The sequence below is a fragment of the Mustela putorius genome, unplaced genomic scaffold (genome assembly GCF_011764305.1).
Source record: "Mustela putorius furo isolate JIRA1106 unplaced genomic scaffold, ASM1176430v1.1 tig00001999_pilon_pilon_pilon, whole genome shotgun sequence".
In the NCBI taxonomy this organism is placed as follows: Eukaryota; Metazoa; Chordata; class Mammalia; order Carnivora; family Mustelidae; genus Mustela; species Mustela putorius.
The window spans coordinates 235,973-306,876 of NW_025421923.1; the positions used below are offsets into that span (position 1 = coordinate 235,973).

Consider the following 70,904-nt stretch of genomic DNA (forward strand, 5'->3'; position numbering starts at 1 on the left):
ACACACACACACACACTCTCTCTCTCTCTCTCTCTCTCTCTCTCTCTCTCTCCCCCTTTGGAAGCTCAGTCCCTTTGGAACTGTGACTTCCTACTCCCATCCCCGCCCCCCCCCCCCCCCCCCCCCCCCCCCGCTAGTCAGTCCTGGTTGAGCCAGCAACTCCCGCCTCCTGCTTGGCTCGGGTCCGCATGCCGCCCCTCCCCCCCCCACCCCCCGGCGGGCGCCCCGCTGGGCCCCAGCCGCCCGCGGCCCCACAACCCGGCCAGGTCACCCTGGAGCACTTTGCAGGTTCACGCCTCCCTTACCCAGCACCTCTCTTCCGCCTCATTCCTCTTTCTGTGAAAAAACAGGAAAGGGAGGAAAAGAAAGCCCTTTTTGGCCTACAGTTTCAGGGGGCGCTGGGACTCTACGGTCTTAGGCGACCCATGTCTGGTAATCTCCCCAAGTAGGGCGCGGGTCTGGGGAGAGGACTATACAGTCGCGTGCGTTTATGGACCTGTTGCTGGGAGCCCTGGAGGCCTGCGACGGGTCCCACGCCCACTGGGGCAAAATGTCCCAAGATCGCATTTACTTGGCGGTCCGCAGATATTTACTGCGCACCTGCGAAGCTACCTGGACCTTTCCTTGTGCTGCTGCTCTCGGTCCCGTGCTCCGTCCTGAGACGAGGGCTTACCCGCCGCCTCTCTCCCCAGAGAACCGGTGTCCGGCCTGGAGAGCGACCGGCAAATGCGCTCCCCCCGGGTGAAAAGTACTAATTACCGAGGAGCCCCTGGGAGCGCAGAACTCGGGAACCACAGGTTCCCCACTACCCCCACCCCCACCCCCATCCCCACCCCACCCCCAGGGATTGGGGTCTTGCAAGGGAACCGAGCTCCAGGGAATTGACAGAAGAGAAACCGAGTCCCCCTAAGCACCTCTACAGAGGACATTGCCCGGGACGAGATCTGCAGGAGACGCTGCTGCTCAACCCAACCGAATTTTTCAGGGACACACACCCCTGCTGAACACGGATTTAGACACGCTCCCCACTTTTGCTAAGAAATTTTGGAGCGGGAATTATGGTTCCCAATTCCCCCAGGCGGAGGGGACCCCATTCGCCCACGCCGTCCACTGCCATCCGGAGATGGAAACTCCCCTTTGCGATGTGTTCACACCGCCATCCGGAGATGGCCCACGAAACTCACTGTAAGCCAACATCTCCGGGCTCTGGACTCCGCGCCCGCGTAGACGCGGAGGGAGCTTGGCGGCCCAAACGAGGGAAATTGAACCCGGCGCCGGCCCTAGTCGCTGAAGGCAGGGAGGGGTGAGGAGGAAGGCGGTGATCCCGGACCTCGGTTTCGCGAGGTCCGCCTTGGGATCTGCTCGTACCTCCAAGTCTCCGCTCCTCAAGGCAGACCTCGGGGCGCTTGCTTAGAGCGGGGACCGGTATGCACGTCGCAGACTGGGGAAGTGCCTTCCGCTGCCTGCCCTTTTTCTTGACCTGCGTCCATTCCCTTCCGTATCCCCACCAGCATGAGGAGCCCAACGCGTTGGGCTCTGGGCAGAATGCTCTGGCTGGTACAGAGTCAACAGCCTCAGTTTCCCGATCTGGAACCTGAACCCCGAGAATGGGTTCCTTTCCCTCTGGCTCTCTCTGACACGGGTCCTCGGGTGGTGGGGCCGCGAGCGTCTTCCTGGGGCAGGGAGGAGAGGTCAGAGGTGACCAGAACCCCTGAGTAGGGGGTGGGGGAGTTGGCACCAGAGCCCCCTGCAGAGATACAGGGACTAATCAACGGTGTCCACGAGTCAGACTTGGCCTGGTCCTGGCAGGAGCAGAGGACCATGTCTGCTCTCTGGGAGGCAGGGGTCCTTTTCCTGGACCCGGCCTCCCGGTCCCGTGCAGACTAGAAACGTCAGGCACCTTGAGCTCTCTTTTCTTGCCAGGTCCCCTGTAAGACACACGCCTCCCAGTTCCTCTCACTGGGCTGCCCAGAGGTGAATCCAAACGGGAGGAAATATCGAGTAGGAATTTCTGCAGAGATAAATCTCAGCGGCAAAGCAGTCCTGATGGAGTGGAGCACACCACCACCATCCCCCACCATCACTCAAGCTTTCCTGCAGTTTCTGCGAGTGAAACAGTTTCTGGGCTTTTGGCGCCCCCTCTGGATGCAGCTGAAAATTGCGTCATTTAAAAAGTCAACTGATTGTTTATCAGTGTTCGAGAAGATACAGGAATACCAAGTGTTTGCATCAAACGAACAGAAAATGTTCAAAACGTTGTAAATTCATGATTTAAAATTCTATAGATTACGTATCTCCTATAACGTAATTGCATTAAATATATATTTATGTGTATATATTTATCTTGACAAATATTTAGAGAAATATTCGAAAGTATCTTAAAGTCCCGGTCTTCAGTGCCTTTAAGTCCGTAAACACAAGAATTACAATAAAATGCAACTGAACACATTCGTCTTGGCTAAAATTTCTGCCCGAAGTTCTAGTTTCTGAGTGTGCTCCTGGGTCAGGTGCCTACGAATCACACAGTTATACTCACAAATGTCCCCTCCCCACGACACAGAAATCAGTTGATACTACGCGGGACTCTTTTCTCCCAAGAAAGGATGAAGTTGTTCTTGTACTTTCCCAGCGTATTCCCGGAGCCATGAGTACGTGGCGCAGGTCTCGAAAACTTGTAAACAACCTATAAGATACTATAGACATCCACTCTGAGTGAGTTACACCCGTTTAACAAGTAAATAGTATTTAACTGTAGTTGCAACTTAACTACCTTCTGAAGAGCTCCGTTTCCTAAAAGAAAGGTCGACTTCTTTGGAAGAAAATAAGAGAAAACGAGATTTAGAAAAAAAAAAAATTTTTTTTTCCAGGAAACCATTCTTTTAAATCTTGCAAGTGTCCGCAATGTGCAAATTAGAAATGAACAAGTCTTTGCTATGATGCGGGCGGATTCACCACAATAATCATTTAATTCGAAGCGGACATCTGGGAGAGCCAGAAAGGGGGAAGTTTAAAATTAGGAGAGTTCCACAGTCGTGCTTTTATTTGTGATTCTGAAGACAGGTAACCCGCAGAAGCCTAGGGTTTTTCTTCTCTTCCAGAACTGAATCCTAACCGGGCACTAAAGGCAGTTGGTGCAAACACAAAGGTTGCGCTCAAATCACGCTCGAGATACATCAGAGACACCCCCAATCCCTCCCATGGAACTCCTAGCTGTCTGCCAGTCGGAGAAGGACCCGACTGCAGTCGGGAGACGCGAGCGTCACCCCTCCAGGTGTTTTGTAAAGGAGGGCGAAACAGGCGAGCTGCACGACTCCGCCAAAGTGGAGTGTTTTGTCTGCGGTGGTGCCCATATGTCTGGCCTTTTACAAACCAAGTGACCGGCCTCAGCCTCCCGGCCCTGGACGGCCACATTCGCAAAGTTCGATCTCGCCAAGCCAGAGCAGTTTGCAAGCCCTTTCCAGTGGCAACCCTCCTGACGTTTGGATTCGGCCAGGAGGTGAAAAGCAGAAGCAATTGCCTGTCACTAAGCAGGGCCGCGGGCTGGGGGCTCCGGGGGCTGGAGAAGGACTTTTCAGAGTTCAAGGTCGCCGTGGCGCGGGGCGGCTCCCGCAAGCGCGGGGCTACCGCGCCGCCGCCGCCAGCCTCCGCGGGGACTTATCTTTGGTCTTCATTGATTCCCCTTGCAAGAGCGCAGCAGAATCCCGACCAGCCGCACCAGCCCCGGCGAACCAGAGCATGTTAATCTATTTATATGGATTATTACAGAGGAACAGCGGACGTTGAGTCACCAAAACCTTTGCTTCAAAAGACCATTTCTAAGCACTTTCGGAGGAGGCAGGCTCCGGGAGCATAAACTGGGCTACCCGGTAAAGAGCGACTGCTTTTCGAACGCTCCGAACTCCAGCTAAGTCTCCGGGACCGCGCAGAAAGCAGTGAAAAGAAATGCTTGGGGAAGATCCTAGTCTAGACACACGCGCGCGCGCGCACGCACACACACACAAACACACACACGCACGCAAAATTCGTGCGGAGACGGCACCAAACTTCTGACATGACGAGAGTACGGCAAACTTACACACTTGGACGTCCCAGGTCCCCCGCCTTCCCCGCTGCACACCCGCCCCCCCCCCCCCGCACACGCCAGACCAGAGGCAGCGCTCCCCTCCCCGCTCCTCCCCTCCCCTCTCGTCACCCAAGCCCAGTGCCACAATCCTCCTCCCCGAAAAGTCCAGTCCAATCAGCTGCCTGCCAACCCCTGAAATGCCGCGCTCTGATTGGCTGGCCGTCTCTAAGGTGAGGAGCAGTAGTTATTAAAGAGCCCCGCGGCTGGGAGTCCGAGAGCTGAGAGCGGAGCTTGAAACTCACTGGAAACTTCAGTGGCGCCGCGACTTGCCAGTTTCACTCCAGGAACTTTTCTTTGCAGGAGGAGAAGAGAAGGGGTGCAAGCGCCCCGCTTTTGCTCTCTTTCTTCCCCTCCTCCTCCTCCTCTCCAATTCGCCTTCCCCCACTTGGAGCGGGCAGCTGCGGGCTGGCCACCGCGCGCCTTCCCAAGTGCTCGCTGCCGCAGCCGGGTGACGCGCCAGGCTCCCCGGGAGCCGCTCGCTCCGCGTCCGGGCAGCCGAGGGGAGAGGAGCCCGCGCCTCGAGTCCCCGAGCCGCCGCGGCTTCTCGCCTTTCCCGGCCACCCGCCCCCTGCCCCGGGCCCGCGTATGAATCTCCTGGACCCCTTCATGAAGATGACCGACGAGCAGGAGAAGGGCCTGTCCGGCGCCCCCAGCCCCACCATGTCCGAGGACTCGGCGGGCTCGCCCTGCCCTTCGGGCTCCGGCTCGGACACCGAGAACACGCGGCCCCAGGAGAACACGTTCCCTAAGGGCGAGCCGGACCTGAAGAAGGAGAGCGAGGAGGACAAGTTCCCCGTGTGCATCCGCGAGGCGGTCAGCCAGGTGCTCAAGGGCTACGACTGGACGCTGGTGCCCATGCCGGTGCGCGTCAACGGCTCGAGCAAGAACAAGCCGCACGTCAAGCGGCCCATGAACGCCTTCATGGTGTGGGCGCAGGCGGCGCGCAGGAAGCTCGCCGACCAGTACCCGCACCTGCACAACGCCGAGCTCAGCAAGACGCTGGGCAAGCTCTGGAGGTAGGGCCGGCGCGGCAGGGTGGGCTCCGCGGCGGCGGGGGTGGGGGGCGCTGGCCGGGACACTCTCGCGCCCCGCCTCCCAGCAGGAGGGAGTTGCCGGTCCCGGAGCCCGCGGGCTGCGGCGGCGGGGGGGGGGGGCTGGGGGGGCAGGTTGGGGGCGGGGGGAGGACGAAGTGTAACTTGGCTCAGAGTTTGACAAAGTTCTTGGATTGCTCTCAGGGGGGGAAGGGAGGGAGGCGGGGGGTGCGGAGGGGAAGGGGACAGAGAGAGCCAGAGGGTGGGAGAAGACTGTGGGAGGGGGCTGCCAGCCCTATCTCCCGTCGCTGTGAAGTTCGATCCCAAGTTGGGGGTTGGGTGAGAAGTGAAGTTTGTCCCTCTTTCGCTCCAACTGCGCTCTCTCATGTAGCCCTACAAACCAGGGAGATGGGATGGGGGGGGGGACTTCAAGGCCAGAGAAGACTCCAAGCAGGAATGGGGGGGGCTGGCTACTGCTGGAAATAGGTGAACGCGGCGGGGGGGGGGGGAGTGGCAGGAGGAGCTCCTTGACGATTAAGTGATTTTTGGAAAGCTTTTAAGGATGTTGGGGGCGGGGGGCGTTTTAGCTACAGTAGCAGAAGCACTTAGATCCCTAGCAGCGGAGAGCTATTTTCATCTCCAGGGTTTTCCAAAATAGAAGGAGCGAGGGCGGGGCGGGGAGTGACGGCTCAGGTCCGACTAAAAGAACCGAGATTTATTTTTCCTTTTTTTTTTTTCTTCTCCTTTTCTTCTCTTTTTTTCTTTTCTTGCTTTTTCTTTTCTTCTTTCTTTCTTTTTTAACTTAAAAGTTAGGAGTTGCGGCAGGGGCTGGAAAGCAGGGAGGAGGGAGGAAGGGGTTGTGTGCGCAGAAGCCGAGCGGTCGGGGTCACCTCCCCCTCCCGCCGACCTGACAGCTCGGCCCGTCTCACAGAACCCCCTCTGTTTCTCCCTGCGCCCCCTCCCCCGCCCCCAGACTGCTGAACGAGAGCGAGAAGCGGCCCTTCGTGGAGGAGGCGGAGCGGCTGCGCGTGCAGCACAAGAAGGACCACCCGGATTACAAGTACCAGCCGCGGCGGAGGAAGTCGGTGAAGAACGGCCAGGCGGAGGCCGAGGAGGCCACGGAGCAGACGCACATCTCCCCCAACGCCATCTTCAAGGCGCTGCAGGCGGACTCGCCCCACTCCTCCTCCGGCATGAGCGAGGTGCACTCCCCCGGGGAGCACTCCGGTGAGTCCCCCCCCCACAGGCCCAGCCAGACTGGGCCTCCCAGGGGCCCCACTGCACACCCCCAGGTCTCCACCGAGTAGGCTCCTCTTAGGGACTTTGCGCTCCCGGGAGAGGGAAAAACTACCCCTAGAGCCTAATCTTACCCCCCTCTCAGCCTAGGACCCCCGTGAAGTCCCTACACACACACACACACACACACACACACACACCTCAGTCTCTACATCCTAGCAGATTAATTTTTATTGCGAGGTAAAATGCCTTTACAGCTTTACAGAACTTCTTCCTCCTTCTCTCGCTCCACCACCCCAAAAGCACACACCGGGCTCTTCCACAAGTAGCAATCCGGTCCTCCCGACCCTCCGGGCCTCAGACCCTCCCTGCCCCCCATAAAAGGAGATCGCCGAATGTGTACTGGCGGGTTAATCATTTGGCGACTTATCTCGGGTGCTGCGCGCCTCCCGCGCGGTTGCGGGTCCTTCTGACACTTCAGCTCGGAGGGAGGATCCAAGGAGGGGTCCTAAGATTAGAGCCCTTGCACGGCCCCTGTTGACTCGACTGGGCTTCTTCTCTTTGATCGCCCGCAGGGCAATCCCAGGGCCCGCCGACGCCGCCCACCACCCCCAAAACCGACGTGCAGCCGGGCAAGGCTGACCTGAAGCGCGAGGGGCGCCCCCTGCCAGAGGGGGGCCGACAGCCCCCCATCGACTTCCGCGACGTGGACATCGGAGAGCTGAGCAGCGACGTCATCTCCAACATCGAGACCTTCGACGTCAACGAGTTCGACCAGTACCTGCCGCCCAATGGCCACCCGGGGGTGCCGGCCACGCACGGCCAGGTCACCTACACGGGCAGCTACGGCATCAGCAGCACGGCGGCGACCCCGGCGGGCGCGGGCCACGTGTGGATGTCCAAGCAGCAGGCGCCGCCACCGCCGCCGCCTCCGCCGCAGCAGCCCCCGCAGGCCCCGCAGGCCCCGCCCGCGCCCCCGCAGCCGGCGCCCCCGCCCCCGCAGCCGGCGCCCCCGCCGCCGCAGCCGGCGCACACGCTGACCCCGCTGAGCAGCGAGCCGGGCCAGTCGCAGCGAACGCACATCAAGACGGAGCAGCTGAGTCCCAGCCACTACAGCGAGCAGCAGCAGCACTCGCCGCAGCAGATCGCCTACAGCCCCTTCAACCTCCCGCACTACAGCCCCTCCTACCCGCCCATCACCCGCTCGCAGTACGACTACACAGACCACCAGAACTCCGGCTCCTACTACAGCCACGCGGCGGGCCAGGGCTCCGGCCTCTACTCGACCTTCACCTACATGAACCCCGCGCAGCGGCCCATGTACACCCCCATCGCCGACACCTCGGGGGTCCCCTCCATCCCGCAGACCCACAGCCCCCAGCACTGGGAACAGCCGGTCTACACACAGCTCACCAGACCTTGAGGAGGCCGCGTGTGATGATCCTTTAGGAAAAAAGCACCGAAGCAAGCAAGAACCCGCCACAATTTCCTTGGGACGATTTTTTTTTCCCCCTATTCTTTAAAGACATTTAAGCTAAAGGCAACTCGTACCCAGATTCCCAGACGGAAACATCAGCTATCCGAACGCGTTCCCACCTTGTTGCAAAGCAAGTGGCCAGGCCACCCTCGTGGCCAGATGGACCCGGCGGAATCCCGGAGGACCCGAACTTGAAAACGGTCTTGGAAGCAAGCATGGAGGATCATGGAGAATAGTCGTATCACCAGTTTGCTCAGTCTCTCTGCCTGTTTGGACTTTGTAATTATTTTTTAGCAGTAATTAAAGAAAAAAGTCCTCTGTGAGGAATATTCTCTATTTTAAATATTTTTAGTATGTACTGTGTATGATTCATTACCATTTTGAGGGGATTTATACATATTTTTAGATAAAGAAATTAAATGCTCTTATTTTTCCAACAGCTAAACTACTTAGTTGAACAGTGTGCGCTAGCTTTTCCTGCAACCAGAATATTTTTGTACAGATGAGCTTTCTCTTACAAAAAAAAAACAAAAAAACAAAAAACAAAAAACAAAAAAAAAAGTGTGTGTGTTGTTGTATTAACATAAAAAAAAAACACGAATTTGTGTTATGTGATCAGTTTTGGGGGTTAGCTTTGCTTAATTCCTCAGGCTTTCTGATTCAAGGAGGAGCTGCCTTAGAAAGAAAAATAAAGGCCTTATTTTGCCAATAGGGAAGTAAACCATAGTCTAGAGAAGCATTTGGTAAGCTTTATCATATATATATTTTTTAAACAAGAGAAAATACCTTGAGCCTTAAAACCGTGCTGCTGGAAAATACTTGTACTCTGTGTTAGTGCATTTCCTTCCTCATTTGCTTGTTTGCTGCAATCTTAAAGAAGTGAAAACCAAGCAAAGGAGATGAAATCTGTTCTGGGAATGTTTCAGCAGCCAGTAAGTGCCCCAGCACACTGCCCCCTGGTTGCCTGCTCGAGCCCCATGTGGGACACAGATGCTAGAGCCTTCTCCCTTATGCCTTCACCTGTGCCTCTCCCAACACCAGCAGTGAACCTTCAAGACATTCCACGTGCTAAAATTATTTATTTTGTAAGGAGAGGTTTTCATTAAAAAAAAAATCTTTCTCTTTTTAAAAAATTTTTTGAAATTTTACCTTCCTTAAAATAGGTTGTTGGAGCCTTCCTCAAAGGGTATGGTCATCTGTTAAATTATGTTCTTAACTGTAACCAGTTTTTTTTTATTTATCTCTTTAATCTTTTTTATTATTATTAAAAGCAAGTTTCTTTGGATTTCTTGTCCTAGATTTGTGTAATATACATGCCTTTTTGTCTGTCCTTTTTTTTTTTCTTTGTTGTTTTGTTGAAAACAAACTGGAAACTTGTTTTTCTTTTTGTATAAATGAGAGGTTGCAAATGTAGTGTATCACTGAGTCTTTTTCAGTGTTTTTCTGCCACAGATCTTTGGGCTGCCTAAATTGTGTGTGTGTGTGTGTGTGTGTGTGTGTGTGTTGACACAAAACAAGGCTGGCATGTGTCATGGATAGTCCCCTGCATGTTCTCTTGGAGACAAGAAGGAAAGATTGGAGGGGAGAAGCCCAACAAGAGACCTGAATTCTTAATTCCTTCTGTGGCTGGAGAGTTCGAGGATTGCTTTTTAAAAAAGACAGCAAACTTTTTTTTTTTTTTAATTTAAAAAAAGATATATTAACAGTTTTAGAAATCAGTAGAATAAAATCTTAAAGCACTCTTATAATATGGCATCTTTCAATTTCTGTATAAAAGCAGATCTTTAAAAAAAAATATTTCTGTAACTTAAGAAACCTGGCATTTAAATCATATTTTGTCCTTAGGTAAGGTTTGGTTTGTGTTCGTGTTTTGTTTGTTTCCCTCCCCCAAACCTTTTGTTCCCTCTGTGAAACTCATCTTTTCCTTTTTTTTTCTTTTTTTTTTTTTGTATATTATTGTTTACAATAAATATACATTGCATTAAAAGGAAAGCGGCCCTGTGGACTGACTTACTCACCCCATTCTCCCCTTCAAAGGATGATTGGAAGAATTGAGGCACAAAAGAGATTGTTACACACCGATCACTGTGATGGTCTCAGGGTTGATGTTGCACTTTTGACTATCCCAAAATTGGCAGTGATGAAAAGACTGCGTCCCCAAAATCTACGTGGAAAAGTCTTGGAAAGCGTCCCCCTATTAGGTCACCTAGACCATTCCCTGTCCGTGGTTCCCCTCTTGGGCAAAATGTTTGTTGTGATATTAACAGCCTCATGCTTCAGGGCAAAAGCTATTTCCCTCTGAAACTCAGAGCGGAATATTAGACCTGAAATCAGTAGCTTGTCTGTAGACAGAATGCCAGAGGGGTGACTTGCCTGTCTCAATTCAATTGAGCAAACTTTCTATATTTTCATGGTCACATACCAACAAGGGGTGTCCATTTAGAAGGCAGAAGAAGCCAAAAGAGAAGTTTTCAAAGAGGACCAGAGGGAAGCCTGTTTTATTAACCCATTATATGTGATTCAGAGCCTCCCCGGTCTATCTGCAGGGACAATGGAAGGCGATTACCTTATTTTGCTCTTTCCTCCCAGTTAACTCATTCTGAGAAGTTGCAAAGCCCTGGTAGAAGTAATAAGACCTAATCCTGTTTTTCTTGGCCTGGGTGACATGGGAGTTTCCAGGATCAGAGAAACGTCCAGGTCATTTTTCATTAAACAGATGAAATCACTCCTTCCCTCCCACCCCCACACAGAGCCAACCCCCCCCAACCCCCACAGACACCCTGGCTGATTGGGGAAGTGTCTCTAAAGGAGTCAAGTCTCTTGTCATCTCAGGCTGGTTTGACTTCAGGGCCCCTGTCCCTGACCGTCCTCACCGGTATCCAGACTCTCCGGTATTACGCCACATTGTCTGTTTTGGCTTTTCTGGATTCCTGGCTTGGGTCCCACACCGGGATCATGGCAACCAGGAAAATGGTAGTTATCAAATCGAGACAACATTAGTGCTCGGTCTCCTTTGCAAATTCCTTCAACAGCGACTGAAGGCCTGGGATCTGCGAGGCGCTGCGCACATCTCCCCCTGCCCACCCCCACCCCCAGATGTCAGGTTCTGTTGCTGGCTTGTGCCACCGTGCCTGTTGGCTTAAGCTCAGAGTCTAGCCTCCATTCTTATAAAATCTCTATTGTTTTTCCCCCTGCCAACACTCTCAAAGTCCTTTTTAAAGCATCTGTGGTGTTCACCAATTTATATCCACGCTCATTCCCCCAAATCCCCTTATCTGTTAAACCCAACACGTACCACCCAGTCCCGACCACCGCTTCCCCTACCAAATCCATAATGTTCGCAAGATTGTTTTCTCTTCTCCTAGAAATGTGCTATTTTCCTCCGCGTATGACCTTCCACAGACCTTCAAGAGCCACAAGGCTCCGTTTGGGTTTAATCAGGGAGGGCAAGTGGCTTACTTTCCTATGCCTTGGTTTCCCCTTTTGTTAAAAACATTTATAATCTCTCCTCTTATAACATCCTTGCTAGTAGAGCGGTTTTTAGCAAGAAGCAGTCTGGCAATGGACTGCGTCCGAATCTTCTGGTCCACAAAGGACTCCTACTGCACCGTCATAAGAGGTAAACAGTAAACGGGTGTTCACAGGCTGGTTCTGATACACAGGAAAACACAAGGGACAATGGAGCCCAGAGAATTCCTCTGAGTCCCACCAACCCGCGTGCTCCAGATCGAGGCAAAGCCCAGCACCACCAGATTACAAAATATTTTAGAGGAATTTTTATTCTAAATCTAGAAACGCAGAGCTTATCACCCTGACAACAAGACGTTTATTCAAAACCTAGGAAAGAGTCCTCCTGAACCAAAAAGCTCATAATTCGATCCACGGTTATTTTGTTTATTTGTATTCAAAATAAAACCTGTTTATTTAAAATAAATAAATAAATAAATTTTTTATGATTAAAAAAAAAAAAAACTATCTCCAAAAAAGGCTTTAAAAAAGGGGAGGGGAACAAACATAAGGGAATAAAAACCTCACTTCGAATCCATCCTTCGGGCTATTGTGGAAATGGTGCTTACGGGTTATCTTGAGCTGTGTGTTTGAATTTCCCCCCTGAACTCCAGCCTACCCTTTCTTTTCCCTGATTTCTACACTGAACTTTTCTGAGGCCCTGCTGAGACACTTTGCAAATTAACTTAATTGATGAACTAGCATTATAGCAGAGAGAGATTCACCACAGATGCTCAATGAAGTGAGAGCCTCTGTCCTGGTCACTTGCCCAGACTCCTTGGAAGGCCCTGTATTTAAATCTAATATTTTAAAAACACATATATTGGGCGCCTGAGTAGCTCAGTTGGTTAAGCATCTGCCTTTGGCTCAGATCATGATCCCAGAGTCCTGAGATGGAGCCCTGCATCAGGCTCCCTGCTCAACGGGGAGACCGCTTCTCCCTCCTCCTCCTCCCTCCCCCCTCTTGTGCTCTCTTCCTCTCTCTCTCTCTCAAATAAATAAATACAATCTATAAAAATAAAAATATATATCCTTTTTTTCCAAAAGGGCGCCCCCTGCCACAGAACTATACAAGATCCTGACCCCACAAAACCTGGGTCTGCCCAAGACTGGAACTGTTGGCTGGCAAAACCACGACATCAGTGCATACAAGGTAGATCATTTTATTTCTATTCCCACCCGTGCCTGGCACATGGTCTGCTTATGGGACAGCAACGCGGACTCAGGGTCAGTGTCAGAGTCAGAGGACACATCGCTGGGAATCCCTGCCATGACACTCGAGCACGAGACCTTAAACCGTTATCTTAGCCCTCTGAGATGCAGGTGATTTTCATTTCTCAAATGAGATTATTTCACGGGCATCGTACAGGTTAAACGAAGTAAACCACGCAAGACTGCTAATTACCTGTCCTTCCTCGTTCCTTTACTTCTGACTCATTTCTATTTTTTTCCTATCTGACATCACCTCTTTTCTGCATTTTCTTAGCTTGTTCCGTGGACTCTTCGAGCCGACAAAGGTTTGCTGGGTTATCCCTTTGCCGTCATTCACAGACCAGACCTCTTTGACTCTGTATACCTGAAGAATTATTTCAGACCAAATACGATGTAGGGCTGGCAATGTCAGGTTCGGATCTATTCCAAATAACCAGGCAAAATTCAAGGCAATATGTACATTACTTCAAAGCTGCAGCTAGACACATCCCTGGAAATTTCAAAATTTTATACTGAATTTAATCCAATTACCATGATATCATGTCATCATATGCCACTTGAGGATGATTTCTGTTCCTCATTGTCCCCACAAACCTTTGCAATACATCTCCTGTGGGGCAGGACTCAGCAGTGGACAAGGACAGATGCGGCCCCTGCCCTCCGGGGGCTTACAATTTACAGTAGTAAAGCAAGGCATGCAGAAACCAATTGTACTTGGGTATTTTCTTGTTCACATGTGATGGAAAAAAATACAACCGATTAGGGCCAGTTGGGAGGCTCACCATCCAGGCAAAAGAAGATGGCAGTCTAGCCTTGGATGCAGACAGACTGGGTGGTTGATGGATCTGGCAATGAACTTAGTGAAAACTTTCCGTCCTCTTTCTCTCCTAATCTCCACCCATTTTTCAGTCATGTGAATTTACTCTGACCCAATTTACCTAAAAGTGACCCCCCCCCCCGTTTTTACCTTAGTCGTTCCTTCCTGGCCCCCTACAATAACACTCTTAGTCTCTCGACCTCTCCACGAACCACACATTCGTGTATCACACAATTAATTCTCTTTTTTTCCAGAGGCCCCAGTCCCTGAAATATAAGAGGGTCTCTTGATCTCTAGAGGCTTGCTCAATGGACCCCACAGGTTTATGGAATCAGAAATGGGAGGTGTTTTAGTCTGGTTGTGTTCTCATTGAAAAAATTTTTTATGCAATATCTCAGCCATTGAACACTCTTCAGTCTCTTCTAGAATGCTTCCATTGATTGAGAACTCACTTTCCCTGTCCTGGAGATCTACCTACCTTCCTTCCTTCCTTCCTTTAAGAGAGAGAGAGAGCGATAGCATGGGGGAAGGGGCAGAGGGAGAGAGAGAATCTCAAGCAGACTTCCCACTGAGCACAGAACCTGATGCAAGCCTTGATCCCATGACCCTGAGATAATGACCTGAGCCAAAATCAAGAGTCAGCAGCCCAATCAACGGAGCTACCCAGGTGCCTGTCCAGGCGAGCTTTAACTGTGCAAAAGTCTTATCTCTACAGTCTCTACCAACAGTCCAAGGTGACCTGGCTCTACACCAACATGGTGGGAGACTTGTCTTTCTTTCAAACATAGCTCTTCAACTAGTTACACAGTTTTCAGGATTTGTTTGTTTGTTTGTTATTTTCCCACATGCTAAACATTTCCAATACATTTTACACATGACTTGGTCCCCAACTCTTCCCTACTTTGTCATTCTTCTGTGAATGTATTTAGCTTACTAACATGCCCCCAATTAATTCCAAGACCCCAAGTAGGGTTTGACTAGTACGAAAGATGAGTTGATTCATCCTTTTTGTAATCAGATATTTTTGTAATCAATTCATAATTTTATTAATTTAAATTAAAACTGTATTCATTGTTATGGTGGCCACAGTACCCAGTTATGTGATAGTGAGATATTTCTCACCTATTCCATAATTGTACAACTGAGTTTTGAACTTAATTACCAAGCTTTACATTCATCTCTGTCTTGACTGGACTGTGATATATACAGGCTCCATGGAAGGAGAACGAGGAAAAGGGTTTTACATCATTGGCCCCTCACTTTTCCAGGCACCGTGACAGATGTTTCATATATATATGATCTCATTTGATCCACTTGATAACCCATAGAGATAGGCGTTATTATTACATTTTTATTAAGGAGGCAACTGAGGTTCAGAGAGATTAAACAATTAACCTAAGGTCCTGTAACTAATAAAAAGCCTCAGACAACTACCACTGACTCCTCCCCAAACCACTACGTGCTCCCACCTACTGAATCTTCAGTTTTCAAAAGAAAATTTGAAATAGAGTTTATAATGGGAAAAAAAAGAATAAACCCTTGTGTTGTAAATCATTTTATAGGGAATCTCTTTAGGGAAAAAATCTGACCAAAGACCCCACCCCCACCCCACCTCCTGCTCAATACCTTGCAATGCCTTCCTATTCACTTAGAATACAATCCAAAAATCTCTACCAGAGGATCCCCCAGGGGTTTGCAGCTATAGCCCACAGACCAACTCCAGTCCTCACCTATTGTTGCCAATAAAGCTTTATTGGAACACAGGCACATTCATTAGCTTATAGATCATGTATGCTGCTTTCTTGTTATGACGGCACTATTGAGCCATTGGAATAGAGATCAGGATCTACAAAGCCTAAAATATTTACCAGCTGATCCTTTACTCACTCTCTCCCTACACACTCTAGCCCTTGCCCATTTCTGTGACCTGGTCTCTTGCCATGACTCTCCTTATTCTCTGTGACCCCACCCCTCAGCCCTCCATTCACAAATCTGTCAAGCTCTTTGCCACTTAATGGCCTTTGCACCTGCTCATTCCTTGGCTTGAAGCACCCTTTCCTCATCCCCATTTTTCCCTTTCCATCTTTCAGATCTCAGCTCAAATGTCATCTTCTCCACGGGACCTGGCTACCCTAGATCGAATGGTCCACATGCTGTCACTCCAGTCACTCTCCCATTATCCTCTCTACCCTGGTAACACCATCACTTTCTGAAAGCATCTTTGCCATTTGTGTCCATCACCTTTGACTAAGGCTTTGAACTTGGTGTGTGGGCTTTTTTAAAAAAAAAAAAAAGATTTTTATTTTTAAGTGATCTCCATACCCAACACGGGGCTTGAACTCACAACCCTGAGATCCAGAGTTGCCTGCTCTACTGATGGAACCAGCCAGGTGCCCCTGAACTTTGTCTTATTCCCAACTTACCTCTGGTATCCAGAAAAGTGTTTGATGCATAATAGGAGCTCAGCTTATTGATGCGTTTGTTGGTAGAGTAAGCTGCTTTTATTCCCCCAGATCCTCAAGTGGGAATTGAGTATTAGGGGTTAAGAAGCAAAAAAGTCACCAATTCTTCTGTAATTAAATGATCAATGAAGTGAACACGTGATGAACATTCAGCTAGGAGCTAGGGACTCCAAAACTAATAAGATAAGGAGCTCGCGAGAAAAAGGATGGAAGAAAAGTAATTAAACCAACAATAGTGTCGAGGGTTGAGCTTAAGGTGTACACGGAACACAGGAAAAATACAGAAGATGCAAGGCAGAGAGAGCCTTCTGGAGGGAGGGGAAGGGGGCTAGCTGCAGGAAGATATTTCAGGCACAGAGAAGGGACAGAGTAGGAATGAGGGGACTCAAAACAGGTTCATGCTTCGGGGCCACCACGGCTTGGTTGGGTGCAACCAGGGTCAGACGTGAGAAGGTAAAGTGGCGGAGAATTAGTTGAGACAGAAGCAGGGGTAGAACCACAGAGAATTTTAGGAAGATTTTAAGCAGGATAACGACAAGAGCCATTGTGTGCTAATAAGAGGACATCCCCTCCCCTCCCCCTGCACTCAGCTCCCTCCAAGCCAGACTTTTGATGTCACTGTTTTAATCCAGAAACAGGGATTGTTTCCTCTTGGAATCTCTTGTCTAGTCCACTGCGGAGGACGTGAAAACCTGAGGTAAGGCTACGGCACGGAGGATGGCTGTGAGGAGACTCGAGAGGTAGAAGCGGGGTTTGAGAACGGGTGGGATGTAGACCGAGAAAGTGGGGCCGAGCATGAGCCCTACCTTCTCTCTTTGGGGACCTGGTGAGAGGAGGTGCCATTGAACACATGGCCAAACACAGGTGCATGCCCAGCGGGCATTGAATACGTGTGTAACCTCCAATACGAAGCAAGCATAGCATGTGGGATGTGACCAAAATGCAACTCTTTTACTGTCTCTGTAGGCTTTATTCGGAGCTGGGGTCTTCCCTTGGCCCTGAGTCATCAAGGGGGGTGGGATTGGGGCTGAGGGAAAAGAGGCCATGATCTGTCCCAACATTCTCAGAAAATACAAAGTCCTTCAGTGATATAGTTACAAAATAATAAACACTTTTCAAGGTCCCCTTTCAGTCATTGAAATGCCCCATTCCAGGAAATACCTAAATTGATTTAAAATTTTATCTTCTGGGGCGCCTGGGTAGCTCAGTGGGTTAAAGCCTCTGCCTTCGGCTCAGGTCATGGTCCAAGGGTCCTGGCATCAAGCCCCACATTAGGCTCTCTGCTCAGCAGGGAGCCTGCTTCCTCCTCTCTCTCTCTGTCTGCCTCTCTGCCTACTTGTGATCTCTGTCTGTCAAATAAACAAATAAAATCTTTTTTAAAAAAATTTATCTTCTTCCTTCCTCACCTCATGATTGCTTCAGGATGGAGAACCATACTTAGGGAAAGCGTGGTCCTCCCCTTCTCTGCCCCCCTCCCACGGGCTAGCTGCTGTTCCCTGTCTGCCCGACAGAGTCCCAGGAGATGGGATAAACAGGGGAGGAAAGAGAAAGAAACATTTATGGGGACGGCGCCCCATGTCGGGTCCCGGCAGGTGGTCAAAGCTGGCATCCCTGGTGGGGCAGGCACTTGATCAGAGCTGACATTTTCCCCTGGGCCACCTTCAGGATGTCTCCTTTGTGTGACTGTCTTGATTCAGGCGCGTATCTTCTTACTCAGACTGGTGGTTTTCAACTCCTATCCCACTCAGCATCCTCTGAACACCTACCTGCAGCCTCTTTCTGTGAGGTCTCGCCCCCGCAGATGGCTCTGTGAGACAGGAACCACGAAGCGCCCCTGCTTGCTCTCCGGTCCAGGGAACCACACAGGGTGAGTGGGGAGAAATCGCTGAGCCAGGAGAAGTCACCGCTGCTCACATCCTACCTGACTTACCTAGACGCGTGAGTCAGCCACCGGGGCTCTGTGATTCTTGGCTGTATGAAGGGATTTCCGAGCTTTGTGTGTAGCATCTTTTAAAGCCCCATTTGCGAACTTGAAGAGAGTGGATAACACTAGGGTGTGCCCCCAAGGAAGCAAGGGTGAGCACGGAGAGCACGGGAACTCCCCGGAAAGCATCCTTCACAGATTTCCTCTTCTTTTTCTGTCTCTGACCCTCCCTTATTTTACTGAGGTACAGAATGAAAACAAAAAACCTTCCATACAGTGAAATGCATGGATCTGAAGGGTGTACCTCTGCACTCTCTGGTAAGTGTATACATCTGAGCCACAACCACCCCAACCAAATTAGAGAACGTGGCCATCACCCCCGGAGAACGTAGCCATCAACCCCAGTCAATCCCCAACACCCATGGACAACCACAGGTCAGATCTCTATCTCCACAGATCAGATCTGCTTCTTCTTGAACTTGACATAAATGAATTATATAATGTATACTTATTTATATTTCGTTTCTTTTTTTTTTCCTTTTTTTAAAAGATTTTTTTTTTTATTTATTTGACAGATCACAAGTAGGCAGAGAGGCAGGCAGAGTGGGAGGCTGCGGGGGAAGCAGACTCCCTGCTGAGCAGAGACCCCCCCACCCCGATTCGGGGCTCAATCCCAAGACCCTGGGATTATGACCTGAGCCGAAGGCAGAGGCTTTAACCACTGAGCCACCGAGGTGCCCCATACCTGGTTTCTTAGGTTCATCACAATTCTATTCTATTTCTCTGAAGTCCATCAATGTTTTATGTGTCAATAGTTGACTCTTCTCTTGCTGAATCGCACTCCCTTGTGTAAATGTACAACAATGAGTCCATCCATTTTCCTACTGATGGACATTTGGATTTTGTCTGGTTTGAGATGACTGCAAATAGGGCTGATAGAAATCTCTCTTGGGCAAATACCTTGAAATGTTTTGGCTGGGTCATAGGACAGATAAATGCTCAACTTCGTAAGTACCTGCCAAACCATTTTTTCTAGGTGCGTAAATCCTTATGTATTCCCATATGAAAGAGGCTTCCAGTTCCTCTATGTCAATGACAACATTTGTTGTCAGATTTTTGCATTTTGAGACCTGTTTTCGTGAAATGATATTTTGTGCTTTTACTTTGCATTTCCAGTGACCCCTCTTCCTTGATGGTCTCTGTCATTCTCTTGCACTTTCTTCTGCATTATAGAATTAATGTGATGTCAGATCTGATGACCCACTTTACTCATTTAGAACCCAGATGTTTCTTTCCTTCCTTTGAAAAACAAATGAATATCCAAGATATCCATTTTACTTAGGGTTTTTTTAAAGATTTATTTATTTATTTTAGGAAGTGGGGAGGGGCAGAGGGAGAGGAAGAGAAGCAGTGCTCCCCGCTCCTGAGCATAGAGACGAACAAACTCAGGGCTCCACTCGGGGCTAGATCTCAGGACTCTGAGATCATGACCTGAGCCAAAATCAGGAATCCTATGCCCAACCAACTGAGCCACCCAGACACCCCATGACTTTTCATTTTGCAGCTTCCTTAGAACTGTATGAATGCAGCTAGAACCATGTACAGCGTGCCAAGTACTGTGGGCAGTGCGGGTGACTGATCGTACTGGCCCTCTGTGTCTAGCTGCAGACAAATAAGGCTGGGAATCTAGGACTCTCTAATAGGAGACACGCAGCTCCATTATGGGCAGCTTGGGAGACAGAGGAAGTCAGGATAATGGAAGGGAATGTTAAAGTCCAAGTAAACATCTGAACTTCTAGGTCATGCTTCTTCAAGTTACCCTAAATTCTCGCACTTGTGGGGACCCACATCTGTACAGCTAAAGGACGTTGTAGAAAGATCATATTTGTGGGGCTTTTGCACTTTATGGCTTTAAGCCTCTAGAAAGAGTAAGATCTGCTCTTCTTCTGGGTGTCTCATCTCTGTAAGTTTGGGGGGCTAGAAAAGGGAATGCTTCTTCTAGGGCCCCCAAAGCAGAGACGGAGGAAGGAGTCTGGAGCTTCATTTCCCTCTATGCCTGAGGCCCCTAAATCCCAGACTGGTCATGCCTTTGTCCCATCTCCCAGCCAAACAGAACCACCTCTCTCCAGAGCCAATTTTGAAAGTCCCTGAAATTTCTGAAGCCCTCACTGAACATGAGCACACACATCTGACCTCTGCGTTGATTTCATCACCCAGCTGGCCCCTGTCTGAACCCCAGCCTCCATGGAGAATTCTTGAAATCCATCCTATTCTCCACCTGCAGCTGTTTTCTGGGATTTCAAAAAAAAAAAAAAAATGATATGGCATTTTTAAGTCTCCCCAATGCCCGCGCTCCCAGATTCCCCTATTCCCACCCAGGCTCTTGCACGTCTGATTTTCATCTGTGTTATCTGGTCATTTCGACCCAGCCATAATGTAAGTGGTTAACTACCGAAAGCTAAGCCTGCACTCATGCCGGACAGCAAAATTAAGATGGCAGGAAAGTAACTTGAGCCAAGAGAGTATCAGAGACCAGCCATGACCAGTCACCGATCAATAGACATGAGGGCAAATGAAATTCAGCTGTCCAGGGAGAGGCCAACACCCACCGCTATTAATCAAAATAACCCTCATGGGCATAGAGTGTAGAAAGGACTGTCTTGCTCTGGTCTATTCCACCGCAATGCTCAAGAGGTCATAATCATTGAGACAACAAATGTTTCATGCTCGTCGACCACCTGACAGGCTCCACGCTGGAAGCTGGTGGCACAGAGAGACCCCACACCTCGTAAGGAGAGACCGGCATTAACAAGTAATTTTAATAAATTATGGAGTTATGTTTCTGGATTAAATGTAGTCCAGGGAGTTAAGTGAATAAAGAGCTTATAGTCAGGTGTGCCTTAGTCTCTAAAATTCATCATCTGAACATGTCTTGCTCTTAAACCCCAAAAGAAAAAGAAAAGATTATTTCATAAATAAATAAACTGATTACCTAGAAAGAAATAACCATAGCCTGATTTGTAGATTCTTGCCCCGCCCCTTCCATTTGATTAGCATCTCAATGGCCCCGCCTGGCCAGGTTATACTTGCTTACAAGTCTAGTGGTTTCACTGAAGCTGTCCTTACCATTCGATTATTGATGGCGGGCAGTGGGGATGGGCTGGCCAAGTCCTCCCTTTCCCAGAATCTCTTGTCTTTTCTGATGTGACATCTACCCTCTTTCTCCGAGCGGCCACATTCTTCACACGTGATTTCTCAGAGCTCCCCAGCCCAAAAGTCCCCCCGGAGGAAGAGTCCAATGGCTTTTGAAAGGGAGCCAATGATTCGGTCTTGTCCTTCCTGCTCATTCGCTGTAACGTACCGGGCCGTCGTGGACAGAAACGGTTCGGGGTCTTAACCTGCTGGGTGACTTGATGTGCCGAGCGCCTGACAAAAACCAGGTTTACGCAAAGCTGACGTAACCAGATTTCTCTGGAATGTATGCGAGATTGAAAGAAAGAACAGACCCCAGCAACAACGAGGAGGTCTGCTTGCGGATTCGTCCCTCTGATCTGTAGCAGATAATTCGGTCTCCGTCCTGCACTGTGACTCTGAGAGTGGAGAGGGTGGAGGGGGCAGGGACCCCATCTCCGCCGAGGACACCCTTCTCGGGGATGCCCGCCCTGCCTGGGAGAAGGCTCTGGACAGACTGAAACCCACCCCCAGTCAGGGACCCACCCCGCAAGCTGCTGATGTCTTGCCACAGCTGTTTCCGTGTTTTATTACGATTTTCTCCGCCTTTCATTTTTCAGGCCAAGGAGAAACTCAGGGGGCCCATCTGTTTCTCTCTTGCCCTTTTCCCTGTTCCCAGAAGCAAAGCTCACACATGCCTGTGCGCGCGAGCACACCCCACACCAGGCCACCACAGGCTGCTCTCGGGACAGCGAGGGGCAGGAACCAGAAGTGAACCCCACCCACCCATCCGCACCCCAGGGACCTGCAGTGAGAGGCCGTGTGAGGAGAGAGGAGGGGGCCCTCTCAGACAGCTGGGAAGGAAGAATAAATGGTGACAAGGGCAGCAGCTATGGGAGCGAAACCTCGTCAAAGCAGCAGGTTTCCTCCCGAGGAGAACATGGTTTTGTTTTTTGTTTTTACTTAAACTCTCCTACTTAAAAAACAAAACAAAACAGGCCTCGTGGTGTAGATTCACTCTCTCGTCCAGAAAGCCTAAGAGAAGCGATCCCATCGGGCTTAGGACGAGTTAGAAACAAATTAAAAGAGTAACTTCCTCATCGGATGGAACAAAATATTGTCCTTTCTAAAGAGAACAACACTATGAAAGCCAGCCAAAGCCCCACTCCCCCCGCCAAGGGCCCAAGGATGATGCTAGGCCTTGGGGGACACTGTCATATTTAAGTTCTAGACTTCAGGACCACCCTCTGCTTCCTTCGGGGGCACCAGTAGGTCTGCACGTCCTGTTGGTTCTTTCTCGCCAGCGGGTCCCTCCACAGCCACCATCCAGGAAAAGCTGGTGCAGCCCTAGTAGATATTGGTACAAGTGTCTTCTTCCTTCTGCTGTCATCAGAGTTTTCTAGAGCACCGTTCTTGGGTCTCTGGATTGTCCAAGAAGCTACAACACTAGACCCTAAGGACCACCCTGAGCCAAGCAAGCCAGACTCTAGGTTCTTTTTCAACCTCAGGTTCCCCCCCCCCCCCCGCCCTCCGCCACCCCCATGAATCCTTCCCCATTTGTCTTTCTGGGTAATCTGTCCCACACCCCATCCCATTGCTGGGCCCCTCGTCCTTGGAGGGCAGCGATTCTCAACCTCTGTACTTTGGGCATCACCTTGCTGGGCTCTCTGGCGCACGGTAGGCAGGTTGGCAGCCTCCCTGTCTTTTAGCCACTCCCCCGTGGTGGGTGGCATCCGGTTCCAGCTGTGACCATGTATAATCGCCTCTAGATATTCCCAAATGTCCGCTGGGGAAACAAAGTTGCTCTGGTTGAGAACCGTTGCTGTGGGTCTCTGTTCCCACAGTTCTTGGGCTGGAGCATACTGCTACTTCCTCGCCTTACTAGAATTCTGAAGACTTAAATCATCTCCTCCAAAGACCGTGAATGAGCGAGCCTCGGCTGAGCTGATCTTGGCCGTGCATGTTCCCTCACTACCTTCCTAAGTCCCAGATATGTACCTGTGCTTTACTTTGTCAATGCTTCCCCCACTGTTTTATAGGGGTTTGTCTCATTTAGAGCAATTGCTTTCAAGCTTCTGGAGAACCAGAGTTGTGCCTTCCTCTTTTTTCCAGGCATCACCTGTAGCTCTTAGCAATGAATACAGCATTCCGCTCATCACAGAGTAGCTGGCACCTAGTGATCCCTGAAATCTCTGTGACAGGAAGGACAGGAGTGAAGGAAAGGAGAGTGAGAGGAAAGATTTTAATAAAGCTCCTTATAGATGGAAGAATGAGTGGTATTTCTTAATTATTTCTTCATGATCTCTGTCTCTGCCCAAATATTTCTTTGTCCCTCTACTGGCACTTGCTTCCCCAATCACTGAAATCATATCTGAAACCTGAAGTCTGGGTAGCCCCGGCTTTGGGCCTGGATGCCAATAGGACACTGTTTGTTTCCTGCTTAATAATAACTTCCATCTCAAAAACCTCCTGAAAGGCACGGTCTTCACTCCAGAGCTTTGGGGTCTGTACAGAGCTTTGTAGCTCTGTTCTGGTTTTCCACTGGGGCGTGCTCACTCGGGCCTTGGGTCTCACCAGTGTCAAGTGTGAAGAACTTCCAGGTGGAGGAGAGGAGAAGCTGTGGGACGCATGAAAACACTGAGAAGCCAAGCTACCACAATGGGCAACGTCTGCCCACGCATCTCGCACAAGACATAATTGTGCGGGCTGGGCTTGGGGCAAGGTCGGGCTGAGCCGTAGGACCAGAGGGAGGAAGTGAGCCTGGAGAGAGAAGACGGAGTCGACTCACTGGTTTTTCCCAATAACTTCCAGGGTCATTTCAAAGAGCACATGAGATCATACATGGCACATTGTGTGGGACCAAGAGACGGGCTTCCGTCTCTCTTCGCCACTTCTCCACACCATGCTGTCCTACTAGCCTTCCAGGTCACCTAGCGCTCTGACTCCCATCTGTGTGTCTATGAAACCATAATCCCGAGCACAGACCTCATTACTCACCACAACGGTCTCACCACTCCTACCAACAGTTTCCCTGGCCCTCTCCTAGTTGCATGATAAAATTCAGAAACTCCCGAGCCTGTCCCTGTCCCTTGCCTTCCTCACCTCCGTCCCCTTGGTTACCTCTTTCCATTGCCCTAGCGTTTTCCCCAGCCTCAAGCTCTTGCCGCTTCCCTTGCTGGTTTCTGTTCGGCTCATGACCTCCTTCCACCCGGTTCCACCCATCTCAACAGCGTAGACCTTCCTGAGCCTTCCCGGCTTCACACTCCCACCCAAGGTAAAAGACCTTTCTTTCCCCCCAAACAGCAAAGCGTCTTGAAGGGACTGTTGTATTTGATCACACCTAAGATGCCACTGATTAAAAGACAAGACGTGTGTCTTCAAAAAATGAAACAAATATATGTTCTGAAAACGTGTCTTTCCTGTACAATTTAACCTGCATCACTGCTACTGTGTATGTGTCCTATTTCTGAGCTGTGATCTTTTTTCTTTTATTTATTTGTTTGACACAGAGAGAGAGAGAGCAAGCGAGCACAAGCAGAGGGAATGGCAGGCGAGGGAAAGGGAGAAGCTGACACCCTGCTGAGCAGAGAGCTTGACGAGGGGCTCCATCCCAGGACTCCGCGATCACTACCTGAGCAGAAGGCAGACACTTAACCGACTGAGCCACCCAGGCCTCCCCGAACTTCGATCTTCTTAACGGCGTGGCCTCCTAGTGGCCCACTTCTGTGCTCCTCCTCCATCCGAGCACAGACCCAAAGCCGTATTTACATGTAGAGGTGAATGTATCCAGATCTGTATACAACATGGGCAGTAAGGGGCGCCGGGGTGGCTCAGTGGGTTAAAGCCTCTGCCTTTGGCTCAGGTCATGATCTCAGGGTCCTGGAATCGAGCCCTGCATCCGGCTCTCTGCTCAGCAGGGAGTCTGCTTCCCTTCCTCTCTCTCTGCCTGCCTCTCCCCCTCCTTGAGATCTCTGTCTGTCAAATCAATAAATAAAAAATCTTTGAAATGGGCAGTAAGTACGCATCAATATTTCAGACGGCAACAATCCTGGTACAAACACCCAACTCCTTAGGTTTCGTAGTTAAAAATGTATACTTGCTTCTTTTAACGGCTCAACTCATCACACATCTCAAACTATTAACTTATATGGACAAAATATAGACATTCATACAAATGAATGAGGAAGAGCAAAAAAAAATTACAAACTATCAGAATGTATCGCACCAGAGCACCTGCTGAGTGTAGATGCTCTACAAACCCCGCCACCACCTCCCCCCCCCCCGCCCCGGACGGGGGCATTTTGCCCTGATGCTTGCATAGCCCCGGCAGGGAGGTGAGTGAGTTCTCAGATGAGCACCCATGTTCATCTCCGCGGGGTCGGGTCCCAGCCTGAGAGTGGCTGAGGAAGAATCTGAACCCACTCTATCTTGATGCCGGAATCTGAGCTCAAGAATTTCTAAACAACTGGTGGGCCTGGGTGGCTCTGTTGTTATGCATCTGCCTCCAGCTCAGGTCATGATCCCGGGGTCCTGGAATCGAGCCCCACATCCGGCTCCTTGCTCGGCGGGAAGCCTGCTTTCCCTCTCTCATTCCCCTTGCTGTCTTCTCTCTCTCTCTCTCTCAAATAAATAAATAAAATCTTTAAAAAAAAAAAAAAAAAGAATTTCGGGGCACCTGGGTGGCTTAGTGGGTTAAAGACTCTGCCTTCAGCTCAGGTCATGATCCCAGGATCCTGGGATCGAGCCCTGCATCAGGCTCTCTGCTCGGCAGGGAGCCTGCTTCCTCCTCTCTCTCTCTCTCTCTCTCTCTCTCTCTCTGCCTGTCTGCCTGTCTCTCTGCTTACTTGTGATCTCTGTCAAATGAATAAATAAAATCTTCAAAAAAAAATTTTCTAAATAACACCTAGTCTACCTCTCTCATCCAAGAAGCAGAATGTAGTCCCTCTCCTAGAGAAAAGCACACCTCACTGCCAGGCCAGCCAGCAGCTGCTCTCCTGCTCCTCAGGGAAGGAATCAAGTACCTCCGGAGAGGATTCCAAGGGAAGCCACAAGAGCCATGAGGAGACCCCTTGGACTCTCCTCCCTGCTCCGAGGGAGAAACCAGCAAGGACCTTCCCATTTTGTGCCCAGCCCTTGACCGGGAGTTTCCTGGGGGGAGGCCTGGCTCCTGCACGGGGGAGGCACTGGGGACCCTAGAGCAGAGACATCTGGTCAGCTGTGCTTGCTGCGGGTGAAGGTCCATTCTCGGGGGAAGGGGGCTCCATGGAATGAACTAGATTGTATGCATGGTTGGGGAAGGAAGGAGTAAAACTGGCTGAGCCCGTGAGCTGGGGAAGCCTTGAAAACTATGCTCCAAGCCACTGCCTTTTCTTATCTGCTCCGTGGGAGCAAATCATCACTACTCACACTGCGTGAGGTGGTTTCCCCTTAGCTGCTTCGCTGTGCTGGGGCTCCCAAGAAGAGCCCCCTCAGTTTTCACTACTAGGGCATGGAAGCTTTTCTTTTCACCTAGGAAAATGTCATGCAAGTGGTGAACATTTGCAGATGCGTAGAAATACGCGTGACCGTGTTGCAGACAGGCAGAGAGAAGGAATAGAAGAACCACACACTCTAGCTCCCAGCGGAAGCCTCTGATGACCACGCACGCGTGCCGGGCCGTTCACCTGGTGCCCTGAAAATGAAAGAATGAGAACTAAGGCAAGATGATTTCCTGGACTCCTACTTGGCAGCTTGTACTGAGCACCTGTCTCGTGCAGCGTCCCGGTGACGCCCCGAGGCAGGACCCATGTGCCCCATTTTCCAGGTACTCAGGAAGGAGGTGGCCGTGAGAAGAACCACCAAGACCCCAAGGATCAGGTGGGTTAAGGACCTGACAGCAGGAAACCGCTGACTGGAACCTCACTGGGACTCCAAGCTTCTGGGCAGTGAGGCTACATCTCACACCACTCCTGCCTGTCCTCGCCCCCAAAGATTATACCAGAACGCATCCCTCAACAAGATACCCTATGTGAACTCTGAGTTCCACAGTCTCCCCGAGGTAGACAGGGTGTCTTCCTTCTACAACCGTCGATACGCACTTGGATTCAGAATTCACAGGAGAAAACTCATCCCGTTCATCCATGTACAATACATTCCTGCTTACCTTTCTGTTGTGAGAACAAAACACCATCGCAGGGGACTGATTCCTGAGAGTGGTGCAGAGTTCCCCTTGCTACAGCATAAAAGCACACCATCCTATAACCTTGGCATCTTAGCCTAACTCTCAACTGACCGCGTGTGGTTTGAACAAACAGATGCTTTCCCAGTAGGAAAGAACACAATGCCCCCAGAGATGCTAAACCTGGGCCATGTTTACTTTTGATCATCTCCATTTATAGGGCTGTGTGATCTGCCCACTGGGCTCTATTTTCTACCTAAGGGATTGTTACCCTGAGTTGCTGGGGCTCTGAGTTCCTTATCCCCACACAGTGGTCTCAAGTCATAAATTTCAAGCAGCTATTAACTTGGCCAGACAGATTTTTAAGACTCCTATGGACAGCATACAATTAACCATCTCCTGTCAGCTGGAAAATCAGCTCAATGGCCATTCAAGTTCATGTCCAAACTCCTTTACATTAAGAAACGCTTAGAAAGGTTCCTTGAGTCTCAGAACTAGGATCTCTTTGAAACTAGAGAGACAGGAAGAAGTCCAAATGGGAAATAGAATTGGCCATGAGGAGGAAGCTCTACCCCAGTGTAATATAGGCACGTGAACTAGAATTTTTTAAAACTCCATTCTTTCAGAAGACTAAGAAAGAAGGAAAGCAATGCTCCAAAAGGGGTCAGTGTTCTCGCCTAGTTAGTTCCTATCCTTTTGTCTGGTTCATCCTGTCATGGCTGGGAAACTCTCTTAGCCCCTACGGGCTGCTGTAACCGAACAGCCCAATAACAGAAATTCATATCTCATACTTCTCAGGGCTGGGAATTTCAAGATCAAAGCTCCAGCGAATTCTGTGTCTGGTGAGAGTCCACTTTCTGGTTCATAGATCCTGTTTTCTTGCTGTGCCCCCATAGGGCAGAAGGGGGCTAGGGAGCTTCTGGGTCTCTTTTACAAGGGCACTAATTCTCTTCATGAGGACTTCACCCTCATGACCTAGTCACCTCCCAAAGTCCCCAGCTCCTAAAACCATCTCTTTCATATGTTCGGACTTCAATGTATGAATTGGGGAAGGGGGGGGGGGGGGTCGGGCCGTGGCAGCGGGGCGGGATGCGGGGAGGAACACAAGCATTCAGTCGGTAAAGAAGAAACACCAATACCCATGTAACCAGGACAGCAGCTCTAATGAGATGACTTCATTAGTGGACATCATTATTTTAACCATAGTCAAAAACTTCAGCGTGTCAAGAATTAAAAAGTAAAAGTATCCTAAAATAATACAATAAAACAAAGCATACTGGGATTTTCTCTGATTAAGGCGGCATTCTCAACCCTCTAAAAATCCAAAACCAACATGAGATTGCTGATTTCTCTCCTTCTGCCTGGAAATGACAACATTCACCATGAGACCTAAATTTAAAGATCTCCAAAGGGAAAATAAAAAATTGCTAAACCTTGAAATTCCAGGAGAACCCATTCTGGGTCTTGAACTTGGACCTTTTATGGGACATCTATTTAAATGCAGATTATAACTTTCTACCTGGGGTTCCTAATCTGTTTTGCCACCAAATCAGATAGGGACACCTTTCCCCAAAGTGGAGCCCAGGCTACGCTTGAGTTCGGTTCTCCCTTTCTGCCGCCTCCCTTCCTGGCTGGGTCTCTCTTCATGATGGCGGCTCCAGTGCGCCTACTTTCCTCCTGCCTGGAGCCCAGCTGTTCAGGAACAAGTGCCTGCCTGACAGGGGTGTGAGGAGACGATGAGCAGGGGCTGCGGGAAATGAAGAAGAGCAAAACACTTGTAAAGTCTGGAAGCAGTTAGACCAGAGTTGTCTTTCTGTCTGCAAATGGGAATCAAAGTTATTATTTATACTGTTGTTCAGCTACATTTCAACTGAAGCTGTATCAAAGCCTAGTTAATTTATAGCAGAGCCACTAAGTGAAAAGATATATTCCAAATTCCAAACAAAGTTACAAATGTAGGCTTGGGAAATAGTCTGTTCTTGAGTTGGAAATTACACGTCTTTACGAAGAGACCATGAAGACTGGATCCAATGATTTAACTCCTTTCTCAAGACTTTTGGTTCTTACTGATCGAGCTTGCCTTTAAACCCAAATAGCTCATTTTCGTCCCATAAAAACCATTACCAATTGGATTTTGAAATTAAAATCTTCAGGAATTTCCTGTTGACCCTGTCGAATTTCATTTGGTTTATCTAGATCGATTACCAACTCTCACATCATTCTGAATTTTTATTGGTGAAGCTCTATACATGAGTTATCCCTTCCAATTATTGATCAACACATTTAATAAGCATTTCATCGATTTGTTATTGATGAAAATGTCGAGTGGGACAGTGGCAAAGTAGAATCCAAATGATTTTCCTCTGGACATTTTCCGTCATCTTAACTCCGACTTGGTAGGGAACTGTTGAAACATGCTTATAGGAGATGGCCAGCTTGGGCACAAGGACAAGTCAGCCGCCTATCTGTCTCAAGTCCCTCCGGTTTTTGATGCCATCCTGCCGTGAGTACCACCCAGTTTCGGTGTTAGAGCTTCGTGAGCTGAGACCCGACAGCTGGTTTTTTTCTTCCATCACACCTTCTAATAAAGGACTCACAAAAAGGGTATTTAAATTAGCACCTACCGGATCTGCATTTAGTGAAAATACCTTTTGAAATACTAGATGACGATATAGGACTTCGAATAATTCTATTTCTCAAAACCAAACATGAGCTTTACAAAAACACGTATGAATTGCTGCTGAAACCCCTAGTCTCATTCTCCAAGCCAGCTGGGTGGGGGGGGGGGGCACAAGATGCCCTTCGTTCTCCTCCTCAGGGACACTGTGGGGCAAAGCTAAGAAACTCAAAGTTACTTTTAAGTGTAGTAATTTCAACTCTGGCAATCAAATCTTGTTCTGGGGAGGAGAGAACGCCTCATACCAGGAGATGCGTTGTAGATAAGCCTTCTAGAACTGGCAGCACCCACAGTAAAAATGGTTGGGCTTCTTAACAGACCTGTTACATTCAATGTGACAAAACAGGGCACTATCAGACCACGAGCTGATAGTCCCAGCAAGCCCGCCACCCCCATGGTGGCAATGGCGGGGCCACAACCGTGGTGGGGTGGGGGACGGATCTGTCAATGCAATCAGTCGTCTAACAGTCGCGGAGGCCACCTGTTCCTCGTGAAGGGACACAAAGACAATGGAAACCACTGAATGGAAGAATAAACAAGAGAAGGAAGGAAGGATGGTGACCTCTAGCGCATATCCCACCTGGCTTACCGTGTGCCAGGTATATTCTGAGTACTTTGTGCCATGGGAAAAAGCACTACGGTCTCCATTTTACTTGTGAGGACACTGGGGCAGCAAAGAGTTAAGTCACACGGCCAAAGTCAGGTGGCTGGTAAATATCAGAGATGGGATTTGTACCCAGAAGATCTGGTTCCAAACCCTCCCTTTGAGTTCTACAGCCTCTGGAGCCGAGGGAGGAAAGCAGGATGGAACAGAGCTGCTACATCACTCCAAGTTCAAGTCCTTCAAGGGAGGGCTGATGGGAACACTCGGAGAGAACGGCTTGCTTCGGTCCCAGCTAGATTTCAAGGTCCTTGAATAGTCCATGCCACTTGTGTCTCTCTCCTTTGCCCTGTATCCCACTCCCACACTTGACCTTGCTATCTTCTGCCCCACCTACTCCCACGGCAGCTTCTCCGCCCCCCCCCCCATATCACCAATTACAAGGAGGCTGGCAGCATTGACAAGCCATCTGTTTTTAATTAAACTACACACACTCACACCTCTTTCTTGGTCATTTCCTAAGAGGTGGGAGGGAGAGATGGGGGTCTGGGGAGGTTTTGAAAAGCATTCTTTCCACCTCATAGCGCCCTTTCCTCCCCTCTAAGAGCCCCCGCCCCAGGGGATGTTCCACTGGGTGAGGGGCTAGGGCTTTCCACAGTGACTAGGCAGAGGGACCGGAGAGAAAGAGGGAGGGAAAGGGGGGAGGAGGGGCAGGAGGGAGGGCGGGCACTGGAGGGGGAGGGAGGGGAGGAAAGAAGGGGGGGAGGGGAGGGGAAGGTGGAGGAAGGGGAGGAGAAAGGGGGGGAGGGGGAGAAGAGGGAGGAGGAAGAGGTTTGCCTCTCAAAGATGCTTTTCCCATGGAAATGCGCTGTGGCTGGTGCCCATTAGCATCCCTAATGCATAATAAGGATTCAGCCTATTGTCATGCAAATTAATTCAGATGACAACACTCTCTCCTCGACAACATGCCCGGGCACGGGGAAGTTTCTCACACTGCCTCAGCCAATGCTAACTGGTGGTCTCCACCCTCTTCATTAATTATTTTACCCCCTTCGCTCCTGCAAGGTTTGTTTTTGGCTATGACCCCCTCCCTTCCCTCCCCAGCTGCTGCTGGCTACTTTTCATTCTAGAGCGCTTGAGAACACCCCATAAGCAAAATACAACAAAAGGAAAGTAAATAACAACTAGAGGACAATCCGCATTTCAGAGTCCTGAAAAGGAAGGGTCTGCTTGAAGAGGGAGGTGGGGTTATTTCCAGGCATCCAATGAGCAAAGGCCCCTTTATTCCCTTGTCCCTTTTGGGGAAGACTACCTAAGCAGTATCTCTTTGTCCTGCTGGTCATTTGGGGCCTGATAAGATGGATTCCTTCTGAGCGTGACGACAAAGGGGCTGAGTCATTCTTGCCCTTGTCTTCCTGCCAACCTCTTACTCCAGGCCACGGACCCAGTGCTTCCCACTTGTCCACATCTGCAGGCTTCTGGCTAGCGCTGCACCAGGCTGAGACCAGGTCTTGCTCGGGAGGGAATTCTCTGTCAAAAGAAAGAGTAAACATGGGATGGCTTGGACCAAGCCAGGGAGCGAGAGCAGTTGCAGCCCCTTTGCGCTGCCGGGGTGGGCTCAGCAAACCCCCTTCCATCTCCTGCCCCGCTTGAACGTCCAGGCAGGCATGTCATACCCTGACCCCTCTCCTGGCCTGATGATTTCTCCCTAAAGTGAAGAGCTGGCCTCACCCTTACTTCCAGAACTATCCCTTCTTGTTCTACACACAGCAGAGCAGACCAGCTGTACCCCCGTTAGGGAATCTGAGGACCAAGCCAAGTTCGGATGGTCTCCCTTTGCTGCATGCTCTCAGGCAGAAGATCATACCCTTTGTGGGTCTCCGCTGACTCCTCTCTAAAATGGGAGTAACAAAAGTACTTGCCTAGTAGGGCTGTTATGAGGATAAACTCACAATACAAGCAAAGCACTGGAAACAATGCCTGGGACACTGTGAGCCTTCCTCATTAAGAGTTACTTAGCATCGGGGCGCCTGGGTGGCTCAGTGGGTTAAGACTCTGCCTTTGGCTCAGGTCCTGGTCTCAAGGTCCTGGGATTGAACCCCGTGTTGGGCCCTCTGCTCAGCAGGGAGCCTGCTTTCCCCCATCACCTGCCCCCCAGCCTGCCTCTCTGCCTACTCTGTGTCAAATAAATAAAATCTTTAAAAATTGTAGTTAGCACCAGTAATTTTCCCAGACTTTTTCCTTCTTTTGGTTTATCTAGCTAACTCTCCTCTTTCCAACTCAGCCGAGTTCACTCCCCTACCTCTTGCTTCTAACCCTCTGAGCAGCCCTGTTCCAGTTTTTGTTGCTGTCTAAGACATTTTATGACAATAATACTCCTAATTAGGCAAAGCGTTGCCGACAAAGAGAGCATGTGACTCAGGGACTACCTTTGTCCCCTGAAAATCCTGACATTTCTACCATGCATCTGAGTAAATGGGGTAAGGAAAGATGGGGAGAGAAAGATATTCTAGAAATTAACTTTAGCTTAAACATTATCTGAACAACAGACAGGCTTTGTAGCCGGACACAAATTATATGCAAATCACATGCAAATCTGAATGTAAATACTTTGGGCCCAGGGAGAAAATCCTTGAGGAGACATTCCCATTCCCTTGTCCCCTGCTTCTCAAGCTGCACTTTGTGTTCTGATTGGTTAGTTTGGAATTCATCATAAAGATTCAAAGGTGCATATAATTTTCCAAATGGGTTCAATTCACCTGTTTGGCAAGGGTCAGAGGCTAAAGAGACCTTGAGAAGCAGACATTCTTGCATGAACTTCTTCCGTGGAAGGGAGTGTTCTGTCCACCCACCCCTACCCTCGCTCCCAACTCCTCCGTCCCCCCACAGGCCCAGCCAAGAAAAAGTATAAACCTCAAGGACAAGGTCAAGAGCCAGCACAACTACAACCCTTTTGAGGGCTCTTGGTTGGGCGGGGAAGGGCCCCTGAGGGTTTTGGACCCTCAAAATAGCCAGAAATCATGTGTGTTTCCTGAGTGAGCTCATGTTCCCATTCCAGGGAACGGCTGTGTCATGGTTCTGCTTTCCTCCATCCTCCTCCTACTTCCTGCTTCCTCACTCCAGGGTGATGATCATGCCTCGTACAGAGAGAGAAAGAACAGAAGCCGTCCCACTGAAGGCACAGACTCACCAGCACCTTACCTGTCCTTTCCTCCCCTAGTGCTCCGAGGATACGTTGCTCCTTCTCCTACAAACCAATTGCTCTGAGTCCTCCTGGGGACCTGGAGTCCTCGTTAGACTCCTCTCTGAGACCCTCTCAAATTCCCCTTTCCTTCTGTGCTTGTTCTCCAGCATTCAAACATCAAACTGATAAAGACATTCAATGGATGGCCTCTGTCACACACTCAGAATCTTGCCTCTTATGTAACGAGTGTGCCTAAGAGTTTGCTATAGATGTTCAGTGAAAATCTGGTCCAGCTCATTAGTGTCAGGGACATGGATCCCAAAACAATGAGATTCATTTCTTTGTCCCAAAGCAGCACTGTCTAGTAGAGCGTTCGGGGGTGATGGAAATGCTCTGTAGCTGTGCTGTACGACATGGTAGCCACCAGGCCCACGTGGGGCTGTTGAGCTCTAGAAATGGGGCTGGTGCAGCCAAGGAGCTGAATTTTAAAATTTTATTTTGATGAAATTCACACAGACACACCAGGTCAGCAGCTACTGTTTTAGATAACGTAGCTCTACACATGAGGCCAAAATTTAAAGGATTGATAGCATCCAGTGTGGCCGAGAGTGCGGGAAGACAGGGGCCCCCATACACGGTGAGTGTATCAGCAACTGTGGCCTTTTGTAGGACTGCGTGGCCCTACCTGTCTGCTCAAGTGCGCGCTTCTCAAGGTTGCAGAATCCAGGCTAACAAGAACTCACGTAAGGGCACAGAGAGCTAAGAATAAGGAATGTGTAATTTGCAAGTGTATGTGCTTGTTTCCAATTTTTCACTCTTGCACAGTACGACATAATAAACATCCTGGCTTGTCTGTAAACAGACGATAATCACCGTACAGAGAGTTATTGAGAGAATAGGAGCTACTTTATCTTAAGAGCCTAACATGGGTTCCAAAGCAGATGCTTAATAAATGGTTAGTTTTATTAATTAGTCATCATCATCACAGGAGTAACATTGGTAGGGTCAGAATTGGACTCAAAGCCTTGCAAGTGGGTTCCTAAAGCTTCCTGGGTTTCTGGGTAAGCAAAACTCAAGGGGTGGAGGCTGGCTGAGTGGAAGAAGTTGCCAAAGGAAAAATATGTGAGAGAGAGAGAGGCATCAGTCCAAGAGGGGCATACCCAGATTCAGAGCCCATCCCTCACACCCCTCCACGATGAACTACTCTTTCTCTGCGTGATGGAAACTGAGCCGACACCAGAGTCCCAATGACCTGTGTTGAAATTCCAGCTTTTCCCTTTAAAAGCTCTGTGTCCCTGGGCAAGTTAGCAAACTCCTCTGAACCTTGGTTTACTTACCTGTGGTTTACTTACCTGTCAGCCAGCTGTCAGATCCCTACTGAACTGTGAATAGCCCAGAAAGAACTCCTGTGTTATAGGATGGATTGTGTCCTCCTCAAAATCCACGAGTTCAAGTCTTAAGCCCCCATACCTCATTTGGAGACAGGTCTTCAGAGACATAATTAAGTTAAAATGAGGTACGTGGCTAGGGTCCTTATAAGAAAAAGAGATTAGAACACAGACACTTACAAAGGAAAGGCCATGTGAAGACACATGGAGATGATTATTTACAAGCCAAGGGGAGAGGTCTTCAAAGAAATCACCCTGCCGACACCTTGATCTTGGACTTCTAGCTTCTGTTGGGTAAGCCCTCCCACCTGTGCTGTTGGGGCAGCCCGAGAAAATGAATAATGAATGAATGGATCCTCCCAGAGTATTTTATTTTACTCTATTTTATTTTCAGAGATCATGTTTGATTTGAGTTTTATTTTCTTTGTTCCAAGTTTTTATTTGAATTCTGATGAGTTAACATATAGGGTAGTACTGGTCTCAGGGGTAGGATTTAATGACTCACCACTCGCAGACAATTACACACACTTACTCTTACCTCCAGTGCTCAACACAAGGGTTCTCCTTCATACTCATCTCCCCTTTCACCCCCTCCCCTGCCCACCGCCCTCCATCAACTTAGTTAAGAGTCTCCTACAGCTTGCTTCCCTCTCCTTTCCCCCACCCCTCCCGCTATGTTCATCTGTTTTATTTCTTAAATTCCACATACGAGTGAAATCATATGGTATTCTTCTTTCTCTGACTGACTTATTTCGCTTAGTATGATACAATCTAGCTCCATCCACCTTGTTGCAAAAGGCAAGGTTTCATTCTTTTTGGTGGTTGGGCAATATTCCTTATACATATAGGCCACATCTTCTTTGTCCTTTCATTAGTTGATGGACATCTGGGCTCTCTCTGTAATGCGGCCATAGTTGATAATGCTGCTGCCAACATCAGGGTGCATGTGCCCCTTCAAATCAGTACTTTTGTGTCTTTGGGGTAAATATCTAATAGAACAATTGCTGGTTTGTAGGGTCGCTCTATTTTTAACTCTTTGCGGAACCCCCATGTTGTTTTCCAGAATGGCTGCCCCAGTTTGCATTCCCACCAACAGTGTAAGAGGGTTCCCCTTTCTCTACATCCTCCCCAATACCTGTTGTTTCTTGTGTTGTTAATTTTAGCCATTTTGACAGGTGTGAGGTGGTACCTCACCATGGGTTTGCTCCCAGAGTATTTTAAAGTCTCTCAGTAACTTCTAGAACACCTTTGAGGTCGACAGGAGTCAGTCTCTAAGGGGAAAACTCTTGCCACACTACAAGCAGTAGAAGAAACATACTTGGCCTGTTCCTGTCATGTACAAAGTGCCTCCATTCCGGCACTATTTCCCTCTACTGCTTCTTGTGCTCTGAGCACAGTGTGTGGAGTCTGAGAACTTCTCCTGGGAATGTTCCGTCAGATGTGAAGGCGGTAGGAAAGATAAGGGGAGATATCTGAGCCACAGTGTGTATGCCCTTGAAATTCCTCTTGCCCAAGACCTTATTTGGTTCAGTGCCTCAGCATTGCTTCCACCAGTCCAAAACAGGACTCAGTAGGTCAGGGAGCCCAGTGCGACAGGATCAACACAATCATTAGGTCTCTTCGACAACATCCTCTAACAGTGTGTGTCACCCTTTCTCTCTCTGGGCCCCCTTCTTCCTCACTCTCTGTCCCACACACTCCCTCTCTATCCTTCCCCATCCCTATCCACATCTCTCATTTTGTCCCCATGTTGTCTTTTTTCTACCACCGTCATTCCCCCGTCCCTCTGTCCCTTTTAGAATCTTTGGTGGAAATAGGTTGGAATTATGGAAGACGACCAAGACTTGGTCTAGAGGTTTGCTTCCCTTGGTGGGGATAAACAGTCCTGATCTCTCTTTGTAGGGGTCCCTAAGCTTAGAGACATCCCACGGCTTCCCTGGATCCCATAATGGACTTCATTCAACTGGGTTGTCTTCCCCACCCCTTTCCAGGAATGCAATAACCAGGGAAAGAAATCTTGATCCTGAATTCATTTCCACAAGCCCTTCTATGACCAGAATGTGCTTTTCCCCAGGCCAGTCTCCTGTGGGGTCCCTCTTTTTGCTACTTCCCCTGCACGTTCTACCACCATTTTGCGGGTAGAGAAGTGCAAACAAGCGCACCCATCTCATGCCTGCCCTTAGCTCCAGGAGAACGTAGAGTCCTGTGAAGACCTAACAAACACAGAGGGAAAGCAAGGAACCATGGAACCAAGCTCATTTCTTCCCACTTGTTGCCTGGATCTCGTTTAGACCAGAATGAGTTTCCCGTGGTCACATGCCTACTTTCCCGGACGACTTGAGCCCCTTGAACTCTGTTCTTTTCACTGGGGCTCCCTCATGCCTTGGGCCATCAAAAGAGACACATGGTTGGCTCCTCTGGCCATCTTCCATATGACTTCATTTGCAAAGTCCAGGGAAAAGGACAAGCCCAGGCACAGCATTCGGTTCCCTTATCAATGTGGGGGATGGTAGGGGGAGGCTGACGGGGCAGAACAAGGCAAGACAACCCCAAAGGCAGTCCTTCCATCAGAGGACTCTTGCTTTTGATTTTGCAGCTTGCACAAAAGATCTCACCACGCCTGCCAATCGCCCCAGCAAGGGGGTGGGGGTGGGGGTGGGGGGGTGACTGGTGCTGGGGGGTGCAGGGCGGGGAGGAGAGGAAAGCCAAGGCATCATTCAAGCTGCCTGTCTTGGCCCGTCATTCCCAGTCTGTGCGTGGACTGTGCTTCTCTGTTCTCATAACTCACTTCCCCCGAGGTGTCACGGTGTGAAGGGACAAGGCAAGTTTCCTCATGGTTTCTCTAATCCTCCCGTGTCAAGTAACATATGCATCGCTCCCCTACCCTCAACACGGTCTTGGCAGGTCCTCCACCAACATCTGTTGCCTGAGGTCTGCCCCATACAAGCTTCCCCTTCATCAGTTGACAGGGCCAGTAGGTAAAGCCCTGGTCTTCCTTCCCCTTCTGCCAGCTCGCAGCTTGGGGTCCCTGGGCCCAGCCCTGGAACCATCAAACAAGGCCAGGAGGCGGAGGCCGTCCCAGGGGTGCCTCCCCAGAGCCATCTCCCGCCCCAGCCCCCACCCGAACGCCGCCCGGGTGACCTCCTCGACAATACCAGTAATTTGTCTTGGAGACCCGCCATACCTACAGCAAACACAGGAAGGATTAGAACACAACATATGCCGCACAGCAACAGAAACATGTGAAGGTCCTTCCTGGGCCTGGAGGATTACTGAGGGGGAGGAGAGGCAGAGACAGAAAGCAAGACCGATGAATGTCCAATCAGAGAAACGCCGCGTGTTCCTCCAGAATGGAAAGGAAATGGATGCCTCAGAACTGGGTGTGTTGAGGTCAAATCTGATAGGGGCTTTGAGCTGCAGCCGCTTTAAAGCTCATTGGTGACAGATGTGGACTTTCGCCAAGTCAACCACAAAATAGGATCAAAGGAAGTTGAAAAACAACAACTGGAGTTTCCTCGCTGAAGCCACTGCTGCCCTCGGAATGCTCGCCCGGAGGACCGACCAGGAAGTGCAGGAGAGACCAGCGCAACATCAAAATGAAATGCGGGTGGAGGGGACACAAAAAAACACCAAAGATCCAGAAACCGGTGTGATCCCTCCAGAGTGGGAGGTATTCTCTAGTGCAGGGAACAATCAGGAAACACGCACCAGGCTGCCCTCGAGGGACACCTAGAACCAGTGCTGTTACTGTTGAGAGCAGATCTCTTCACCTGCATTCAAGGAAAGAGTGGCTGAGTAATAATTACTGCATTTTAGAAGTGAAAGGGACAGGGAAGTGAAGTGGGTTTCAGATGACTGTCTTTGAGGTCAGAGTAATTAAGTTCTAATCTGGGTGTTGCCGCATCATGGCTGTGTGACCCTGAGAAAGTCACTTAACCTCTCTGGGTTTCGTTCTCTCATCCGTAAACAGGGTGGATAACACTATTTATCTTAAAGGGCTGTAAGGATTCAAGATGCGTACTGCTGGAAACAGTGCGTGGCAAGTGTAAAAACTCGACAGACGTGAACGACTATTCTGACATACATTTGGAAGAATAAATTTACATTCTCTAGAATGTCCACCTGAGGGAAGACAGGATCAAAAGCACTGTGTGTGTGTGTGTGTGTGTGTGTTTTCACAGTTACGAATTCCAAGAGTCCTTATCACGTGACAGTAATTTGCACATGAAAATTGTGTTGTACAAACACATGTAAATTTCAAATTCCTTGTTCCTCACCTTTAAAGCCGGGCTCCGCAACCCCACCAGTGAAGGTCAAAGACAACTAAAATAACAAAAATAATTGCCTTGAGAAGAGAAGCATGCTTCGAAACACATGAGCTAGCACTTTCTAGTTGTGGTCGTGTTCTAACCTGTTCTTTAGCCGGTGAGGATAGTTAGAAACATTAACCCCTACTTAGTTACCTAGCTGCCTTGCCACCAAGGGAGTACCACCCCGTCTGTCCCTCCCAAGCCTTCCGAATCAGCTTCTCGCCTGTGTTCTCACACAGTCCGAAGACCTGGAGCTCTCCGGTCCCTGCAGCCCAGCTCCACGCGGATCAGCTGCCCAGGGGTCAGGCTTCCTAATGCTGCAGCCCTGTGGGAAAGGGGATACGCAAGCATCACTAATTCTGGGGCAAAGCCTCTTTACACATCCACCTACAAATGTGCCCAGCTGTGGCAGGGGAGCTGGGGGTCCTTTCGTGCCACCCCTCACCCCTTAACCATTCCTCTCCGAGGAGCTTCCTGCAGTGAAGCAGCTGATACCTCCTCCAGGGGCCCATCTCCAAGGCCGGCTGCGTGCAGCCCGCGTAATAATCGCAGAGTCTGGGGCGCACCCCACACTCCAGGTCTTAATGATGGGGGGACGTGGACAGAATATCCCGACAAAGGAAATTTCTCAGCAAACAGTGGAACAGAATTTCACTGAATGAATGAGATAGCGTTCCGGTTTTTAGATCTACCCAAAGACAGCTATGCAAGACGTCCCCAACGGACAGGCGTTGCAAATAGGTTTCATCCTATCTCGGCAACCGACCCCGACTGCTGGGGGCTGGATTCCTGAACCATGCTGCACTGGGCGATTGTGAAACCATAAACAGACCCTAAGTTCGCTGTGATTGGTCAGCAGTGTGCACCGCGTGCGCGGGAGGAGCTTAACAGTGATTGGTCAGCAATGTCCGCAGCCCATGTTGGCCCTGGGTAGGGTTCCTTGGATGCTGTAAAACTCCTCGTGTTTTCATGTGGCTGTTCCAAGGAGTCCTTGAATCGTTTCTTAAAATTCCTAGGCCTTCATTTCCATTTTCTTAGGACATAGAAGGGAGAGGGGAAGGAAGAGTTAATTTTTTTTTTTTTTAATGTTTGAATGAACTGGTATTTATATATGTGAAAGCAGGCATGGAAATCCCCCTCTCAAATACCAGATCTAATCCTAGAGGGTTCAGTAAAAGTTGATTTCTGCAACTGGAGCGGACTTCATTTTCTGCCGCCCTGAAATAAATATATCAGTAAGCTTGACTCTCCAGCCACCTACCTACCCACCGGCATTGTGGTATCACCACGTGACTCTGACACCTGGAGCTTGAAAGAGGTGCAGGAGCTCACAGGGCAAGCAGGGAAATTCACTGCAGACAATGTGAAAGGTAAGGCAAGGGTAGGGTAGGTGACATATGAACTTATAGGGACGGAAATCGGTCAAAACCCATCTCTGGATAATGCCTTTTCTCTCTTCCTCTCTCTTTCTCTCTCTCCCTCTCTCCTACTTTGGAGGTCTCCTTGTCCATCTTTAAGAGACCCACCAGAAGAAATAGGAGCACATAACCCTGTAATATAGTCCAGGGTCCCTTCTGCAAGGAAGCAAGGAAGAAGGGAGAGATTCTAAAACCATGAATGAACCCAGATGTTGGAAGTGAAGTCAGATAGCATTGACTTTACTTGAAAATAACTGTTTGTTCCTCCTGATCTGAATTTTAAGATTAGCTTTTGCTGTCCTAATAAAAAGGACAGAGGTAACGAGCACTATTAATTTCTTCTTCTTCTTCTTCTTCTTCTTCTTTTTTTTTTTTTTTTTTTTGCCTTGATTACAAATATGATGCCTGGAGCTGCAGGAGCTCTTTTGTGACCATGAGGCAACATCCATGAGGGCAAAAGGCCAAGGGGTGGAGCTAAGGAAGCTGTAGAAAGGCAGATGGAAACAAAAAGAAGCATGAAGTTGAGGTTATCTGCCAACCAACTCTGCACTACCATCCCTTAGGTTTCCTTGTGAGGCAATTAAATGATTTTTCTCTTTAAACTACTGTTATTAAAGTTTTTATTATTCACAATTCAATGTATTTCCATCCAACTACTGACCTTACTGCTACACATTGGTACTTTACAGGCATTGGACCCATACTGATTTCCAGAACTGCCTTACACTGGGACCTTAAAAAAAAATAGAATAAAATAAAATAAAAAATAAAGTGTCAGGTGGTCACAAAGAGAAAGAAAGTGAGTCCTGGCAGCCAGGATCAATGGGGGTTGGGGATGCCAGGAAGAGGTCTGTAAGGAGAGGAAGGCCAGAATTTCCATCGGATTGACTTTTCTCACACATTCTGGAGGATGAGAAAATAGGTTAGGCCATCAGCCAGCCCTTTCTAAATACGGCATTTCCCAAAGCTGTGCCCTAGGTTTCGACACCTTTTGAGGCTTGAGTCAGGGCGAGCACCCATCTGTACACACACTCGCCTTCCACCTGCAGCTTAGCCAGTAAGCAGAGTGGGGCTGAGTCAGCTCCCCACACCTGCGCTAGTAATTTCGGGGGCTTCCAGCCTGCCTTTTTGCTGTGTACGACTCACAAGAACAACACAGAAAACTGCTACTGCTGTAGATTTCAGTGCCCTGGTACTCAAAGGCAGTATCATTGTGCACCATTATTTTTTCCAACAAAGCCCAGAAACAGTCACCAAAGCAATTAGGAAGGGCTCCACCTGGGCTAAGAAAACCTCTTCTTTCCAAACAGCTAGATATTACTCATTTGCCTTGAGAAGACCAGCAAAGAATGTAAATGGCATCTCCTCACATCCTGATTTATCGGATGAAAACCATATGTAGACCATCCTGCCTGCCTCCTCTTCTCCTATGTGTTACAAGAAACAACTCAGAGGGAGGCGGGGTAGGATGGCAAAGAGAGGGGGCACCTCTGTAGCCTCTGCTCTGTGTCTGACCCTGGGCTGGTAGATACCTTCCAATGTTTTATCTTATTTAATCCTCCTAAGAATTTCAGAAGCTAGGGGATTTTGTCCCCTTTTCATGGATAAGCAGGGAAGGCTTGGAGAGAACAGGTGATTTTTTTCCGGAGACGCACAGCTAAGTATGTGTGGCAGAGAGCCTCCGTGTTCATCCATATTTCTGTGGCTCTCTCCATTTCCCAAGCTTTCTTGCCATTGTGTTGAACACAAGCCAATGCATACCACTTCTCAGCTGGACCCCTAAGCCATCTCGCATATATGCTTGCTCCTACAATTAGAAGTAAAAGACTCCAAGATGGCAGAACAACCAACTAAAAGGTTGGTTTTTAAGTTTCTTTAAGATCTCCCATTTTAAAGAGGGACCATGATATACTAATCCATGGAGTAATGGAGGAAACTTTCACTCAACTGTCTCCAAATATTACATAGGTCCATGTCCTATACAGGCACACAAGTGAAACTGCCCCAAAATGAGATCAGAAGGATTGTATAAGGACATGAAGGCATATTATGAACTCCCTGAGGCACAGATTTCCGTGTCGAACCTCTTTATCTAACTTCATACTCAGACATCATAGAATCCCGAAAACGCATGTTGCATCTAATTAAGGGCAGTCTCATGCTGGGCTTGAACTTGATGTAAGAACCCTTAGTAAATTCCTCCTAAGGTTCATGTCTCAGTTTCTTCCTTTCTTTGGTGTTCATGAAATAAAGGCTCCCCTTCTCAAGTGTCCTTAGGCATATGCAGATGCTCAGTCAGTCTGAAAGGAAGGACCCCAAGAAGCCATGACATCATTGGTAGAAATTATTTAAAGAGCCTCATGCAGGTACAATTTCAGTATGCTCTGACTCTTCAGGTATATATTCCAGGTGGGGCTAAGCTCTGAGAAGCCAAACCAGTGATTATCCCAAGCAGATCAACTTTTATTAAGAAGCTGTCAAAGAGAAGTAGGTGGCCCGATGGATTAGTGGGGGGAGGGGGGAGGGGGGAGGGAGGGGTAGAGGCCGCTGGAGAAAAGCAACAAAGATTTAGAGGATTTTGTATCCTTGGTCCTCCTTCTCATTATATAGCATCTCCTGTGGTATGTGACTGTTGATAAATATTCATTGAAGGCGGAATGGACCTAATGTCATGCAAATCACATGCAAAGCAACATGTAAATTGGAGGCATTATGCGAAGTCAATAGGTGAGGTACTATGCATATTCACAGTACAGGACAACAGCACAGAAAGACCTAGAAGAGGCCTTTAATACTAGCAGGGGACCTTCCATTCCGAAAGGAATCCCATAATAGTCAAAGAGAGAACACTGCTGCCAAAGAATGTCTCCAAGCATGAAGCCAGGGACCAGGAGGCCTAAGGGAGAGGAGGAGGAGAACGCGGGTCGCTGTCTGCGCTCTCCGTCCCTGTCCAGGCTGTATTCAAGGCACGTTCCCCTTCATACAGTCCCGATACTGATTGATTTGGTCAAATGCACGGAGTGACGGGAGGCGGTCTGACCTGCTTGCCCATGAGCCACGCTGCTCGGGACGGTTCCTTCGAGCCTTCTCGCAAAAGAGCAGGGGACACCGAGCGGCCCGTGAGGCTGGTCACTTTGAACTGGCTGGCACCCCAGGGAAGACGTTCACAGGCCTTTGTGTCCCCTGAAAGTTCTCTTCCCGTGAGCATCACACAACGCCTGCACGTTTGGGACGCGTTTGCACGGCCCTGCAGAAGGGCATGAAGTACAGAGACGTGCCCAGAGACACCCCGATGCGCACTTTTTTGTGCGTCCGCGCAAGTCCTCGGGGAGCTGTAGGAAAGTTGACCATCGCGCCTGCTCTGGGCTCCAGGAGGTCACGGGCTGTTTCTGATTGGAGCCCTCTCCTGTGTTTGCTTTCTGTGCCCCCACAGACCTCCTGACAGGACTGGAGGACATGGAAATAAGTCAGGGGTGACCCTTCTGGTGACCCAGAGCCTCGCCAGCCAGCTCCTGATTGCAACCTTCTGGCTTTTCTGAGGCCAGAGCGGCGGCAGAGCTGGGAGCGGGAAGCATGCTCGGAGGCCCCGTGGCCTCTGTGCCTCTCGCCACATGTGGGCCAGCCCGGGGATGGGGGGGTGGGGGGTGGAGCTGCCGAGGGGAGAAGCAGAGGCAGCAGCCAACTTCCGACTGCCCAGCAGGCACGGATTCCTCCTCGTGGGGCTACCAACACCCTCCTGTCCCCAGGATTACCCTCTCACCAAGCTAGGACCCGCTGGCTTTGGTTCCTCAGTGCAGACCCTTACACGCACTGGGACACCCGTCAGAGACGTCCGGCCTTCCCATCCGTGCTCCTCTGACACCCGGTCGTAGAACCTAGTCCGAGGGACATAAGAAAAAACAGACATGTTTTTGCAGACACAGCTCCCACGCTGTGAGGGGAACACACACACACACCTCTGCATATGGCATAGTCAGCACAGTCCTGGTCACCTGGGCCATGTGGCTTTTTCAAAAAGGATCCCACCTTTGACCATGGACACCAAGAATCAAAGCGATTCCCTGATTTCTGTCGCTGTATGCCTGGGACTACCTGTCCAGCACAGACGAGGACATCTCATGGACTCTGAGATTGCTAAGTACCCCCACCTAATTGTTTCTTTTTCTTTTCTTTCTTTCTCTCTTTCTTTCTTTCTTTCTTTCTCTCTTTCTTTCTTTTTTTTAAGATTTTATTTATTCTTCTGAGAGAGAGAGAGACAGAGAGAGCACAAGCAGGTGGAGGGGCAGGGGGAGAGGGAGAAGCAGAGTCCCTGCTGAGCAGGGAGGCTGAAGTAGGGTTTGATCGATCCCAAGACCCTGGGATCATGACCTGAGCCCAAGGCAGATGCTTAACCGCCTGAGCCACCCAAGTGTCCCCTCACTGCCTCTTTTGACACATGAGAGACCTGAGACCCAACAAGAAGAAGTGACCCAGTCAGAGTTCGTCTTGCCGCTGGGTCTTGGGGACAGTGGGACTTGAATTCCAGTGTCTGACCTCTCCGCCTGGTGCCTTTCCCACCACACACATTCCCATACCACTGGCCAATGTCCAGCACCTCCGGCCGCTGCTTCCACAAACCCTCCCCCTCAGAGCCCCTCCCCCCGATACAGCGTTCTCACAGGTGGATTTATAGCAAACAGATCCTAGATCAATGCAATGATGTCCTAAAGAGGGTTTAGAGTCGGAAGCAGAGGGGAAAGGAGCACCGGAACCGGGAAGCCAAACACACCGCGTTTGTTCTCCCAAGTCCTGCCGGCTCTCCAGAAGGGACGCAGGATCCTCGCTAGACCTCCAGGGGCCAGGAGGCCAGGCCCCATCCAGCATCTTCTAATCCAGGCCAACCTCCACCCCTCCCCCTGCTTCTCCAATCCACATTCAAACAAATCCTATCTTTTGGAAAATTTGCTTTCCGAACTCCAAGGTCCTTTTAGGTTTAAGGAGCTGCAGGACAACTAGTATGGAAAGGTGAAAGTTGCTGGAAGGAAGTCAGCCTCGATAAGCCAGCCTTCAGAGGGGTGTCCACCCCGCTCCTGCCTCCCTCTGGGGGAATCAGCGGGACTGTCCCCTACCAGCCTCGCCACAGAAGAAAACGGTTCGCCTAACCCCGGCTGCTTATCTACACATTAAACCCACACTCTGTCGGGGTGATCCAAGCTTAACACGTGACCTGCTTTTATTTTTCTCTTCCCTTTGCCCAAATGGCCGTGCGTTTCCTTTTTTATTTAAAAACATAGTTTGCCTTCATTTATTTTTAAGGCTTCAGAACCAAGTCCGTGTCGCATTTTCAGAAATCAGACGCCAAATTATCCTCCGTATCCCTTTCCATTCCGAATGCGTGCCTTGCCTTTAAAACCTGGACCCTCTGACTGTGCATGTGTCTGCAGAAGCACTGTTCACTCAGACCCACATTATCGAGGGGCTGCAGGGTAACCCGTTCCCCGGAGCCCAGGACCCCCCACTACCAAGTCTCGGCAGGATTAGGTCATTCGGGTTTCCGAGGTATGTTGTCCTTGAGGAAAGGAACTTGTAACCTTTTCAGTCCTGCGTAGTTTATTGGAAAAGGATCTTTTCCTTTAGCTTAGAAGGCTGAGCTGGTGCACATGATGCCAACTTCAAGCTCCTCAGTTATTCATTCATTCATCCATCCATTCATTCATTCAATCAACCAATAGAGTGAGCAGATAAACATGACCCCTGACTTCACAGAGCATACAACGTAGTCGGGAAGACAGACAATAATCAAACGTCCAGACTGATGGCGTGTAGTGGCCGAGGAACTACGGTTTGCAGTGCAGTGTGTCGTGGCACAAGGTGAGTCTGAGAAGTGGGCAAGGGCTGGTTCCTTACGACTGGGAAGGGTTCTGTGTTAAACCTAAGAACGGGGGAGGGGGCGATGTCACAGGTCCGGCCCTCTCCCTTCTCCTGCCCCCATGCTCTTCCAGAAGGGACACACCCTATGGTTTGAATTAAAACTTTACTCCCATCCACACTAAAAGTCTTTGCCCCAAACCGGAGAGGGTTCTTCATGTCATACCACCCCAACAGCCCCTGACACCACATGCCCCACATGAAGAAGACAGAGTGGGTGTTCAAAGTCTGCGGATCAAGCACGGGAAGGCTGCAAAGACTTGGGGGCCCCCAGCCTGCCCCGGAATTTCAGCCCAGCTGGGAAACAAGTGGAGAGGTGACCCAACTGTTCTCTTGCTCTGTTTGGAAATGTGTCAAGATGGCACGATACTCGCCGTTAAGAGCCGCGACTGTCCCGTCGTGGGGCTGGCTCTTACTCATTCAGAGAATTCCGTGGTTTAGCCGACCACTCCCTGCACCTTCTGATACCGGGGACAGGTCCCTACCCCGTGGAAGAGCTGTTTTGCTAACAGCCAGGCTTCCCAGCCGAGCAGCTGCGCAGGAGGCAAAACATGCCGCGGTGTAATTAGCAAAACGATGGGAAAACGTATAATCCATTCTAGGAGCTCCAGAGGCTGCCGAAATGAACACAGGAAATCCATTCAGGGCACGAGGGCAAAAATGCCAGAATCTGACACCGTTGCATGATTTTGCCAATGATTTTCAGAACACTCCAGATTGTGGCACAGTTTTAATTCAAAATATTCAAGATTTCAGCTCAGAAAACACATTTTCAGCTATTCCTAAGCAGGTTAAGATGGTCATCCATTTCCCTTTTTCCTGCAGAACACAGGATCTGCTTAGAATGGTCTCACAATCAGGCTGGTGGCTGGGGTGTGGGCCTTCCACACTTCTGCCGCCTGAGCCCCAGAGACCCCGTGCTTTGGGGTGGATGGTGTTATTCTCACACACCTTTCTGGATTATATTCTTTTAAGGAGCAAGAGGGTTTGGTTGTGTCGAGTAAGTGGTCTCGGGGACTGGAATTGAAACGAAAAGGAGGGAGGGAAAAAACAGAAAACAAACCAAGTCGTCTTTAGATCAAGCCCTAAACTCCTGACCTTTGGGTTTGAGCTCTTCCCTCATTTTCTTAAAGGAGAATGGCTACTATATGACTCTCCCAAGATCTGGAGTGACTTATCAAGAAGAACAATGGCCAAAAAAAAAAAAAAAAAAAGGAAGGGGATCCCGGGATGTGCCACCAGCCACTGAAAGACTAGATGAATCATCATTTTTCTCTAAAGAAGTGTTTCTCCTCCCCACTCTCTGTCCTACTTAATGATACAGATGACCGAGCCACAACACCAGGCCCCATCGTGGGCCATTTCTCCTTCTCTCACTTTCTGCAGCTAGAAGTCCTTTCAATGTGACTTCCTAAATTTTTCTCTCATCTTTCTGTATCATTGCCTTTTAATTTGGGCCATGTTTATCTTTCCAAAATTTTATTATAGTTTCCCCCAAATATTGGCATCGCCGGATCCCTCATTTTATCCAGCCCAGGGTGCAGTCCCATCTGCCCAGAGAGGCCTTCTCTGGCCACGCAGGCTCCAATGTGACTCCCGGGGAGGGAGCCTGAGTAGCTCAGTTGGTTAAGAGGCCAGCTCACCATTTTGGCTCAGGTCATTTTCTCAGAGTTCTGGGATGGAGCCCGGCATCAAGCTCTGTGCTCAGTGGGAAATCGGCTTGAGATTCTCTTTCTCACCCTCCCTCTGCTCTTCCTCCTGACTCACGTGTGCTCTCTTTAAAAAAATAAAAAGTAAAACAAGAAAATAAAATGTGACACCCCATCATTCTTTATTCGTGTGCACTTCATTTGTCTGAAAAGACCCTATTCACACCTCTCATCACATCACATGCAAACATATGTATCATGTAACGACATACGATACGTTTATACATGGTATATTTTGTTTATGTGTATCACAAATTTGTTGTGGGCTTTTGCTTCCAGAAAATAATCTTGTTTTGTTCATTGCTATGTCCCAGGACCTGGCTTACAAAAGGAGCTCTGTAAGTATTTGCTTAAGAAACCAAGAAACAGGGGCGTCTGGGTGGCTCAGTGGGTTAAGCCTCTGCCTTCGGCTCAGGTCATGATTCCAGGGTCCTGGGATCGAGTCCCACATCGGGCTCTCTGCTCGGCAGGGAACGTGCTTCTCCCTCTCTCTCTGCCTGCCTCTCGGCCTAACTGTGATCTCTGTCTGTCAAATAAATAAATAAAATCTTAAAAAAGAAAAGAAAAGAAACCAAGAAACAGGTCTCCCTCCCTCTACTCTCACATACCCTCCCCTCCATCCTCTGTATCAGCGAGACCCACTTTCTGAAACCCAGACGTAACCGTATTCTTTGACTGACACAAATGCTTCCATGCCTACTGGTCACCCACAGACTCAGTCCCGTGTGCTGCCATGGCGACCCCTGGGGCACCAGGGCCCAGCCCACAACTTCTACAGCCTCCTCTCCATGCTCACATCCAACTCCCCAAGTCTCACCAACCCAACAACGCCGCCATGTGCAATGACTGTGGGCTCCCCCAAAAGGCCATGCTCTTCCCATACTCAACAACATCCTGGGGGACATTTTCTAGGCCTACAGTGGCCCTCCTCCCTTTGATTACTAGGCAGACTCTGAAAATCCCTCCCTTACCCACCCAGCGCCCTCCATCATCACCTTCCGTACCCCTGACACAAGACTCCTGTCCCCGGTTAGAGAAACTTCTCAGAGCATGGCACGTGCACTTGTGTCTTTGTCTGCCTCCTTCCTTGGCCTAGGAGCAGCGACCATATTGTAACCATTTTTCGGTGGACACTCAGCGTTTTTAGTCCTGGGAAATTCTTCCTTTATGTTAGCATTGCTTATCACAAAATTAAATGTAGGTTGTGAATGAGATAAAGATAAACTTTAAACCTCCCAACTCTGCCTCTCATCTCCCCCTCCCCTTGGACCTGTTATTTAGTCAGAAAAAAAAAAAAATACGGAGAGAAATCATAAAAGGGATAACGTGACGGAGATAAAGAGATCGCTAAAAGATGCTTTTTCAGCCAAAAAAATAATAATAATAATATTAATAACTGGCTTTTGCTTTCTTCGGTGCATTGATTACATAACTGAAGCCTGAACTCAGATGACAGAGAACTCCGCAGAAGGACTGCCCCCACCATGAAAGGCGGCTGCGCATGTCCAGTGCATGAAGCTGGCAGCAAGCCAAGACCGGACAGGAAATCGCTTTGGGCTTTGATTTGGGCTTCTCTGGAGTGGCCGGGAGGAGTGGCAGGGGCACTGCAGAGACCTAGCGACCCGACCCACTACAGTCCTGCCTCAGCGGGTCCGCTGCTGCCCATCTCCTCCCCAGTGACTCCGTCTGTCCCAAGACCCCTTTCCTTTCCTTCACTCTGTTTTCTTTGATGAGCTCACGCCGGGTGCATGGAGCCGGCTGGGCGTGTGGGCTGTCGGGTAGTAGCCAGAGACACAGGCCGCAGTTGTTACTTCCCCTCTCACCGCCCAAAGGGGCAAAAGCAACATCCACAACAAAAAAATAAAAATGCGGGGGCACCTGGGTGGCTCAGTGGGTTAAGCCTCTGCCTTCGGCTCAGGTCATGATCCCGGGGTCCTAGGGTCCAGCCCCGCATCAGGCTCCCTACTCAGCAGGAGGTCTGCTTCTCCCTCTCTCCGTCCCCCTGCTAGTGTCCCGCTCTCACTGTCTCTCTCTTTCTCTGTCAAATAAATAAATAAAATCTTAAAAAAAAAAAAAGTGTATTTCACATCCATGTGAGGGAAAGGGCATTAAAGCTTTAAAGAGGAGAAGAACCTGGATTGGAACCTCCAGAGGCCATGGGCTGCTCACTGGAGGAGGGTGAAGCTTGAGAGCCAGGCTCTGGGAAAGGTGGGGGAGGGTGGGGGAGGGTATGCTAGGGCCAAGGCCCCCAAAAAGGACACCGCGGCTGCGGGGAGATCCTGCCAGCCTGACTCCAGTGTACCTCCTGACTCGCTGTGGCTGTGCCCTTGAACAAGGAGGGCTTCTCTATCTTAGCAACTTGATGTGAAGATCCTGTGTCGACCTCTCTTCGAGTTCTAGAAAAGTCTGGAAATGTGGCATGTGATGTCCCTAACTCAGGCTCCAGAAAATATTTCGGCCGAATTCAGCTTCGTGTCGGCTGGTCTAGGAGGGACACGTATAAATTCTTTCATTTGAAAAATATCGTCACTGTTAACCGGCTGCGGGATACGGTATGGTAGGAAGAAAGAACAAAGTTCCACAAAAACTCTTGCTCTCTAGGAATTTATTCTCTGCTGGGGGCGGGGAAGGGACAAAGAGAATTTTAAAAACAAAGAAGTAGTTAAGACACATGGGTTTGGGGGGGCAGGGTCCTAAAAGAAGGGGACTCGGTTGCTTTTGGTCCCAGAAGGTTGCACTGAGAAGGGGACATCTTAGCAAAGCCGACAAGGACCCTATTGGAGCTGCTGCTAAGCCATAAAGCAAAGATTTAGGGTTTTAACAAAGATTCCAAGGAGGTTCACATTCTGTCCTACCCCGAGGCACCAGGAGCAGATAAAAATAAGGAGAAGAAACGGAAACCACATCACCCACTGTACTTGTTGCCATCTGGTGGGCCCTGGAAGTCATCAGCGTGTTTGGTTACTGTGTTTACACAGCCGGCAGGACACACGCTGTTCGCTCAGGGCTCCCCGGAGCTGTCGGAACGGTCCCCGCTTCCCCGGATTCCTGCGGCCCCCGCATCCGGGTGCGCAGCTCCGCCCGCCCCTCACAGGGGTTCGAGAATCCCCTCGGGTTGTCCAAAAACAAGGGGTGGGGGTGCCTCCAGGACCTCCCTAGGCTGGGTCGTGATCTTTACTTACCAACCCCGGGGGTGGGGGTGAGGTGCTGGGGGTCACGTCGGGGAAGGAGGGAAACTCACTGCCCCAGCCAGGAAGGAGGGCCCCAAGGGGGCCGCTGAGCTGAGGCCGGCAAGGGAATGAAGCATGTAACATCCTGAGGGCAGTAGCCCCTGCCTTGGGAGGAGCTTCCCCAGTGTCAGCTATCAGGCATAACCCTCAGCCCTAGGACCGTGTTCCAGGTTCCGGAAGCATCCACCCCGCGTGCTAAGCGCGTTATGTGCAGGTGGTGGTGGTGGTGGTTTATCGTTGGCCTCTCTCCGATCAAGACATCGAGGTTGAGAAAGTTCAGCACTGCCCCCCAAGATGCCACAGTTCCTCAGTGGGCCGTAGTAGTGGCCCAAGCCTGCCCAAGCCTAGCACATGGGTTCTTGATCTAGACTTCAGGGGGAAACAGAGGTCTTGTGGGCAAGACTGACGTTTCTCTTGCCGCTTCAGAACCTGAGGAAGAGGACAGTTTGCAGCGTGAAAAACCAAGGAACGGCGGTATCTGGGTAGCTGAGCCTCCATAACACCTGGTGGTTCTTTTCAGAGAGGCCGTCTTTCCTTTGACGGCTGAACATGGTACCCGGGCTGCTGTGAAGAGCCCAGATGGTCCGGACGGTTTAGACCAGTCGAGGCGCCATCACAGGAAGTGCCCCGTGGTCCTTAGTGTCGCATGCGTGGCTGTGTCTGTGATCCCTGACCCTCGTGACATGATCTGCGGACGATCTCCAATGAATATTTGCCCCAAAGCTGGGACTTGTTTCTCATTTCAGTGGCACTGAAAGCCACCAGAGGAAAGGCTGGGGTGACCTCTGGCCTCCGTCAGAAAGTGGGGGGGAAAAGCAGCTCAGGGCTTGAGAGGGGCTGTCGGAAGTGCCTCAGGGCGTTAGCACAAGAGCCCGCGGCAGAGATCTCCGGGCGTCGTGGGCCACACAGCCGAGGCTGGAGGGACCAGACTCCCCTCTAACCTGCAGGCTAAAGTCATCAGGCAAGCAAATAAGGATCCGTATTTAGGAGAACGTTCCAGCGGGTGTCAAACCCTTTCCCACCACCTCCAAACCTCCAGACTCAGACCCGCATCTGCGACCCCTCCGGCAAGGATCCAAACAGACCTTTGAAAGGGCCAGGCTGGGCCCCGCTCACCCACGGGAGGAAGCGAAGGCAAACGCTTCCCTCCCTGGGACTGGCCAAGGTGGTGGGTGGACCGGCCCAGGCCAAGTCAAACAGGGACAGGGCATCCGAAGGCATTATTGACAAACTGGGTGTGTCCGCGCACCGGGAGAGGGACGGCGGGTGGCTCCCAGCTGCAGAGAAGGGAGAGGAGCAAAGAACTTCCAAAATCTCTCTGCGGCCTTTGCCCAGCTCCCCTGGCAGAGCCCCAGGTGTCTCGCTGCCCTGCCTCCCTCGCCTCCCGGCCATTGCTGGGAGAGTCCGCCTTCCTGCAGGCTGGCCTGTTTAACGAGGCAGGTTGAGAATGTTCAGCCTCTAACTCATGGGTTCTAATCCTATTAAATATGCACCGGCTTCCAAACTCAGCTTTTTAAAAACTGGCTTCCCCACCCCCACCTTCTCCCCCCCACCGCCCCCGCCCACTTGGTCTTACTTAGTTAGACTTGCTCCCTTCCAGCTTGAAAAGCCATTGCTCAGTTGTTGGCAGGGGTCCCACCAGCGTTTTTGCAAGGATTTGGGCTGTGATTCAGCTACCTGCAGCTGTTCCCCAGTTACCACCCACGTAAAGGAATTTCTGATATTAAAACGGGTGACAAACTTCCTCCCCCTTCCCCCAACACATTACTTTGATTGACATCCACAGTCCAAGCGGCCAAGTTCACCCGCACTGGGTTCTCCAGGTCCAGGGGATGGTACGTTTATTTCATTCCGCCCACCCTCCCGTGACTTACACACACCTTCTTCTCACTCTAAAGGGCACCCTCTGCCAAACACCAATGAAATACCACCGGGGGACCATTTTTTTAGGGAGCAACCTATTTAATCTCTCGAGAACTAAATTTTGGTCTCTCTTTCTTTATCGTCCAATGAAGTCCTCTCCCCGGCATTGCAGTAAATCTTCCTAATTTCTCCCCGACGGAGGAGTGTCTTCAGGTGGGAGAGGCGAGGCCAAGGCCAAGAACTGAGGTTGAAGGTCCCAGTTCGAGGGTTCCAGAGAGCCTTTCCGAGCTAGCGCCGGGGGGTGGGGAGGGGGCTTCTGCTTCCGTCCAACGGTTTAGAGATGCAAGGGTATTTCTTTTAACCAGATGGCATTGTCTCCAGTGGGGCACACAACTGGGCACAGGCCTGAGCATCCGGGCTCCAGCAACTTTCCTTTGTGTGCTTTGGGGGTGGGGGTGGGGGATGGGCGACGTGCACAGTGCAGATGGCGAGGCCGTCGAGTGCCCATCCTCCTTCTGGCAGAAATCCCATCTCAACCCCGGGCTCTGCAAAGGAGGAAGAGACAGAGGTCAGCCCAGCACCCACAAAATCGTCAACAGTCAGCTTTCTGGGGACCTACCTAGAGAGTGGACGCTCAAAAGGAGGCTTCTGAGCTCCGACCACATTGGTGCCCCCGGATGCCAAGTCCTGGGCTTTCTCTGCCTTTCCCCATTCTGCTTGGCAGACACTTTTCCCCGGGAACAATGCAGTGGCCCCACCAGTCCCATCAACCCCGAGGCCGTGTCCCCTTGCTTCTGGGCAGTAGCCAGTAATGTGATCCTTCAAGGCACTGCCAACCCCCCCTGTTGGGAATTCAGCCAATCTTGGGGCTCTTCAGGGAAGAAAAATTCCTTTCCTGACCTCTGCAGGTGATTGGATTGAGGTCCCTGCAGCTTGAAATTTGATTTGATCTTTGATCTCTGCTTGCACAGCTGCGTGGCTATTATGGGCCATAAAGGGTCCCAGTGCCCTTTTCTCGCTCACCTGCCCTCCAGGGTGAGTGCTTGGGGCCAGGTAGTCCCGAACGGGGCGGGGGGGGGGGGCGGAATATTGCTTTTCTGATTTTCTCATACTGTGCGCCCCCTTCCCAGCTCGGCCCTGCGCTCCTCTCGTTCCCGGGACTTAACCCCAAATTCCAAGACCGGGGACATTTTTGGGTCTTTCTAAATGAGAGTATGTGGTTTTGGGGGGAAAAGGTGCTATGGGTTAGAACCAAACACTTAAACAAGGTCATAGCCTCCGAAGAACGCCGCACAGGTCTGAAGACGTTGGTATAGGGTCGTGGTCTTCAAAATGTGTTTTCCTAGTTTTAGTCAACTTCTCTGTCATAGGAGATCACTCTGTGCCAAGAGCTATGTCTAAGGCTGAAAGTGCAATCCAATCCATCAGGCCTACGTTCTTCTTATTAATAGTAAGTGGTGTAATAACACGTGATTTTTCTTTTTATTTATTTGACAGAGAGATCACAAGTAGGCAGAAGGTCAGAGAAAGGGAGGGGGAAGCAAGCTCCCCACTGAGCAGGGAGCCCGATGTGGGGATCAATCCCAGGACCCTGAGACCATGACCTGAGCCGGAGACAGAGGCTTAACCCACCGAGCCACCCAGGCACCCCACAGGTGATATTTATTGAAAGTTAACTGTATTTCAGACCTGATGCTAATTCGCCTGCACGGACACTTCTGAGCCTCACGAACTCTACGAAGGATCTACTCTTACTGTCTCATTGTATGGATCAGGACACGGACGTTTGCAGGGGAAGTGGCTGGTTTGAGATTCCATAGTCAGGGAAGAAATAGAGTTCAGGGCTCCCTGGCAGAACTGTCTGATCCTGAACCCAAGTACTGAACCAAATTCATCTGCTGCCTCTCTTTGGAGTTTTTTGCCCAAGCGCTGCAAACTGACACACCAAGAGAACCTTGATATCTTGCCCACAGTGTCCACAGCCCAAGGAACCCAAGACTTGTATTGCAGCTCCCTTGATTTTAAACCAAAAACAAGATCAGAATAACATGTTTTCTCCTCTCATCTTTTACTTTTTAAAAAAGACTTTATTTATTTAATTTAGAGAGAGAGGGAGGGAGGGCAAGCAGGGGAGGAACAGCGGGAGACAGTCTCCAGCAGACTCCATGCTGAGAGCTGAGCTAGATGCAGGGTTCGATTCCAAAACCCTGAGATCATGACCTGAGCCAAAACCAAGAGTCAGACGCCTAACAGACTGAGCCATCCCAGGTACCACTCGTCTTGCCAAATTAAAACCCAAATTGCATTCAATGGCATATAAGACTGATAAAAAGAAGTAGTACTTCTTTTTTTTTTTTTTAAGATTTTATTTATTTATTTGACAGAAAGAGAGAGCGAGATCACAAGCAGGCAGAGAGGCAGGCAGAGAGAGGGGGAAGCAGGCCCTCCACTGTGCAGAGAACCCAATGTGGGACTCAATCCCAGGACCCTGGGGACCACGACCTGAGCCGAAGGCAGAGGCTTTAACCTACTCAGCCACCCACGCGCCCCGACTTAGTACCTCTTTTTAAAGAAACAGCTGAATGGGTATAACTTGGAAAATTCTATACCAATATTTAATTCCTGGGTCCCCATGCCGATCTTACCTTCTGGACGAGAATTGATAAGAATTTCTCTGCAATTCTGTAACTAGCAAAGCCAAATGCTTCTCTCGTGACTCTCAGATTCATTCAGCTGGATTAAAATTTTCAGCTAGTTTTTTGTTTTTGTGTTTTTTTCTGTTTTGTTTTGTTTTTGTTCTCATTGACTGCCAGGTATTAAAAAGCATTGCAGTTGCTGGTTTTTGTATTGTTTTGTTTCGCTTTGTTTTAAAGAGGAGAGCAGGGCTGAAGGGGCAGAGGGAGAGAGAGACATAGTCTCAAGCAGACCCCTCACTGAGCATAGAGCTGGACATAGACTCCAGCTCATGACCCTGAGATCATGACCTGAGAATCAATGTTTCACCAACCATCACCCGGATTCCCCACCCCTCCCCTGCACTGCAGTTCCCTTAGAACTCTGTCTTTAGTTACTGCATGGAAGGAAACCATTCTCTTGCTGGCACACACCTCCCCCCCTTCCATCCCACTCCCACGGGATGGTCTTATTCCCCAGCATCTACCTCCTTTCCTTTCCAGATCTCCTCCTTCATCTTCCATGTGGAAGGAGCAAGATGAGAATTTGTTGTGCTGTGTCTTGTGTCTCCTTATCCACTGAGGGCTGGATCTCCATAGATATCCACTGAGAGAGTGTCTTCTGGCATCTAAATCTTTCCACCTTCCTTCCTTTTATTTTCTTTATAGACTGGAGGTTTGTCTTAAGTTTCCCCCACTTTGGACTGGTCACTGTCAGTGCAAGTCTTTGTGAACTAAACCATGACCCTGTGCGTTCCCGTGGCAGCTAACCACCTTTACAACCAAATTGTGACTGAGAGCTGAGTTACAACTTAGACAACGTTAGACAAGAAACTACATCTTTTCAAAGGAGATGACAGTAGCCTTTCCACGCAAAAGCTTTTTCTCCACTTTTTAGTATAAACTGATATGGAATTTGAAAGAATAATATAAGGAGAATTGATATCGTTCCTAGACTCAGCAATTGCTAACTTTTTTGTGCCATATTTGTTTGGTCTCTATTACACATATGTGATTTTTGACTTTTGATTTTTTGTTTTGTTGTAGAACCATTTGAAGACAAGTTGCAGACCTCAGGACACGTGGCTTTTCAAAAGCCTAGAATGCTGGCATTCTCCTACATAACCACATACAGCTGACAGACCTAAGGAAAACTCATGCTTTGCCTATCCCTTATCTACTACCCAAACCGTACTAAAGTTCCCTAGTTGTGTCACAAATGCCTTTTAGAGCTGTTAGTCTGAGGGTTGGTTTTAGTTTTGTTTCTACTTTTGACTTTGAATTAGAGTCCTGGCTTGCCTGGATGTGTACCAGTTTTAGGATGAAAGTCTGGGGAACATCCCCCCTAATTCTGTTCTAGGAAAACTGAGTCAGTCACCCCATCAGGGAGCCAATCAAGTGGCACGCATCACACTTGATTATTCTAGTTGGTGTTTGCTCTTTTTAAATTGCATGTGTAGGGGCTCCAGGGTGGCTCAGCGGGTTAAGCCTCTGCCTTCAGCTCAGGTCATGATCTCAGGGTCCTGGGATCGAGCCCTGCATTGGGTTCCCTGCTCAGCAGGGAGTCTGCTTCCCCCTCTCTCTCTTCCTGCTGCTCTGCCTACTTGTGATCTCTCTCTGTGTCAAATAAATAAATAAAATCTTAAATAAATAAATTGCATGCGTCAACAGATTTCACCCAGAAAACTCAAGATATAAAAATGAGACCAGCTTAAGAAATTTCCCAACACACAGGGCAAACCTTGGAGCTATCAGGCATAGACTTCCAAAGCCTCCCTGATACATCTAGCCTTACAGATGAAAACAGTCCGCTCCAGAGATAGTGTTTTTCTTCCGTTTCGCTTTGTTTTCTAACGGTCTGACATGTTGTCATCTTCCCAAGAGCATCTGTAGGAGACTTGAAAGGAGTCACCCACGTAGACAACAGCAGCGTGTGAACGGTCCGTCCAGACTCCGGACCCCGTCGTTAGATACTAAAAGCGAGCTATCCGAGGGCTCCTGCTCCCCTTCCTCGGGAGGGGTAATCAAAGAGTGGATATCGAGAACCTACTCATCTCTGATGCCACAGTCTTCCACAGCACGTTCCTGCTGGGCCCCCATAGAGGAATGTCGTGGGCACCAAAGTGAGACCCAGCCCTGCATACACCCGATCGGTCTACCTCTGGTCCCAGCAAAGCGCCTCTCCAGGCTCCTTCTCTTCGGCCAAGCTGTGAGTGGCTCGACCCAGAAGGCAAGGCCACCTTCTTCCCAGTTGGCTTCATTTCAGGCTCTCCCAGGAACGCACACCTGGCGCTCAGGCACTCCCTCAGATTATAATTAGAATTTCCTCACTTTGTCTCCAGGAAGTCACCGCTGTGACGCAAGCCTGATAAACCCATGGAAGGTCAGGAGGCTGGCGGCCAGCAGGCTTCGAGGGTTCACTCTGCCCTCTTCCTGCCTCAGATGAGACCAAGGGGCACACGAGGTCCTGAGCCCTCACGAGCAGCCTCTGCTTGTCCAACCCCTTCAGCCTCCCCTGGGCCTCCAGGGACTGGGAAGCGCTTGCTCCACTCCATCCAGAGTCTTTACCAAAATGGTGGGAAATACGTCAGAGTCAAGTTAAGCTCTTGGCTCTAAACCAGCTACGTTCTGTGAGCTCCAGACCGACGTGGCCGCTGCCTTCTCAGTGTCTCCCATGGGATGCTCGAGAGGCATTTATTTCATCCTTCCTTCTGCCTGAAACCCAACTCCTAACAGCCTTCCAACCCTCCCTCCCCAACCTTCCCCAGAGCCTGCCGAGCCTCCTGCGCACCCAGGCTCTGGAGGCAAGAGCCTACGGATCATTCCTAAATCTCCGACTTCTGTCATGCCCCGAACCCCATTCATTTATGGGGCAGAGGAGCTCGACCTTCAACTATGGCTAAATTTGCTCCCTACCTGTCAGCCCCTGGATCGTACCCTTCATTAAAGCTGCCAAGGCCTCCTGCCCTAAACTACTGCGAACATCTGTATTTCCAGCTTCCCCTTCTGCCCTCCTGCTGCCTAATCACCGCTCAGCAACCCCTGAACAGTCCCGTCAAAACTGTACATCAGACCCCATCGCTCCCTTATCGGCCATCTACCAAGACTCTCTTACTGCGTTTATGATCAATTCTCACCTCAGCTCGTCCTCTTCCTCTGTCTTCCTCGGCCGTTTGGCCTCATTCCGCTTTCTCCCTTGCTGACCGCACACCAGCGACAAGGGGCTGTCCCGCAAACACAGCGGGTCCATGAGACCCTCAATTTACTCCTGCTTCCTGATGTCCTGGGCACCTGGGCTCAGATTCATTTCCATGCCACCTCTGCCGCCTACTGACACCCTCTGCCCGCCCCCCACCCCACATTGACCCTCTCCTGCCTCATCACGTGTCGTGTGTCTTGTGCCTTTGCGGAGTGTCTGGGTCATGTGACAGGTAAGAGCAGGCACAGAGCTGGCTGTGGTCAGGAACAGATCGCTGGCGCCGCAAACACTTCCCGAGCCCAGAAGGCACCCGATAAATCTTTACTGAATCCCTTAATCAATAGAACATAATTATTCCAATTAAGGCACAAGAGGACGCAGGTAATAACCAAAAACACTTACTTCACGTTGCCATTTCCGTAACTGCTTTTAACTCCCTCAAATATTAGATTTGACTGCCGTAAAGTTTTACCAAACCGATCCATTGCACACTTCTGCCATAATTAAACATCGCCTCCTTCCTTCCCTTCTGTTTCTGATGGCCTTAGAACCATCAGTGATTATCTTGTCATTTCGTTTGTTACGACCTCGATTTGCCTGTCTCATCTGTTTCTGGACCTAAGATCAGGAGAGCAGGAAACGTCCTGCTCAAGGCTGCATATCCCCAGTGCCGAGCTGACGGACTGGTGCATAGTAGGTGCTCAGTACACATGGGTTGATGAAGAACTAAGTGGGAAACGTAACTGAGGCTGAAATCTCATTAAAGGAGATAGTGAGCTGTTCACCGTCAAGAACGAGATTTTTTCCTCCTTCTTTGCACTCCCCTAGAAGCCCGACACAGTGCTTTGCACTTAGGAGTTCAGTAAACATATTTATAGAGTTGAACTTCCCTGAACAAGCAGAATTTCAGAGGCTCCATGTCCTAATTAGAAAAACTCTTCTGGAGAAGATAAAGGGGCTGGGGGCAGCGTTTGTCCGGAGACCCAGGTTCCCAGCTTGGCAGGACATAGACAAAAGGTTCAATGGGCTCATTTGCATTTTGTTCCGCATAAATATGCAAGCTGAGTGGCTGAGCTGGTGTCTCTTGGAGTGTCAGATGGCAGCGGACTGTGTTTTTAAATACGATACTCAGGATCTTACAAACGGTCAGATTCCCACCCAAAAGAAGATTCTTCCTCTGCCCTGGTTATGGGGAGATAGCCCGACCCTGAGTAAATGTGTTTTGACCGGGTCCTCCCTGTGCCCTGGGCACTGCCGGCCACTGGCCCCACACTCGCCCCCTCCGGAGACCTTGGCAAGCCTGGCTAAGGTGTGGTGACTTCCAACAAGGCCCCGTTGACAGAGCTTAAAACAAACCCACGGGCCAGGGAGACAGAAAGAGCCAAGTTGGGAGACCACCTCTGGCCTGGTGAGGCTACCAGGGCAGGAGAGACATTCCTAACAGAAAACAGCCCTTTAAAAAAAAAAAAAAAAAGTCATCCTTTCGGAAGCCAACACGGAGTGCTGGGAAGGCTCAGAAAGACCATGAGATTTTTTTTTTTTTCTCCCCAGTTAATCCAGTTGCCCTGATTTGCATGGGATTTGCATAAACAGCACATTGTATTCAAGCAGTCCTCACTTCAAGGGCCAAGATTAGGGTTGAGGATTTGTCCCACCCACAGTAGTTTTGTTCCACTTGCACTGTTTGGAAGCTCAGGGACACCTAAAATAGCCCTTTAGATCCTGGCCGAGGTGATGGGGGGTGGTTGGGACTGGGGGGAGGGGTTGGGGGGGCGGAATGCGGGGCTCCATCCCGGCTCCCAGGAGGGGAGTGAACACTAAGAACTTTCAAGTGGCTTCTAGTTCTGGAATTCTCTAAAATCTCTGCAGGGTGCTAGACACTGAAGGGCAGGCCTGGCCGAACCCTGGGATGAAAGTGGGAGCAAGAGACGCCTACCACGGCAGCCAGATCCAGGTTGAGTTAATATTTGTTGAAGGCTTTTCTGTGACAGCCAGTGTCACGTGGGAAAGGGGAGGAGATGTGGCTCCATTGGACGAAAGAAGGGATGGGCACGAAGGAACATGGGATTCTTCCATTAACCCCCACCGCGGCGGCCCGGCCAGCCAGGAAGCAGCAAGAGGCCCTTCAGACGAGGGTAACGTTTATAAACCTCTTTCAGCTTCCAGCCATCGAACTCTACCTTGTCCTTGAATGCGAAACAAGAGCTCTCCTTGGCCCTGGTCAAGAGTCGCTTTGCCATCCCCAACATCGGGCTCTACTCAGGGCACTTCCGAATGGGTCTTTCCACCCACCGCTGGCTCTCCCGGGGGGCTGGTCTTTGAAATGTGCCGTGCTTTGTTGGCCTGAAGGAAGTTGCCTTGGCCCCAAGCTCTGTTGAGCCCACACCCAGATATCCCAACCTTAACTTTAGCCTCGTGCCAAGAAAGATCACAGAGCAAGAGCATGAAGCCTACTGGGTGACGTCAGAAAAAATAAACAATAGGTAATAACCTTCCAGGAGCGGATCAGATGAACCTGCAGGACGCTCACGAAGAAAGGCCAGGGAGCAACGTCCAGGGTCTTTGTTTCTTTCTCCTCAACTTCCTTGATACGGTCGTGGAATACTAGTTGCTCGTTATCCCGCGTGCAGCTGGGCACCGGATAAACCCAGCATCCAGGAGAGCCACGTGTCCTGAGAAGAGGGAAGGACAGCAACCTCGACCTTCCTGGCTTGGCCTCATCCAAGCTCTGCCCACTTGATCTCTACAGAATCACGTGGGTCGTCCCAGTCCTCCTGAGCATGATGATCAGGGGGAAGAAAACTGGAATAAAGTAAAACAGATGAGCAAAAGGAAAACACTGGTGTCCGGTCCTAACCCTAAGGCTTGGAAGCTATGGAATTTGCTCAGGTCATTCTAACTCTCCAGGGTTTTAACTTCTCTTCCTTACATAATGGGTATGTTAAAGTCTGCCCTACTTCAGGCAGTGGAGAATCACAAAGGAAATCGCACAGGTGCTGAGTGGGACAGCCACCTGTCGCAAAGCATGATTTCCCCAGGAAAACAGACTCGGCGGACATTTTTCCCAGCGGGTCCGCCGAGACTAAGTTATTCTGATCCTCCTAAATCTGATTTCCTCTCAACGGTTTCTGATCAGGAGCAGTTTCTTCTTTTCTTTCCGATTTTTTTTTTTTTTTTCCTCTCTTTCCTAGAAATGCGGGAGGAAAAGAAACTCAGGATTCTGGCGTCTTTCTGCCCACATAGAGCTTCTCCAGCAGCAGGTAGAATACAGTATCTAGTATCAGTAAAGCTTCTACAGTATCAATAAAGCTCCCATCTCATTGTTACCTAATGGCTTAAGAACACACTTTTGTGATCTGGTGACTGTAAAGTAGATGTTCTCAAACGGAGTCTGATTTTTGGCTTTCTAGGGTCTTCAGATGTCCAAGAACCAAACTTGGCTTGTAAAGATGGGGAACGGAAAGTCCTGTTCCCATTTTGGATGCTGACCTCCTATCAGACTCTCATGCTCATGGATCACTTAGTCCTAATTTAAACAGTTTCTAATAACTTCAATTATCCTGCTTCCCTTCTGCATTTTTCCTATTTTTTTTTTTCCTTCCAAATTAACCCAGTGCCTCAAAAGATTAAGGAAAATTTCCCAATGGCTTTAAGCTGGTTTCTAGCTTAAAACCCAGTTTTCTTCTGAAATCCTTGGATTTCCACTGCAAGATGAGCAACATAGCTTAAGCCCCCTTCTGTTTACCCCCAGAGAAAATGTGCCCTGGTGATTTATTTACAGAGCTTCAGGATGCTCTTCTCTCCACCCTGAAATGTTGCCAAAGTCCAGGAACTAGGGATATGGGGAGGAGAAAAAAAAAAACCCATATTGTTGCAATCCCCTCCTTCTCCTTGATCATTAATTGTATCCTGCTGGGAGCCCTCCCCTGCACTCTGGGTGAGCATGTGTCAAACACATTTCCCTCTTCCCCTGCACTTGCCAAGGGTGTGTTAGCCTCTTGGTTTTGGAACCCCCTCCTTGGGACCTGGAGAAAGTCAGACCAGAGGAAGGAGGGGGAGGAAGAGAAGATCACAGGCAGGCAGCGGGCCGGGGTCAGGCTCTGGGCTGGAGCCTGCAAGTCTGAACTTCCTCCCTGGACAGAGAGGGTGGGGGTGGTCAGTTCTGCTGTGGTGACCAGCTGGTGACTGGGCCGGCAGAAGGGACCTGCGATGGGGACCGGAAGTCAAGAGGCTGCAGACTCCGTTGGGGTTCTCCTTAAATGATGGGGCTGCAGACCTTTCTGTAGCTCCGCTTCGACTCGTTCTGAGGCCCCCACCCCCACCCCCAGGACAATCCCTGGGCCCAACACGGCTGCTTCCCCTCCCAGCTGTTTTGAATTCTTGAGAGAGAGCAGAATAAGCAGACAAATCCTTCCTGGATATTTATTTGCCCCTGAGGGCAACAAGGTACATGACCAAAGGGCCAGGAATGGCCTATTGGGTTCTATCAGGGGAAGGAGCATTCAGTATGGGGGGCCTGGAGGCTCCGTTGGGGTTTTTGCAGTTGCTTGGACTCACGTGGAAGGTTCTGGCCTCTCACAGTTGCTCACCGTGCTGAAGCGGGAGAGTCAGACCAGCCTCAGCAGCTCCCCGCAAGGAACCACAGGGGTGAGGTTGTCCTCTGTCTCCAGGCTTAGCCCCGTCCTCCCCACAGCCCCAGCCGTGTGGAAGGACTTCAGATTATTCCGGCAGATCACGACTGGCTTACGGAGATGCCACTTCTCCAAGACACAGGAGCGCCGTCTCCCTTTCCCCAGGAGCAGGAAATGATGCTGCTCTTCCCCCTTTTTTTCAGCTTCATCGTGACCTTGGCTCTCTGTCGTCCCACGCACCATAACTTTAACCCTACAGGTCTCAGCCCTGCGTGGTCCTTGGATAAGCTCTGCGACGTGCCACAAAGTGGGTTATCGCTGCCTGCGGCAGCAACCCCGGGGCTACCAAGCACCAGGCTCCAAGCACTTGCCCCAGACCTCATATCAGCTGCAAGGTCCATCCTAGCCGAACATCTGAGCTATAGGGTAGCTGCCCCTTGTTTATCTTTAAGAGACGGAATGAGAATATGTACACAAAATGTATCACCCTTCGAGGACAGGTGATGTTCAAGAAATCCAATTTTATAATTGCAGACGAAGGGAAAACATGCCAGGTGTGCGATCTGGAAGCTTCCACTGGGCCAGCCACCTTTACCGGTGCCATCTCTTGGCCAGGCTGCCCCGTCCCTGGGTTCTAATTCATCTCCTCTTTGGATTGAGAGCACACATAGGCCCATGAGCCACAAAGGTGCCGCGATCCCATGAAAACTCAAACCAAATGGAGATAGACACACACACAAAAAAAGCAAAGATAAAGGAGAAAACAGCCCAAGTCTAGCTCTCCTTGGACCCTCACTTCACTCACGCTCGGTACACTGCCCGCCTCTGCACTGAAGGTACAGCTGCTCTGCCCGCCACGCCCCGCCCCAGCATCTCACGTGTCCCCACGTCACAGCTGGCTCCTCGAGGCAGCCTGAGGTCTGACACCACCTGAAAGAAAACTCTTCTCCCTGTTGCAAATGCACAGGGCCCCCTCTGCCCCAGTCCCCGCCACTCCCCCAACATTGTCCTACTACTGTTTCCGTGTAGCACATCTGGCCAAAGCAAACAGCTCCTTGGAGCCGCGCTCCAGTGTGCAGCTGCAAGACGAAGCTGGCAGGCTGTTTCAGGAGGCCGAGGCCTCCCCTCTGCTCGCCCCGTGAGCTCTCCTGGAAGACACGAGAAATGAGGCCTAACCTTTTAATTAGCCCTTGCACAGAGCCTGACCCCATTCTCTGGAGGAACTGGACCTCCCCCCTGCCCCACACTCCTCTCCCCTCGCCCCCACCCATCTTCCACATGTTGGGTGCCCAAGGACTGGGATTGGTTCCTGCCCTCTTGAGGAAAAGGAGAGTGTCCTGGCACACAGGATGGTGGGAGCTAAAGGAGCAGATAGGAGGCGCACGTGTAGGAATGCTTATTATTATCCCATATTCGTGGTGCCCCGCCTGAGTTTGGGGTTTGGGGATGGATGAGGGTCTCCAATCTGGAAGTAATAAGAAGAGGAAAAGTTGCAAGAACAAAGGAAGGAGACAGGGAGGGATGGAGAAAAGGAAGGATTTTTTTGCATCTTGATAGGTTAGGTACTGTGAAAAGTGTTTTATGTGGACCTTTGCCTTTAAATTCCATAGGCTGTTGGTATTGATGATCCCCAAATTGTAAGACTTGGGGGCCCTAAAGAGAAGTGCATTGCTCAAGGTCACAGTTGGTAAATGGTAGAGCAAGACAAGAATCCGAGTCTTTGGACTCCAAGGACAGAAACTTTCCATCTAGTTCTGCTGTTCCCCAGTAGTTTGTGGATTCCTCTAGAATATATTTTTTTGGTCCCATGACCTGGAATGATGCATCCGTAGGCTCAGGGGTCCCCATCTTGTCCATTTTGGCTAAGGTTGATGGTACCTAATTTTGGTGTTTTTAAGAGCTACTTGTTGGTGGCTATGGTGGTAGTTGGAGGGGCAGGGGGACTGGAAGTGGCTGCAGTGGTGGTGGTGGTTATGGTGCAGGTGGTGATGGTGGATTGGTAGTATTGGTCATCATAGCGCGGTGGATGGTGGGGATAGTGGTGGTATGGATGGTGGTGGTGGTGATGATGAGGATGGTGATGGCAGTGATAATGGGGATGGTGGTGGTGCTGATGTTATTGTGGTGGTGATGGTGGCGGTGATGGTGGTGGTGACAGTGATAATGGTGATGGCGGTGGTGCTGATGTTATTGTGATGATGATGGTGGTGATGATGGTGCTAGTGTTGGCGCTGATGGTGGTGATGGTGATGGTGGTGGTGACAGTGATAATGGTAATGATGGTGGTGGTGGTGATGGTAGTGGTGATTATGTTGTTACTGGTGATGGTAGTGAGGATGATGATGGTGGTGATGGTGACACTGGTGGTGATGATGATGGTGGTGGTCGAGATGGTGCCTGTGGTGGTGGTAATGATGGTGATAGTAGCGGTGTCACTGGCGTGCTCCTCTGGTTACCAGTGGTAGCAGGAGAGTAAGGCAAGATGTAAATCAACCAGGTAACTGACTTTTTCTGTCTCTAAAATCCTTCCTTGCATCCCACTCCCACCTTCCTAATCTTTTGATTTTGTAAGAAATGGCCAGAGTTCTGAACCTCTGTTTTTGGTAGCAGCATCTGTAAGATGATAGGACAGCCTTTTTATTTATTTATTTTTGAAAGGATGTAAGGGAAACAGCTTCCCTTATTTAAACAAAGCACAGAGTCCCCAGGGCTTTAAAACTGGAAGCCAACTCTCCAGGTGGGGCGGGGGCGCTGACCAGGCAGGGCCCATGCCTCTCCCGAGGTTCCTCTCTCCCTTTGCTCTCCTCTCCCTCTGACTCTCACAGCCACGACCACGTCAGCCCAGCGCCGAGTTACTGTCCATCCTTCAGAGGGCCAGCCCGAGTGTGGCCAACCATCTGTTCCCTTGGTTTCCCTTTGTCCAGCTGAGCCACTGAAATTTCAATGAGGGAGGGAGAGACACAGACACAGAGATAGAGACTCACAGAGAGAGAGAGAGAGAGAGAGAGAGAGAGAGAGAGACTGAGGAGAAAAAAACAAAGGAAAACAAACAAAGAAAACACAGGAAGTTCAGCGAGCATCCAGATTATAAAACTTATTTTTCTGAACCTTCACAACTAGCTCATTCCCAGGCCCCCTGGCCATGCCTCTCAGACCACATCTTGTCTGGTATGCTCAAGGTGCCAGAACGGTTTAAGAGACACCTTGCAGAGTCCATGATCCTCACAGTTCCTGACTTGTTCTCACGTGGGAAGCATCATAGCCTGTCCTCTTACAGATTCCTGTAGTCCCCAGTGCTGGTGGGACCCACGCAGAGATCACAAACCTCAGCTCCCACCCACCCACCCCTCGCCCTGTTATCTGGCTGTACCGCAGCCACCACTGAAAGGAATGAATGCACCACTGTAGGTGACTGACTTGGCTCTTACAGTTGGCCTGACAGTGAAACGACCACTGAAGCCCAGAATTACTTTGCAATGAAATTAATTCCAGCCAGAAGACTACAGCTCAGCCATCACCCAGCAGCAGGACTGAAAAGCTTGGGGCAGGGGACTGACTTCCCTGGTGAAGACACCATTATTGACAAAAGTCAAACAACAACAACAAAAACCCAGCAGACTTCAAGCTCAAAGGAGGACAGTTTAAGACCCCCTGGGGCAGCAAATAGAATCACTTTAAGGGCAACTGAAATTTCCCGGGGATGTGCTGTGCAGCCCACTTTTCTCTTTCAGCTAGTGCTGCATTCGTGGGCAGTCTACGGAGATGTCGGCCCTGGAGACAAAACAACCAGTCCTAGCTTTGGGGTTAACGGGGGTTGGGGGGGGGTGAATCCCATGGGGGGTGGTGCCAGGCCAAGGGTGCTGCAGGACCTCAAACCCCCTTGCCTGGCTCCTCTGAGCCTCACGTGTGGACCTCTCCCTTTCAGCCCTCACCCAGTTGCTCCCTCTGGGGCTCTTCTAGAAACACTTCGATAAAGGACACAAGGATGAGAAGATGGAAAACAAGCCTGGGAAGAATATTTGGCATATGTTTTTCTTTGCTGTTCAAGTAACAATTTCTGCCTGGTCAGTTTGGACCGCAGATTCTATTTATTTTGCTAGCCTCCTACCCCATTCCCACCCCAGGGGTGGGGTGGGCTGATAGTTTCTTTCAAGGCTGTACTAAAAATTGCAGCCTCCCTCATGATTCTAGCTCCCAGGATCACGGGTGCAGGCAGCCTGTCCCTCTTTGTCACTCAAGGGACAAATGGGGGGGGGCGCATTTCGGGTGGCCTTGAAGCATTTGGAGATGCGTGAAGAACAGGACATTCCCCCTGTCTCCTATCTCTCAAATGTGTTGCTGGAGGATTGCAATTGTTTCTTTTTAGCAGAAACTCTCTGACAAATCACCTCATTCTCCCGGAGGCTTATCACGCCCTGCCTCACCAGGAGTCCTAATCTCGCTGCAGAAGTGAAACTGTTTCCAGGCACTGTCCCTCGGCTGGTGGCTGTCCTCCACCTCTCCCCAGGGAGGCAGGAGTTTGCAGGGACGCAGAAGAGGGAGCCAGGGACTCAAAGGGTTAACTGAGCCTGGCTTTGGAAGAAGAAGGACAGCATTCCCTTGCTCCCAGATGGAGAATACTGAATAACTCCCTTCGGCAAGTCAGCTTGTTTGGTTATCTTGGAGTGTGTGCTGGGGCTAACTCATCCTGGCTGGTCCTTCCGGATGTAGCCTTGCTTAAAATCAAGCCTTATACAGGAGTGTTATTCCCCGGGGCCGAATCCTCCCAGGCTGATAAAGAGTTTCATCATGGATGATTCAAGAGGTTGAGATGCAGGCTCTGGTGATAGCTAATGAGGCTGCCAGCCCCCAGCTGACCTCACTTTCGAGCTGTTGACAGGTTAAGTCAGGCTGGCCAAACAGCATCCCAACCAAGCCAAGACAAATGAGCTCCAGGCCTTGCGCCCCTCCAGGCCTCCCAAGTCCTCCTCCTGGATTGCGATCCACCTCCAAGACTCCCCGTGGGGCCTCTCGTGCTGCCCCCTCTTCCGTAGGCAAAGGAGCAGGTCCACAGGGAGAAGGCTGATTCCGGCCTCCAGGGCCCCATCCCTGGCTCTCCAGAGCCTGACGCGGATCCTCATGGACCCCAGAGTTTCCTTCCCACTCCATCTCTTAGGGACCTGAGTTGGTGGTTTGGAGACTGAGGTCACTCTAAAAAAGCACGAAGTGAGCCCCATCTTCTTGCGGATGGAGACTCTAAATTAGGTTGGGAACACACACACACACACACACACACACACACACACGGCAGCCCAGCCCGCCCACCAGTCAGGGCTTGGATGGGACATGGAGGTCTCCTTACCATCCACGGGGCCAGTAGCACTGAGGGCCCCCAGTTCCCGGGGATGGTCACCTCCTCAGACCCCGAGGACGGGGCTGAATGAAGACACACAGGAAGGCAGCGCTGATCTCCATGTGGGTGCCGGACAGACTGGCCCAGGACACAGCACTTTCTCCAAAACCTCTAGAGTTAGCATCACTCTGGAAACCTTGGAAGGGACGGGAAGTCCTGGGGCGTGTGAGGAGGAACTCTACCCTCCCCTCCAGCCCGCACAGCCAGCTCTCGGGGGCCAGCGCTCAGACTAATATGCAGCTTGGGCTGTGTCCATACTGGGCTCGAGGCTGAGGCTGAAAAGGCTCCAGTCCTCGTGTGGCAATTCAGTCCGTGGAGTTAGACCCGAGGGCCTCGGCCACAGCAAACCAAGCTCCCTGATGGCCCCATGATACTTCGTACTTCATTAAATCCTTTCTGAACGCTTCGTCTCATCCTCATGCCATGTCTGTGAGGTAGATATTATTATTCCTCTCTCCTTTACAGAGGAAGAAGTTTGGGATAGTAAGGAGCACAATGAGGACACTAACATTGGACCTTTGACCCCAGGTCCTTTGCTTCTCCTTGAAGAGCGAATTTAACTGTACTTGGACATGGATAATACTTTACCAGCAACAGGAGGAGGTGAGCACTGAGAGGCACAATGATGAGATTAACAAAGGCAAGGTGACAAAAGAATGGAGGACATTTTTAAGAATTTTTTAAATTGCGTTATTTCAGGGTGGTGGAAATTTGACTTTCAATACTTTAGGCAGTTTGTCCATAGTTATTATTTAAAAAATTTTAAGTACTGATAGGAAAAAGGAAAAAATAAACCATTAACTACAATTCTAGCCACAGGATGTAGGTACATAAATACACACATACATCCATATTCTTGCAGAGTCATTCTTCATGCATATAAATATTACATATAAAGATCATGTTAGTAAGTATTAATTATATATTCACATCTCTGCATACCTTCTTTTTTTACGCAGAAGCCTAGAAAAATCCTAGAACTATTTTTTCATGTCAGTAAATAGGCCTATAAGATTTTTTAATGATTTCCTAGTGTTCCAATGTATTGATATTACTGGACACTGAACACTGTTTTCATCTTCTTATAATTGCAAATCGTGCTGTAGGGAAACTTCTTAGGCACAGATCTTTGTGCAGCTGTCTGATTATTTCCTTAAGATAAATTCCTGGAAATGGAATAACTTGGTCAAAACACACCTTCAAGGTTTTCAATGTGTTTTGCTAAAAAGTGTGCCTTTTTGTAATCCCAGCAACAGTATCTAGGGGTCGGGAGGCTTAGTCGGAGAGCCTGTAAGCAGAGGAGCTGGAAGGTCAGAGGGCGAGCCTTGTTGGGGGGACCTTGGCTGACATTAAGTCAAGACTGGACTTTGATTTCTAGGGATTAGAGAGTGAGGTTTTGAGCAGAGATTGAACTGGCCGGAGTGGCAAAAACAGAACAGGGAGAGACAGGAAGAGGCTAGAGCCTTGGTTAGGTGAGTGGAAAAGCACTAGTGAGATGAGCTCCAACAGTGGGACAGACAGACAGAGGCAGAGACAGACAGACAGCGTGACAAAGGAGGAGGGAAAGGAGAAAGAGGGGGAGTAGACTGATGAGGCTGTAGAGAGT

The 70,904-nt window shown here is 49.9% G+C and overlaps 1 protein-coding gene and 1 long non-coding RNA gene across 2 annotated transcripts; one reads left to right on the forward strand and one right to left on the reverse strand.

The window, feature by feature from the left end:
• The first annotated feature begins 4,319 nt into the window (after nucleotides 1–4,319).
• Nucleotides 4,320–9,859, forward strand: SOX9 (SRY-box transcription factor 9). Its single transcript, XM_045087978.1, has 3 exons — nucleotides 4,320–5,139; nucleotides 6,128–6,381; nucleotides 6,966–9,859. The coding sequence occupies exons 1-3, from the start codon at nucleotides 4,709–4,711 to the stop codon at nucleotides 7,811–7,813; spliced, it is 1,533 nt and encodes a 510-aa protein (XP_044943913.1). The 5' UTR covers nucleotides 4,320–4,708; the 3' UTR covers nucleotides 7,814–9,859.
• Nucleotides 9,860–29,342: 19,483 nt separating this feature from the next.
• Nucleotides 29,343–40,078, reverse strand: LOC101691749. The gene is made up of 6 exons (XR_001178872.2): nucleotides 39,970–40,078; nucleotides 39,513–39,602; nucleotides 39,245–39,290; nucleotides 34,932–35,111; nucleotides 31,708–31,925; nucleotides 29,343–29,698 (listed from the first exon to the last, which is right to left on the reverse strand). It is a non-coding gene; the product is annotated as an uncharacterized LOC101691749 (long non-coding RNA).
• Nucleotides 40,079–70,904: the final 30,826 nt, after the last annotated feature.

Coding starts and splice junctions, on each gene's coding strand:
- SOX9 (XM_045087978.1), top strand. CDS start 4,709: ATGAATCTCCTGGACCCCTTCATGAAGATGACCGACGAGCAGGAGAAG. Junction 5,140..6,127: donor ACGCTGGGCAAGCTCTGGAG/GTAGGGCCGGCG, acceptor CCCCGCCCCCAG/ACTGCTGAACGAGAGCGAGA. Junction 6,382..6,965: donor CTCCCCCGGGGAGCACTCCG/GTGAGTCCCCCC, acceptor GATCGCCCGCAG/GGCAATCCCAGGGCCCGCCG.